Genomic DNA, 72,089 nt, shown 5'->3' on the forward strand with positions numbered 1-72,089 from the left:
AGACCATTGAATTCACCTTGCATGTTACTGGCCCCATCATAACCTTGCCCACGTAGTCTTGATAAACTCAATGAATATTTACAGAATAAAAATTCAATAGCAGCTTTTAGAGACAAGGCAGAGGTATCTGCTACATGTACAATACCAAGAAATCGCTCTGTAACAATTCCCTTTTTTGTCCACATAACGCAAAAAACAATGCCCATTTGTTCTTTTATTGAGATATCACGGGACTCATCAACTAAAATTGAAAAGAACTCACCGCCAAGATCTTCGATGATGGCATTGGTAGTTTTATATGCAATTGCATTCACAATATCTTTTTGAATATCAGATGGGTTAGCTTGCTTCGTTTTTGGAGTTTTCTCGCAATACTTCATTAATAACATCATTATGATCTCGCCAAAAATTGTACAAGCTTCAAGGAAATTTCCTTTATCACTTGAATCATCGTATCATCATGACCACTCGGAAAGCTAACCCCGATGCAAAAGGAATCTTATGCAATCAACTATTGCATTTAATTGAGTCCGATATATAATTTTATCTTGATTTGATCGCTAACAAAAACACTTTGAATGTGTTGATTTTGCTTCATTAGATTTTCACCATCCTTAAGAGCTTGGTTATGGGCACTATTAACACCTCCAACATGTTGGTCTAACTTTTCTTTCTTATTCCAACTATTGAATCCCTTTGTCACAAAACTATCACCTCCAAACATTGCATACCAACATCTTGTCTAAATAGGTAACAATATAAACAATATGCAGCATCCTTTTCAATACTATATTCCAACCAACTTTCATACTCTTTAAACCATTTAGGATTAAATCGACGCATAAGTCCACCAATTTTTGTTTGAGGAAAATCGTGTTTATAAGGTTGACATGGTTTTTTTTGTAAATAATATCTTCTTATTTCATCTCGATCATTAGGATGATAAAATGAAATCTTTTTTCGTAGCCCAGGGTCTGAAGGAAGATCGTTCACATCAATACGACCATGCTTAGAAGATGAATCTTGAGTAGAAGATGAATCTTGAATGGAAGATGAATCTTGAGTAAGACATGAATCTTGAGTAGAAGATAAATCTTGCGGCCTACGGGGTTTCCTTATTATAAATTTATCCATAACACTAGCAAAAAACAAAAAATAAACTATTAGTTTATTTGACATTTTTTTCTAATACAATAAATATATTAATTATTTTTGTTAAGTAATTTTTTTGCATTTTTTTAATTTATAAGTTTAAAATTCTTTAAATATTTTATATTTTTATTGTCTTTAGTGTTAGTGTAATGACCAAGTCATATTGCTAACAACTCACATTCAACAAGATTAAAAGACTAATCAAATAGTTGAAGTGATAAGTCATGACTCAAGTCACTCTTATATCAAATCAATCTAACACTCACAAGCTCACAAAGAAGTCAAGAACTCTGCCCAAAAGCAAAGAAACTCACACTATAAATAATAAACTAATAAAATTGCAACTCTGCAACACGCCACCCAAAAGTAAAGAAACTCCCTATAAACTAATAAAATTATAAAAGTAATGAGTCCTTAGTCCTAAAAGTCTATAACCCATTAACCCCTTTGTCAGACTTATGCCACAGCTCCCACATACACACGGTCCAAGATTCAAAGACTCAATAAAAAAAAAAAATCAAAGGATAAATCTACACAACGGTGATTCATTCAGACACTCGCACAAATTTAGTGAAATAGCATATCAAAACACTATAAACACACTCTTACAATGAAAGAAAGAGAGAAAGAGAGAGTTGAAAAACCAGATCAAGCACAAGTGCGTATACTAAAGTGAGGCGGCAGATTTTGTATGTGATGCAGAGACAGCTTTTTTCCTTTGGGTTTGGAGAGTAAAGAAGGATAATGAGAGATTTTGGAGGTTAGGCAGCTAGAAATTATTAGGTTTTATATTTTACCCTTTTTTTATTTATGATTTTTCAAATTTTGATTTATGGGCTTTTTATTTCTGAGATTAAAGACCTAAATTTTTTTTTGGACTTCTTTTTTTTCTCGGAGTTTAAGTTGGGCTTTAAAAAATAAGGGGGTTAGGATCATGGTGAGAGGGTGCAAACTTGTATGGCAGGGGGTTCAAAATTTTTTTTTTTAATATTTTATATATATATATATATATATATATATATATATATATATAAAAAATTCAGGTCAGGGGGTTCATTTGAACCCCCTGACTATAACGTACCGCCGCCCCTGAGCACTATTCAAAATCACCGCTGTAGGAGACCTATAGTAGCGCTTTTGAAACCGCTAATATAGGTTGACCTATTACGGTAGTTTAAAGCCGACGCTTTTTAAACCGCTACTATAGGTCTCCAATAGTAGTGGTTTTCAAAACCGCTGTTATAGATTGACTTATTACATCGTTTTAAAATAGCCACTATAGGGTTGAATTTTCAATTTTTATTTTTGCAAACAGCCTAATATGGCTTTTAGAAGCATTGCTACAAACTTCTTCATATGTAAAGGCCTATTCGCGGTTTTAAAACCGCAGCTATAAGTTTCAAATTAAAATAATTATTTCTAATTAATTATTATATTTTTTTAATAATTATTGTTACATTAATATTTTTATTAATATATTTTTTGGTATTTTAAATGACCTTTAGGTTTGCTCATATTGAAGACCTATTACAGTGCTTTTAAAAGTGTTGTAATAGGATTTACTCTTTTTCTTCTGTAAATGACCTATTATGGTGGTTTTAAAACTGCCACTATAGGTTTGCTCATATTTAAGACCTATTATAGCACTTTTAAAAGCGTTGTAATAGGGTTTACTCCTTTTCTTTTACAAATGACCTACTACGATGGTTATAAAACCACCGTTATAGGTTTGCTCATATTGAAGACCTTTTAAAAGAAATTTTAAAAGTGCTGTAATATGGTTTGCCCTTTTTCTTATATAAATGACCCATTATGGTTGTTTTAAAACCGCCGCTATAGGTTTGCTCATATTGAAGACCTATTGCAGTGCTTTTAAATGCATTGTATTAGGGTTTACTCTTTTTCTTCTGTAAATGATCTATTACATCATTTTTAAAAGTGCAGTAATAGGGTTTACTCTTTTTCTTTTGTAAATGACCTATTATTGCGCTTTTAAAAATGCTGTAATAGGGTTTACTCTTTTTTTTTTTTTTCCTTTATATACATGACTTATTATGGCGGTTTTAAAACTGTTGCTATAGGTTTGTTCATATTGAAGACCTATTACAACGCTTTTAGGTTTGTTCATATTGAAGACCTATTACAGCGTTTTTAAAAGCGCTGTAATATGGCTTACTCTTTTTCTTCGGTAAATGATCTATTACAGTGTTTCTAAAAGCACTGTAAGATGATTTATTCTTTTTCTTCTGCAAAAGACCTATTACTACGCTTTTAAAAGCGCTGTAACAGGGTTTACTCTTTTTCTTATGTAAAAGACCTATTATGGCGGTTTTAAAATCGTTGCTATAGGGTTTACTATGACCTATTACAGCGGTTTTAAAACCTCCTCTATAGGTTTTAATTTAGAGTTTTTATTTTCAAATTATTTTTATTTTTTGTTTTTAAAATAACCTATTCCAGCTGTTTGTTTGTCCCCTAAACCTAAAAAATGATCAAAATACCTCCCCCAAATCTAGAAAATGACCAAAATACCCTTGATGCCTAAAAAAAGAGAAAAATACTCCTTAAACCTAAAAAATGACTGAAATACCCACGAAACCTAAGGTTATATTTGGAAACAGTTTTTGTTTTCTATTTTCAAAAACTTATTTCGGGAATATAAAGAAAAAAAAGTATTTTAGAAATAAAAAAAATATTTGGTTAGTTGAAATTAAAAAAAATTTTTTTTGAAGAAAAAAAGAAAAAGAAAATACTAAAATATGTTGTTACTAGGATTTGAATTCTAATGCTAACTCATTAAATGAGATAGATTCATAAATATTTTCATTGACTTTTGAAAATTAGAAACTGAAAACAACATTTTGCATGTTTTCAGTTTCCTTCACAAATTGAGTTTTGAGAACAGTTTTTGTTTTCTGTCCATTTTGGGTTGCCAAACAAGTTTTTTAGTTTCAAAAATAGCAAATTGTTTTTGGAAACAAAAAATAAGGGGAAAAAACAGTTACCAAACATACCTATAATATGACCGACATTACCATGAAACATAAAAATTGATCGAAATTCCCTTGAAACCTAAAAATTGACCAAAATTCCTTATAAACCAAAAAAATTACCAAGGGTATTTTGGTCTTGGAGGGTATTTTGGTCATTTTATAGGTTTTGGGGGTATTTTTGGCATTTTTTAGGTTTTAGGAGTGTTTCGGTCATTATTTAGGATATTGAGGTATTTTGATCCTTTTATAGGTTTTGAGAATATTTTGGTCCTTTTAAAGGCTTTTGGGGTATTTCGGATATTTTTATGTTTATGGGGTACTTTTGTTCACTTTTTTAGGCTTAGGGGGTATTTTTCGTCATTTTAAGATTTCGGGGATATTTTGGTCATTTTCAAGTTTTAGGGGTATTTCGGTCCTTTTTTATTTTTTGGGAGGATTTTGGGTATTGTTTAGGTTTAGGGGGGGTATCTTGGACTTTTTGTTTTAGACTTAGGGGGGATTTTGGTCATTTTTTTTACGTTTAGGGGGTATAATTTTGGAATGGTCTGATGTGGAGCAGGTGGAGGATCGGGTCCACCGATCATGTTACCTCCATAGTTGCAGTTGCTACGTTGTTGCTATTATTGTTGTTGTTGAGGACTTGTTGGCTTTTGAGTTTTATGTTGGTGTTGATCTCATTGGAATATTGTCAGGGGCGGCGGTACGTTATAGTCAGGGGGTTCAAATGAACCCCCTGACCTGAATTTTTTATATATATATATATATATATATATATATATATATATATATATATATAAAATATTAAAAAAAAAAATTTTGAACCCCCTGCCATACAAGTTTGCACCCTCTCACCATGATCCTAACCCCCTTATTTTTTAAAGCCCAACTTAAACTCCGAGAAAAAAAAGAAGTCCAAAAAAAAATTTAGGTCTTTAATCTCAGAAATAAAAAGCCCATAAATCAAAATTTGAAAAATCATAAATAAAAAAAGGGTAAAATATAAAACCTAATAATTTCTAGCTGCCTAACCTCCAAAATCTCTCATTATCCTTCTTTACTCTCCAAACCCAAAGGAAAAAAGCTGTCTCTGCATCACATACAAAATCTGCCGCCTCCGCCCTCTCCGCTCGCCTTGTCGCTTGATCTGGTTTTTCAACTCTCTCTTTCTCTCTTTCTTTCATTGTAAGAGTGTGTTTATAGTGTTTTGATATGCTATTTCACTAAATTTGTGCGAGTGTCTGAATGAATCACCGTTGTGTAGATTTATCCTTTGATTTTTTTTTTTTATTGAGTCTTTGAATCTTGGACCGTGTGTATGTGGGAGTCAAAATTGGCATAAGTCTGACAAAGGGGTTAATGGGTTATAGACTTTTAGGACTAAGGACTCATTACTTTTATAATTTTATTAGTTTATAGGGAGTTTCTTTACTTTTGGGTGGCGTGTTGCAGAGTTGCAATTTTATTAGTTTATTATTTATAGTGTGAGTTTCTTTGCTTTTGGGCAGAGTTGCTGACTTGCTGTGAGCTTGTGAGTGTTAGATTGATTTGATATAAGAGTGACTTGAGTCATGACTTATCACTTCAACTATTTGATTAGTCTTTTAATCTTGTTGAATGTGAGTTGTTAGCAATATGACTTGGTCATTACACTAACACTAAAGACAATAAAAATATAAAATATTTAAAGAATTTTAAACTTATAAATTAAAAAAATGCAAAAAAATTACTTAACAAAAATAATTAATATATTTATTGTATTAGAAAAAAATGTCAAATAAACTAATAGTTTATTTTTTGTTTTTTGCTAGTGTTATGGATAAATTTATAATAAGGAAACCCCGTAGGCCGCAAGATTTATCTTCTACTCAAGATTCATGTCTTACTCAAGATTCATCTTCCATTCAAGATTCATCTTCTACTCAAGATTCATCTTCTAAGCATGGTCGTATTGATGTGAACGATCTTCCTTCAGACCCTGGGCTACGAAAAAAGATTTCATTTTATCATCCTAATGATCGAGATGAAATAAGAAGATATTATTTACAAAAAAAACCATGTCAACCTTATAAACACGATTTTCCTCAAACAAAAATTGGTGGACTTATGCGTCGATTTAATCCTAAATGGTTTAAAGAGTATGAAAGTTGGTTGGAATATAGTATTGAAAAGGATGCTGCATATTGTTTATATTGTTACCTATTTAGACAAGATGTTGGTATGCAATCTGGAGGTGATAGTTTTGTGACAAAGGGATTCAATAGTTGGAATAAGAAAGAAAAGTTAGACCAACATGTTGGAGGTGTTAATAGTGCCCATAACCAAGCTCTTAAGGATGGTGAAAATCTAATGAAGCAAAATCAACACATTCAAAGTGTTTTTGTTAAGCAGTCAAATCAAGATAAAATTATATATCGGACTCAATTAAATGCAATAGTTGATTGCATAAGATTCCTTTTGCATCGGGGGTTTGCTTTTCGTGGTCATGATGAATCTGATGATTCAAGTGATAAAGGAAATTTCCTTGAGCTTCTACAATTTTTGGCAGATCATAATGATGTTATTAATGAAGTATTGCAGAAAACTCCAAAAAACAGCAAGCTAACCCATCCTGATATTCAAAAAGACATTGTGAATGCAATTGCATATAAAACTACCAATGCCATCATTGAAGATCTTGGCAGTGAGTTCTTTTCAATTTTAGTTGATGAGTCCTGTGATATCTCAATAAAAAAACAAATGGCTGTTGTTTTGCGTTATGTGGACAAAAAGGGAATTATTATAGAGCGATTTTTTGGTATTGTACATGTAACAGATACCTCTGCCTTGTCTCTAAAAGCTGCTATTGAATTTTTATTCTGTAAATATTCATTGAGTTTATCAAGACTACGTGGGCAAGGTTATGATGGGGCCAGTAACATGCAAGGTGAATTCAATGGTCTTAAAACTTTAATTCTGAAGGAGAATAAATCAGCATTTTATGTCCATTGCTTTGCTCATCAACTTCAATTGACTCTTGTAGCTGTTGCTAATAAGCATACTGATATTGCTGAATTTTTTAGCTTGGTTAGTAAAATAGTAACTATTGTTGGAGCTTCTTGTAAAAGACGAGAATTTTTACGAAATGCACAACTTGCAAAAATCACGAAGCATTAAACTTGGGTGAACTTGAAAGTGGGCAAGGTTTGAACCAAGAGACAAGTCTTAAACGTCTTGGTGATACACGTTGGGGATCACATTATAGGACAATCCTCAACTTGATTTTGATGTTCTCTTCCACAGATTGATGTACTTGAGATGATTGAAAAGGATAGCTCAGCTTCTCTGAGCAAAGAGTTGAAGCTCGATCTATTTTAAGGTTAATTCTATCTTTTGAATTTTCCTTTGCTTTACACTTGATGAAAAATATTTTGGGGATCACAAATGAGTTGTCAATAGCATTGCAAAAGAAAAATCAAGATATTGTAAATGCTATGACGCTTGTTAGAGTGTCTAAGCAACGATTACAAATGATGAGAGATGATGAATGGGAAGCTCTATTGACTGAAGTATCCACATTTTGTAGCAACCATGATATTCCTATCTTGAACATGGAAGAAATATTTGTAGTTGGTGTGAGGCCACGACGCAACGCCCCACAAATTACAAATTTACATCACTATCGTGTTGATTTATTCTTTGAAGTCATAGATCTGCAACTTCAAGAGCTTAATAATCGTTTTTCAGAGGTGACTACTGAGTTGCTACTTTGTATGGCTTGCTTGAATCCAAGTGATTCATTTTCGGCTTTTGATATACAAAAATTGACCCGTCTTGCAAAGTTCTATCCATCTGATTTTTCCGAGACAGATGTATTGGCACTTGATAATCAGCTTCAGACTTACATTGTTGATATGCGCTCCAATAACGAGTTTTTAGAGCTTAAAGGAATTGGGGACCTTGCTAGAAAGATGGTGGAAACAAATAAGGATGTCATATATCCATTGGTATATTTGCTTGTGAAGTTAGTTTTGACCCTTCCTGTTGCGACTGCAACAGTGGAAAGAAGTTTTTCAGCAATGAAATATATCAAAAATGAATTGCGCAATCGAATGGGGGATCAGTGGTTGAATGATTGTTTGACTGTGTACATTGAAAAAGATATAGCTCGTAGGATTGATAATGAATCTATCATGCAACGGTTTCAAAATATGAAACCTCGTAGAAGACAATTGTAGAATTTTATGCTTTTTTTTTTGTTTGTGATATTGATATATTTAAGTCTCTTTTGTTTTAGATTTTATATAATTTATATTTCTTATTGACCCCCCTGAACAAAAATCCTGGAGCCGCCCCTGAATATTGTAGGCAATATATTTTTATGTTGTAAATATAACACCCTAACTTGTATCTGAACCTAACAATCTTGGGAGAAATTATACATTTCTTATGGCCGACCACGTCAGTTTCACTAAAACACTTTCACTTGTTTAAAATTTCTGAGTCAGTAATCAGTTTTTCTATTTAAAAAAATTTTTGGCTTAGCAATTTTAAATAGGTGGGAGTCTTTTAGCGGAATGGTGGACCATGTCACTTATCCACCATGATAGACAAAGAATATATTGACCTCTTGTGATGAATTAATTGATTAATTATCTAAATTTATTAATTAAGCAAATTAACATGCAATGTACATGACAGTACAAACAAACCATCAACTAAAATAAAATGCAATGGAAAATAAAATTGACAAGGTAATTTGTTTTTGAATGGGGAAAACCTTCAAAGTAAAAACCCCATCGGGTGATTTTAAGGTCATCACTCTTGAGAATTTACTATTATCATAACAAGCAATTACAAGTAAAGAAATCCCAGTACCTTATACCAACCTATAGTTGAACCCTTACCTCAATACCTAATTAGACTTGTTCTGTAGTAACAATCTCTCCTTTTAATGCATGGCTCCTAGTACATGACTAACCAATAGATGCGCGGTTCCTAGTATGTGACTTAATCACCAACTTGAGAAGGATGTTGGTTGCAAAGTTCTTCAGTTCATCACACAATGAAGATCACGAAGTTGCTTGGTCACAAAACCCTACGGTGTACAAACACAACAGCTTCTTCAAGAGAAAGAAGAATTAGGGCAAACTCGGTTTTCGGTCACAATTTGCATGAACAACACTTTGCTTCACACTTGTGCAACTGTGCTCTCTGTGATGGCTTTTAAAATAATCCTTATATATGTTTAGGGTTGTGAGAAAAGAAAGCCTAAACACATACTTACGGATTGGAATGAAATTAGAATTGAAAATTTGATTTTCATAATTCTTTATAGATACCCTATCTGTCAAGTAGCTGTCGAGCATTGGGCTAGAACAGCTTTTTAAATCTCGATAGATACTAGTTGTCGAGCTAGCCGTCGAGATTTAAAATCCAACACTTCATCACTTGATTCTTGGACAGACTTGCATGGCTTTAACACTTGAACTTGAAACCTTGTTCTTTGAAGCATTAAACACATCCTAGATCTACCTAATTACAAGTAATGTGCGTTTTGTCAAAGGATTAGCCAATACATGATGACATATGTTCCTAACATAAATCACACATGTCCTAACACACCATGAGGACCTTATAATTTCTTCAATCTTGGACTCAGACCATTAATTTGCTTGAATCCTAAAAAACAAAGTTTAGACAATAACTTTTTTTAATAATAATTTTCAATTTATGTTTGTATTCTAAACCTATATTAGATTTTATCAAAAAAAAAAAAAAAAAAACTTATATTGGATTTCTTATATTATAGATGAAAATACTAATGACATTATTTGTCACCTTTATGCGCAATTCTTGAATATAAATCTTTTTAGTATCAGATATAGTAATAACATTGTGTAGTTTCTTTTTTTTTTCTTTTTTTTTTTTCAAATTACTAGTTGTTAACCCATGTGATGCACATGAAAGTTTTTAGTAACTGTAAGATTTCAGCAAATCAAATGCTTTAAACTTTGAAAATCTTAAAGAAATTACATTAGCACTCATCAATTTGTTTACAAAGCCAATGCTAAATAGATCTACAAATTGCATTCTCATATCCTCTGTCATTTGCAAGGTGACAAGATTCTTTTCATCACGGTTTACTTCCTTCTATTCTTCAAAAGCTTTAAGAAGTGTCATGTGGTCACTGCATAAGAATGTGTATAAGGTTATACAAAATTCAGTCATTATAATCAACATCTTGAAGCTAATATCCAATCCAAAAATGTGTAACCAATGTTACATATTAGAGTGTAGTAGAGGGCAGAGAGTAGAGCAAACATTTTCTTACAACTATAACCATATGGCTTAGAGTTCTAACCATTATTCTAAGGAACCCAACAATATCAATAACCCAAAAATTATGTTGTGATACATTTACTTGAGGACAAATAAATTCGAGCAATCAAAATCAAGCAAATCTATCTTAAAATTACAATTTCAGACACAATCACACAAACCCAATATGAAATTCTACTTAAATGGTCTATCGCTTTCATCGAACTATTTGATTAATAGAAATACAAACATCACTTAGTTTAAGTTAAGCCAATAAAAATCACCAAAAAGGGAAAACCATCTTGTTGGAAACATCACAAAGACCAATAAATTAGATAGAAATATAAAATTAAACAAACTCATTTCCAAACATGTATCTAAGAAAAACTCAAAAATATATAACAATTTTTCTTCTATCTTCATTTAATAAAAAAAAAATGATAAGAAACTATTATTCTAACTTTCATAAATTGCATTTATATCTATCGCTTTCATCGAACTATTTGACTAATAGGCATACAAATAGCACTTAGTGTAAGTAAAGACAATAAAAATCACCAAAAGAGGAAAACCATCATGCATGAAACATCATGGAAACCAATAAATTAGACAGAAATATAAAATTAAACAAAAACATATACAAACACGTATCTATGGAAAACTAAAAAATATATAACAAATTTTCTTCTATCTTCATTCAATAAAGAGAAATGATAACAAACTGTAATTCTAACTTTCATAAATTGCACTTATATCCTTTTTTATAAGCAAGCAAAAAATGTATAGCTGAAGTTGTAATAACAAAATTGGAAAATTCTTAATGGAAGAAGGTAAGTTGTCTATGAATTTAGTCGTAGATATAAGAGGCATATGAAAGCAACAATAACACCAATCAATCAATTATCCAATCTAGCACACACAATCCTCAAGTTGATCCTAGGCACCTATTTCAGATCCCATGTTATACCCTACCATTCAAGAACTTAAGTGCAATTTGCAGCATGAGCTTTGAACTTTCTATTGCATGACAATGATGAAACTACCAATTTTTAGCTCTTTCTCCCAAAATAAAACTTTTGCTCCACTGATATCTTAATTTCCCTCCTCTATTGGTTTGGAATCCGAAGAAACAAAGGCCTATAGCAATATATAACACTAAAAAAAAATAGCTAAAAATAATTGGTAATGTGCCAAAAACAGTTAATCAACCTCATGCAATTCATTTATAAGTAATTTAAGTTAAAACAAATAAGTAACTCTACTAAAGATTACATTTGTGTGTGTATATATATACACACACACACATTGCACATATATTTTCTTTCACGTTTTCACACATATTTTATAAGAGCCTGGTAAGGCACCTTTAACTAATGGTTCATAAGCACTATTTACCACGTTATAAGCTCATGAATGTTAAACACAATTTAATGATTTATACATTATAAATTACATGGAAACTAGATGAAGCTCACCAGCATTTTACTTTTCACAGTGAAAATCACACCTGCATCAGCAATTGCAGTTGGCTTTAAATGCTCCAATAGCCTTGATAGCCACCTGGACATCATTCCAAATTTACTACAAATGGCTAATTACATACAAACGGGCAGAACAATCTAATTAATTCATATAGGTACATTAAAAAAAAAAGAGCATGGCCATTATGATTGATAACTCACTTGAACACGATCAAATTAAATAGAGTGAAACTCCTTGCATACAAATTCAAGCACAACTTCTGTGTTATTTGTTGCTAATAACCTACAGCCTCCTATTCTTCTTTTTTCTCTCTCTAGCTTTAGGTTTATGCTGAATATAGTCCGGCTTGTTTCATTAAAAAATTGTTGTGAACTCTCAATATTCCTAGGCACTTGATAGATACGAAAGGAAAATAAAAAGGGATAGAAAACACACAGCATTTTAAAATATAAAGGCAACCAAATGGCTTGTAGCTTAATTAGCACTTCCACTACCCTATAAGTTGTGGAGACTCATTTTGCACAAACCACTATATAAAAGAATCTCAAAGCACTGTCCTAAAACAACCAATCTAATGCAAGCTTAGCAAATAAAAATTTCGGATATAATCTGATTTTTATCTTGTCTTCAAAATTTATCTATTGACCTTGACTAATTTTGTAACTTCAAGTTCAAATCTCAAATATGCAATTCAATCTGATTTGAAGTGAAGATCCTCTGGGGAAAATCTAATTGTTCTAAATCCAAGATCACAATTCTAAAAATATGGGGTTTCAAGACGAAACCTGAAGCTTTAAGTATAAGGTTAACTGCACAAAAAAACTTTGTATAAAGGTGTAATTTATCATGAATAATGCCATAAGAAACTGTAAATGCATCCATATACCAATAATCACTTTCTTATATGCTTTGACACCAAATGGGTATTAATTAACTAAATTTCACATTGCTAATCCAATGAAGCTCACCAAAGACCACAAAACATTTATATGAAAATAAATAGTTTCACTACTTTAAATAGATCATAATACTATAACTCTGAATTCAGAAATATTTTTTGAGAGCAAAACCTTATAAACCAGAAGTACACAACCTACTAATATTAAATCATGCACAATAAACATGCATAATGCGGTAAACTTATATAATCTCTCGAATTAAACCCTCCAAAATATAGACATCTTGTTATTTTCACTACTTTAAATAGATCATAATACTATAACTCTGAATTCAGAAATATTTTTTGAGAGCAAAACCTTATAAACCAAAAGTACACAACCTACTAATATTAAATCATGCACAATAAACATGCATAATGCGGTAAACTTATATAATCTCTCAAATCAAACCCTCCAAAATATAGACATCTTGTTATTCCACAATTAAATTGCACTCCAAATACCCAACAAACACCTACATCTGTTATGAACATAGTATTTTTCTTATTTTTAATTAGTGTCATCTATTTCTCTCTTTCAAACAAATTACTTTTTTTTTTTCTTTTTTTAGAAACCTTTCTAACAAATTACTTGACCATTAAAAAAACCATAGACTTGAACTTCTTTTTTAGATAATGTCATAGTCTTGAACTCAATTGATTTGGATGATTGATATCGGCTCCTTACATTAATCGTCACTTTTTATATCCTTCTTTTTATTTGTGGGGGGAGGTTTACTTCATTAACAGGCGCATTTAGCCAATAGACAACAAAATTCTCTCAAAATTCTCTGGTGTAGTCTGATTCCTAGGTTTATTGTAGAATACTACTAACTGAGTTAGCTAATATCCATATGTTGATTACCACATTTAATTAAATTTTCTGTTAATCCCGGTAAATATCATATGACTAACTAATTAAAATGAAATTTTCCCCTAAAAAAAAAAAAATTAAAATGAAATTTATTCCAAAATTTAAACATTAATTTAAAACTTATCTTCTTCTCCAAAAAAAAAAAAAAACTTATTAAAGAGTTACCTCTAGCATTCACAACCGAATTATCAAAAATAAAATAAGACTATTTAAATTTTTAAATTTTAAATAAAGCATTTTATAGAAGTTTTTTGAAACATTTTAAAATTTAAATGCAATACATCGAAAATAGGTTTATAAAGTAATTTACCTTTCCTTTTTTTGGCAAACTATTATACCCACAAGTACTAATGATCAAGTTTAGCCTTTTACTCTTACGGGTCAGTATTTGGTCAAATCGGGTTATAGATTTCTGCATGAAAGTGGCTCACCGGAACAGATACAGCTGCATAATTCGGGCTTTTAGAAGGATTTATCGAACTTGGAGGTTCCTAGTAAGGTGAAAACTTTTGTTTGGCGAGCTTGCAGGGAGGCTCTACCTACCAAAGCCAATTTATTCAGAAGGAAGATCACCACAGACACAGAGGCACTTTGTGAGAATTTTAAGGTAAGAAATGAAGATAGCTCGCATGCTATTTTCTTTTGTACTGATGTGCAGGCAGCATGGTTGTCAGACCCCCAATTAATGGAGTTGGCTTTCAACAATGGATGGCAGACCTGTGATGGACATCTTCGAGTATGCTTTCTCGGAGATAAAAGATACTTCCTTTCTAGCGTTCATGGGCTAGGCAATCTAGAATCGTCGAAACCAAATTCGGTTTAAGGAAGCTGCGTATCCTTTAAACCAAATCAGCTACCTGTCCAAGGAAAGAAAGACCGAGTTCCAACAATTCCATCCAATCACTCCGATTAAGCAACATAGAAAGCACACTAGATGGAAGCCACCGGACTTGGGAAGTTTCAAGGTGAACTACGATGGTGCTATTTTTCCAGAGCAAGGGAGAGCTGGACTTGGGGGGGTTGTAATCCGTAACTCAGAGGGTTCTGTTTTAGCCTCTCTGTCACAGCAAATTCCTATGCCAGCGACAGTGGCACAATTTGAAGCATTAGCTGCCAGGAAAGCCGTCAAGTTTGCTTTGGAGATCGGCATCACCTCTGCTACTTTCGAAGGTGACTCGGATACTGTCTTCAAGGAACTCTACAGTTCAGACACTTCTCTAGCATACATGGCCATTTGATTCAAGACCTTAAAACTTTAACTTTTTTCTTTAGTTGTATCAGCTTTGTTCATGTTCGTCGACAAGGAAACAATGTTGCTCGTTCATTAGCTAGATGAGTTATTAATTTGTCTGATTTAACTATCTGGATGGAAGATGTACCATCAAACATTTCTCATGTGATTTAGGCTGATTTAGCTTCTTTGATTAATTAAATGAGTAGTCTTCATTCTCAACAAAAAAAAGTTTGGCAAATTATTATTCATTCTTTACTTCAATTAGGATATTTAAATGAGTTTCATTAAAAAAAAAAAAAAAAAAAAAATTAATGAGCAAGGTGGTTATTGTCAATTATTACTTTTATTTATTTATTTAGAATCTATCGTCAATTACTCCTGAATTAGGTATTGACAACAAAAGTTTCCACTTTGGGAATATTGTTAACAACTTCATAAAATATATGATGGAAATTGATAATTAATTATTATTTATAATTCTGTGTTTATTCTCTTTGATATATTTTAAAGTGCGCGGGACCAACGTTAATAAAGATAATTATGCAAGTAATGCAACCGGTTCTCATAGTAGCACAATGGTTTGGTTACAAATAACTAGTACCATACCTTGGGTTCGAGAACTGGGGCAAATCAAAGATCAATCAGGATATGAGGTATTCTAAAATACCTCTTTTCTTTTTATTTGTTTTGAGGTCTTTTTATTTGGAAACTTAGGGTCCGTTTGGATAGAGCTTATTGCTGAAAACTGAAAACATTGTAGTAAAATAATTTTTAAATGTGTGAATAGTGTTGTGGGACCTATTTTTAATATTTTTTTTGAATAAAGTGCTTGTGGGTCTCATGAACAGTGCGTAAACAGTGCAGCTACAGTGCGTGAACAGTGAAATTGGTCTTCCGCACAGTAAAATAACGTGCATGAACAGTACCGGTTACGGTTCATGCACGTTGAAAAAAAAAAAAAAAAAAAACGCAGAATCTCAAAATGTGGCCACAAAACGGACTATCCAAACTAAGCTTTAGGCCCTGTCTGTTTGGAGTGAAAATAGGAGAGATGGAAAACATAGGGTGGAAAATGGTATTTTTCACTGTTCGTTTGGAGAGAAAAAATTAGAAGGATGGAAAACCCGGAAGGAATGTTTGGAGGTCTTTTTATTTGGAAACTTAGGCCCCGTCTGTTTGGAGTGAAAATAGGAGAGATGGAAAACATAGGGTGGAAAATAGTATTTTTTACTGTTCGTTTGGAGAGAAAAAATTAGAAGGATGGAAAACCCGGAAGGAATGTTTGGAGGTCTTTTTATTTGGAAACTTAGGCCCCGTCTGTTTGGAGTGAAAATAGGAGAGACGGAAAACATAGGGTGAAAAATAGTATTTTTCACTGTTCGTTTGAAGAGAAAAAATTGAAAGGATGGAAAACTTGGAAGGAAAATTTTCCTCCCGGGCCCACATATATTTTCCTCATTGGGAGAAAAACATTGGGGAGAAAATTGGTCCTCTCCCCAACGTTTTTTTTTCTTTTCTTTCCAACGTTCAAGACCTGAACGTTTTTTTTTTTTTTTTTTTGCAACGTTCAGGTCCTGAAAGTTCTTTTTTTTTTTTTTCAACGAACGTTCTCTCTCTCTCTCTCTCTTTTTAACGTGACTTAATCTAATTTTTACATTATAATAATAAAAATAATAATAAAAATTTATATATATGATGTGATAAATTTTATATTATGTAATGAGTACAAATAAATCTATTTTTTACATATTATGTAACAAGGGTATAATAGCCAATTTATATAAATTACATTTTCCATCCTTCCATTTTTCTTTCCAACCGAACAAAAGAGTTTTCCACTCCTCCAACTGAACACACAAGAGGAAAAACTAAAATATTTTCCATCTTCTCACTTTTCCACTCCTCCAACCGAATGGACCCTTAGGGTGTGTTTGTTTGAAGGTGAAATAGGGTGGATGGAAAATTTTGAAGAGAAAATAGGAGTGTTGTATTCTAGGCACTACAATAGTAGCTTTGTTGCTTTCTAGTTTCGTGTTTAATACATCCAATTTGCCCAAAAAAAGAAAAAGAAAAAAAGAAAAGATACTTGAAAAATAATACTAAGAAAATTTTGGGTCACCCCTAAGTCCAACTTTTTTTTTCCTAATTTCTTATTCACTGATCCACTTCAAAACATTTTGATCCCACTCTAATTTCCTATTCTTTGATTTTGTTTCTTTTGATTTACCCCTTGTTTGTATTTTGGAACAAATCAGGCTTGATGCCTTAGGAGCTTTGTATTCTAGGCGCTGCAATAGCAGCGTTGTTGCTTTTCTAGTATCATGTTTAATACATCCATTTTACAAAAAAAAAAAAAACCTGAAAAATAATACTAAGAAATTTTGGGTCACCCCTAAGTCCAATTTTTTTTTTCCACTTCAAAACGTTTTGATCCCACTTTAATTTTGGCACCACCCAAACATTTGGGAAAAAACCATTTTTTTTTTCCACTTGGAAAATCATAAATCACTCTATAAATTAAATTGTGCAGCTCAATTGAATCACAAAGTTGAGTGTATTGTAGTTCAAGTGACATTTCCTAGTGTTTCTAACGGAGAAGTTTAGGTTTGACACCCCTTCCCAATTATTGAATTATATCAATAAATAAATAATGGTTGAAGCCTAAACTAAGTTAACTGTGTGAAAATCACCCTTTCACTTAAAGAATTTATAGTAGGCTCAATAAAACCACAATTAGCCAAAATTATAACTAAACTCCCCTTGAACCCACTTGCATTAAGCACAATAGTTTTTCAAAAACATAATAATAATTGATGATGCCAGAATCATCAGTAGTTGAAGTCGTCTAGACAGCTCCGATGTAACCTGCAAGATAACAAGGTGTTAAGAGCTTTGCAAGTTGCTGATGATGACATGAGGAATTGGAGTGCTTAGACAACATCAGACCAGTCACTTAGCTCAATATTTTCTCAAGACACCAATGGCTCCTCATGCCTATCTAGTGAAGCTCCTAAGTGCTTTTTGAGGGGGACAAGTCTGGTCTCCCTTCTAGATTCAGATTAATGATCATGATGAGGGGCAGCATGTGAAGGCACCTTACTCCACATGATGCCCCAAGGCCATGGCAGTAGTGAGCCATGGTGGGCAGAGATGGTTCGGTGGTGATGGGTAGCAGCAAGTGGTGCTAACCCTAGGTGATGGTTCATGGCATGGTGGCTTGGCAGAGTTGCTTTGTGTGTGGGCTTGGTGGCTTGTGTGCAAGGCAGTGCTGGGCTACTATGATGACATTAGGTTGTGCAAGGCATTGGGTTGGTTGGTGCTAGCAGAATGCATGGACTTGTGTGAGTGGGCTGATAGTAGTTGCTTGGTGGGCTGCATATGGACATGTTACGTGGGCTGTGATGCTGATGAGAAGGGCTTGGGCAAGGGCCAAGCTTTTAAAATGTGATAGGATAATCATGTGTGGGCTGCTGGAGCATGGGCAGAGGCCTCATGATGTGCTGAGTGATGGGCTGGCATGTGCAGAGTGTGCAGCAGCAGTTACTAGCAGTTACTAAGCAGTTCCTAGCTTGCTGGATGTTTAGACCTGCTATGTAGGGGTTAGAAACGTGGAGAGCAGGCCAAGACAATATCAGTTGGAGGTGTCCTAAGTCAAACCACATGTGGTAGCAAGTCCTGGACAAAGACAGTTACTTGGTAGTAACTGCCGTGACAGTTATTTCCGTGCATATAGCCTAGGCTGTTGGGGTTGTCAACAGTAGAGATTGTACTATTGCCTTAGATAATTATGCATAATTACTTACTGCACTTGAATCACTTTGAAAGTCCAGTTGAAACACCCTCCAAATAGTCTCAAAATACTCTTAAATAGGAACATAATCAATCATGAAAATTACTTAATATCCTCCACAAAATATAAATCTTATTGAATTATACAAATTGACTCACTGAAATTATACATTGCTAAACTAAATGATAACACTAATGCAAAGTATCTCTACCCAAGAATATGTTTCCTTGAATTTATCAAAACTCAGAGCCAACAGCTAATACTTTAGGATTTAATATATATCCTAAACAAAAGTAAAACCTTAACCATGAATTAGGCTCTATAACTATAACTTTGTTCTAAAATTCATGCTATGGGTAAACTTAGGATTTAATATATATCCCAATGGCAACAGTGGACCAAAACTAATTTGACTTGTTCATGGACTTAATATCAGTGACCCTAATATATATTTCATATCTAAGCATTTTGAGATGCAATTAGAATTGGATAGAAGAAACAAGTCTGGCATTATCCTTTTAAAGAATTGTAGACGTGTTGATTTCTAATCATTCATTGTGGTAGGGAATAGTCAAAGTCTAGGCAAAGACTACCAAGGCATTAATCATCCGTCAGAGAACTTGGACTTTGACAAAATAAGATTTAATGAATGGGGTCGGTTGCAATTTCTCCAGCAATTCATAATTAACCCTAAGACATAGATCAACGGCCCAAAAGCTCCTATAGACCTTAAAGCCCTTATAGTCCTACAAAACGGTGCAGCCTTATTCATGCTTTAAATAATTTTAGCTGTTCTTTTAGACTCCAAACAGTGGCATTCTAGGATTCAAGAATAATTGAAATAGTGTAAAAATCGTAATCCAAGAAATTACCAATTCACAATTTACACATCACTAAAGTTTTCCATGATAAAATTTTAACAAATTTATACCTGGAATAATTGATTTCCTCTTCAATTGTATTTGTGCTAAAATCTAAGGAAAAAAACCTCTTAGCCTCTTTGATAAAACCCTTCCTATGAAAACCCTGATTATCTCTTCCTCTACCCTGTAGTTCATTATAGAGATGTGAGCTTAGTAGTCAGTGGGCTGCAGTTATTAATAAAAGAAAACCTATGGCCCATCAAATATATTTTAAATAAAACTTAATAATAATCTCAAATAAAATTATGTGGGTTATTACAAGAGTTGCTTAGACAAGACCACTCAGAGTCAGACTATAAGCATTCCTCTTGACACATGTTTTTGGATTAAGCCTCACACGTAAACTTCCTTTTTAATTCATTTTTTTTTTGTTGATAAGGATGTTAGGCCTGTACAGTGTACACTCATGGATAAGAATTCAAAATTATTTTTGATAAGAACAACCCTGTTCAGTGTTCATGGATGAACGTTGCCTTTTCTTCTTCTTATACATATTACGTAATATATATATATATATATATATATATATATATATATATATATATATATATATATATATAACATGCTCAGGTCGGTTCGGTCTTCGTTAGTGTGCACATCTTGGCGCCGATGGTTGCATCGGTCCGACGTTGGCACTGAAGATCTGCCACCGACCACCGTGCCTGAACCTTCGGCGGAGCCCTGAGCAAAGGTAGTGCGGTCAAACTAGTTTTGTCGGTGCCGGTATATCCTTGAACATGCCAAAATGAGAGTAGCTGAGCTGTGTGGGAAACAATTAAAGGGAAAAGACATGTGTGGCTGAGATCAAAAGAGGAAAAAAAAAAATCTTGCACGATACTGACTCAAATAGTGACAGGCATCATTTAAAATTTTTTTTTCTTCAAAAAACGCAAGTGACAACTGTGGCATGTTTGTACCCCACTAACCCATTCAGCCATACATCATTTTTTATATTTTTTTAATATTTCTTTTTTCAAAAAATGCAAGTGGGAGAGACTAGAGTTGCTTAGATAAGACCACTCAGAGTCAGACTATAAGCATTCCTCCTAACTCACGTTTTTGGACTAAGCCTCACACGTAAACTTCCTTTTTAATTAAGAACGTTAGGCCTGTACAGTGTACACTCATAGATAAGAATTCAAAATTCTTTTTGATAAGAGCAACCCTGTTCAGTGTTCATGGATGAACATTGCCTCTTCTTACTTCTTAGAACATTTAGCCTCTTCTTCTTCTTATACATATTACGTAAAATATATATATATATATATATATATATATATATATATATATATATATATATATATATATAACATGTTCGAGTCGGTTCGGTCTTCGTTAGTGTGCACATCTCGGCGCCGATGGCCGCACCGGTCCGAGTCGGCACTGAAGATCTGCCGCCGACCACCGTGCCGAAACCTTCGGCGGATCACTTAGCAATGTGAGGCGGTGCGGTCAAACCGGTTTTGTTGGTGCCGGTATATCCTTGAACAGGCCTAAATGAGAGTAGCTGAGCTGTGTGGGAAACAGCTAAAGGGAAAAGACATGTGTGGCTGAGATCAAAAGAGAGAGAAAAAAAAAAAAAAAAAAAAAAAGAATCTTGAACGATACTGACTCAAACAGTGATAGACATCATTTTTTTTTATAAATTTTTTTCTTCAAAAAACGCGAGTGGCAACTGTGGCATGTTTGTACCCCACTAACCCATTCGGCCATACATCATTTTTTATATTTTTTTAATTTTTTTTTCAAAAAATGCAAGTGGGAGAGACTAGAGTTGCTTAGATAAGACCACTCAGAGTCAGACTATAAGCATTCCTCCTAACTCACGTTTTTGGACTAAGCCTCACACGTAAACTTCCTTTTTAATTCAAATTTTTTTTTTTTGATAAGGATGTTAGGCCTGTACAGTGTACACTCATGGATAAGAATTCAAAATTATTTTTGATAAGAACAACCCTGTTCAGTGTTCATGGATGAACGTTGCCTTTTCTTACTTCTTAGAATGTTAGGCCTCTTCTTCTTCTTATACATATTACGAAATATATATATATAACATGCTCAGGTCGGTTCGGTCTTCGTTAGTGTGCACATCTTGGCGCCGATGGCCGCACTGGTCCGACGTCAGCACTGAAGATCTGCCGCCGACCACCGTGCCGAAACCTTTGGCGGAGCCCTGAGTAAAGGCGGTGCGGTCAAACCAGTTTTGTTGGTGTTGGTATATCCTTGAACATGCCTAAATGAGAGTAGTTGAACTATGTGGGAAACAACTAAAAGGAAAAGACATGTGTGGCTGAGATCAAAAGAGAAAAAAAAAAAAAAATCTTGCACGGTATTGACTCAAACAGTGATAGGCATCATTTTTTTTAAAAATTTTTTTTCTTCAAAAAACGCAAGTGGCAACTGTGGCATGTTTGTACCCCACTACCCCATTCGGCCATACATCATTTTTTATATTTTTTTTAATATTTTGTTTTTCAAAAAATGCAAGTGGGAGAGACTAGACTTGCTTAGACAAAACCACTCAGAGTCAGACTATAAGCATTCCTCCTAACTCACGTTTTTGGACTAAGCCTCACATGTAAACTTCCTTTTTAATTCAATTTTTTTTTGATAAGGACGTTAGGCCTGTACAGTGTTCACTCATGGATAAGAATTCAAAATTCTTTTTGATAAGAACAATCCTGTTCAGTGTTCATGGATGAACGTTGCCTCTTCTTCTTCTTATACATATTACGTACAATATATATATAACATGCTCGGGTCGGTTCATTCTTTGTTAGTGTGCACATCTCGGCGCTAATGGCTGCACCAGTCTGACGTCGGCACTGAAGATCTGCCGCCGACCATCGTGCCGAAACCTTCGGCGGAGCCCTGAGCAAGGTGAGGCGGTGCGGTCAAACCAGTTTTGTTGGTGTCAGTATATCCTTGAACAGGCCTAAATGAGAGTAGTTGAGCTGTGTGGGAAACAACTAAAGGGAAAAGACATGTGTGGCTGAGATCAAAAGAGAAAAAAAAAAAAAAAAATATATATATATATATATATATATATATATCTTGCATGGTACTGACTCAAACAGTGACAAGCATCATTTTTTTTTTTTTTTTTTTTTCTTCAAAAAACGCAAGTGGCAACTGTGGCATGTTTGTACCCCAATAACCCATTTGGCCATACATCATTTTTAATATTTTTTTTTTCAAAAAATGCAAGTGGGAGAGACTAGAGTTGCTTAGACAAGACCATTCAGAGTCTGACTATAAGAATTCCTCCTAACTCACGTTTTTGGACTAAGCCTCACATGTAAACTTCCTTTTTAATTCAATTTTTTTTTGATAAGGACGTTAGGCCTGTACAGTGTTCACTCATGGATAAGAATTCAAAATTCTTTTTGATAAGAACGACCCTATTCAATGTTCATGGATGAACTTTGCCTCTTCTTACTTCTTAGAACGTTAGGCCTCTTCTTATTCTTAGACATATTACATAATATATATAACAAGCTCGGGTTGGTTCGGTCTTCGTCGGTGTGCACATCTCGGCACCAATGGCCACACAAGTCCGACGTCGGCACTGAAGATTTGTAGCCGACCACCGTGCCGGAAACCTTCGGTGGAGCCCTGAGCGAGGCGCGGCAATGCAGTCAGACCGGTTTTGTAGGTGCCGGTATATCCTTGAACAGGCCTACATATGATGGATCAAGATCCTCTAAAGTTTCTTAAGTACTCTATCAAATGGAGTTCTCTTGATCTTGATCTTTCATTACATAATAGATGGTTGAAATTATGACATGTCATTAATTTACTAAGTAAATTTTAAAATAATAGTGCCAAGTCAATTATTTCATATTTTGAATTTTATTAATAGAAAATAAAACTCAGATCTAAAACAAAGGAAGGCCACAAAATCTTCCAAAAATCCAGCCCATCACAAGCCACCTAACCATTTGTTATACTCAACACAACTCGGTGGGACTCTTTTAAATTTAATCATAAACAATAATTTATTTTCACATCATACTTGCAACATTTTGTCTATACAAAACGATAAAGTTTAGCTACAAAATTGATTGTATTAGATTACATTTTCTTCTTATATTCACAATGCCTACAAAATTTCTAGATAATTAAAGATCTTAGCTATGTCAAATTGTTTAAATTGCAAGTGTTTGTAGTTTAAAATTATGCATAATATATAAGCTTATAGATCATGTAGTAAATAATCTCCGATTGACACAAAATTCAACAGCTCAAGCAAGGCAGCAAGCTTCCTCTGCCTGGACCACCTCTCTCAACTGCTTAAGCTCAAGCAAACTTTCTTAGTGTCTCTGCCTCTTTCATAGTCTCATTCTTTCTCTGAATCTGATTCTCTGCTCACTGCTCAGACTGCTCTCCGCCTCTCTCAGGTTCAGCCGTTCAACTTCAGGTATAAATATTTGGGCACAGGGCACTTTGACTTGTAATAAGATTGGGCCCTAGTTTTGTTTATTAGTTTTGGGCCTTCAAGTTTTTTTTTTTTTCATAAAGCCTACTGCTTGGTTTTTTTTTTTTTTTTTTTGGGTTATAGATAGGATTTGTTTGTGTTCTTTTGTGGGTGGGTCTTATTAATAAGCCTTGTGTTATAGTTGTGCTTAAATTTTTGTTATGCTTGTGCTTAATTTTTTTTGAAATTTTAATCGTGTGTTTATATATATATATATATATTAGTTAGTGGTAATATATTGAATAAGTCTTTATTTATACAGGTTGGGATTGCTAAAAACTTGTTATTGTTCGGTGAAACTACAATAATACTTTTTATATAAATAAGGTTCTATTTCTTATTTGCTCTACACTTGAAAGTTATTTTTTATTTTAGTCTTTATAAATATATTGTTTGATTAGAAATGTCCACTAGAAAATATGCATCTGTATATGAAAAACTTAAAAATAGAAAAAAAGAAGAAAAATTAATTGAGTCTAAAAAAGGATCAATGGATAAATTTGTTATTAGTAATAAACCAAATATAACACAAAATTTAGATGAAAATATCACAAATGAGCAAGAAATTCACCAAAAAGAGTTAGAAGATAATGAAATGATACAATTGCAAGATAACAATGATGTTCAATTTTGCAATACAACAAATCTTAATAATGAACTTCAAAATAATTTAGAAGAAAATGAAAAAGAACCTATTTTTAGTTCTTGCCTTAGGCCCCAAAATATCTAGGGCCGGCACTGCGTAGATAACAAAGTAAGTTTTGTTTAGATGGGAGACCTATTTAAAAAATGGTGACTTTTGTTAGAAACAAACTATAAGTCAAAAACCTAATGTTCTCTTTATAGATAATTCTTTCTAATGTTTCTCTGTAACTAGAAGTTGGGTTTCTCTCAAACTTCTCTTTCACAGTAGAAGTCGAGTGTCCCTTCGTCAAAGGTGCTGAGTATCCTGGGAGTAACACTGTTGCTTCTAGGCTTGTTGGGTTCTTTTTTGGGGGTGTGGGAAACAACTTGTGAGAGTGTGAGATGGACGACTTGGCACAATCATGGAGCCGGCTCACATTGTTAGATAGAGAGGGTCCAGGGTGTTGTTTGGTTGATGATGATAGTAATGAGAAGTTTTCCATTGCTGCAAAGTTTTTGACAAAGCGAGCCATTAACATGGAGGTCATAGCGAAGACGTTTAATCCGATATGGAGAGCTAAGAATGGTTTCAAAATCTAGAGCTTTGGAGATCGTAAATTTCTTTTCTCCTTTGATAATAGGGAGGATGTGGATAGAATTTTAGAGGGAGAGCCATGGACTTTCGATAAACACTTGGTAGTGATGAGCTGATATGAGAACGAGTCTCTCTTCAGGATATAAGGTTTGAGAAGACGAAACTATGGGTCCAACTACATGGAATTCCCATGAAATTTATGACATTAGAGGCGGCGAAGAGAATTGGTAGTGTTTTGGGGGAGGTGTTTGCACCGACGGATCTGAAAATTTTTTATGGTGGGCATTTTATTCGTATCCAAGCCTCCATTGATCTATCATTACTGCTGTGTTGTGGTAGATTGATTTCTATAGGTGAGGGAGGTAAGCAAGTGTGGATATCGTTCAAATATGAGAGGTTGTCGAATATGTGCCACTGGTATGGACGACTCACTCACGATGACAAAGATTGTGAGTTGTGGATAGACAGTGAAGGAACTCTCACTCTAGAGCAACGTGAATTTGGTCCATATTTGAGAGCCCCACCGTTTGTTGCTACAAGAAAAAGTGCAATTCAAGTTCCTGGGTTCTATGCCGAGAAGAAGAAGAGGAGTTCAGGCACAACAGAGGATGTTGACTCAGGCTGAAATTCAAACTTAGGTGGGGGAAGAGCGCCGAAGCAACCACAGGGAGTAACAACTGGCACTAATTTCAGCATTGAAGGTGGGGGAATAAATGTACCATTAAGGCGTAATGAAGGGGATGGGATTATTAGGGAAGATTCGGTCAATCGAAACAAATTTAAGGAGAAAATTACTGAGGCATTGAAGACTCCCAAAGAAACTGAAACAACTGGAGAGGTAAGTAAGGAGGAATTAAGTTTGGCTCAAGAGTTTGGGGTGGCTAAATTGTTGGGATCGACAAGGAGTGTGTCAAGAAGCCCTAACGCATGTGACAACTTAAGTGAGCCTCCAACACTAAACAAATCACGTGCTGCAAAGGAAAATAGGGCTCATGGTTCACCGATTTCACGTGCTTCACCTACCTGGAAACGCAGAGAATGGAAGAAGGCAATAGACAATACGGCATCAGGTTTTCAGTCACAAAAGAAAAGGAGATTTACTGGAGCAGAGGCAGATTATTGTGATGTTTCAGCTAAAGAGGTTTCAAGCAACAATCAAGGAAGGAAACAAAACTTTTGAAAAGGCGGGAGCTGATGTTCAGCCCCGCCAAGAACAATGAGGTGCTTAGCATGGAACTGTCGTGGACTTGAGAACCTGCATACATGGAGAGAGCTTGTGGAAATCATACAGGCAAAAGATCCCTCTGTAGTGTTTTTAGCCGAAATGCTTACAGATGATGCAAGGCTAGCGTTTGTTCAAAGGAGTATGAGTTTTGACCATAGATGGATTGTGCCAAGAGTGGGTAGAGGTAGAGGACTAGTTCTTTATTGGAAAGCAACGATTAATCTAAAAGTGGAAGGTGTAGATAGAAACTATATTGATGCGGTGATTGATAAAGATACAGAGAATGAGTGGAGGTTAACGGGTTTTTATGGTGAACCGGAGATAGCGAGACACCATGAAGCATGGACCATACTTAGGGCTTTAAACTCACAATCTATAAAGCCATGGCTTTGTTATGGGCACTTTAATGAGATTTTAAGACAAGATGAGAAACTTGGGGGTGCAAGTAGGCCTTACAATCAGATGCAGCAATTTAGGGAGGTGATGGATGAATGTGGGTTCATGGACTTGGGATTTGAGGGCTCTAAATATACTTGGAGCAAACACTTCAAAAATGGCGGTTCAATTTAGGAGAGGCTTGATAGGTGTTTGGTAAATAATAGTTGGTTCATGAAGTTTGGAGGTTCAAGGGTGTTTCATCTATCATGTAATTCATCAGATCATATCCCAATTCTCATATCACTATCAAGTTTGAACATACCAACCCGGAAAAATTATTTCGGTTTGAACAGATGTGGCTCTCAAATTCTAGTTGTGAGGAGGTGGTAGTTTCGGCTTGGGGTAGTGGGAGTGAAATAGGTGTGGAGGGTGATATCTTAAGAAAAGTGGAGAAGCGTGTGAAGGAACTAGGGCAATGGGAGAAAGATGTATTTGGGAATGTGAAATCAGAATTGAGTCGTTTGAGAAAGGAAATAGCAAAAGAAGAGAGGATTGCTATGGTTAGTGGGAACAATTGTAGGGTGAGATAGATTAAAAAGGAGATTGAGCTGTTGCAAGATAGAGAAGCTACAATGTGGGCTCAAAGATCCCAAATCTTATGAGCAAATCAGGGGGATAAAAATACCAGATATTTTCATAGTTGTGCTACTAAGAGATTCAGGAAAAACTCAATGGAAGGTATTAGGGATGAGGGGGGTGTGTGGAGAACTAGTCAGGAGGATATTGGGGAAGTTATGGTGAACTATTACAAGTCTCTTTATACCTCAACAGACAGGAGGGTCTCCACAGGCATCTTAGATTTTGTGTCTACACTAATTGATGAGGAGATGAATGAAAGTTTATGTAGAGAGTTTGAAGCAAGTGAAGTAGCTTCAGCTCTCCAACAAATGGCTCCCCTCGAGGAACCTAGTCCAGATGGCATGCCTCCGCTCTTCTATCAACATTTTTGGAGCACGGTAAATAATGATGTCACTTCTCCCATCTTGTCATGGTTGAACTCAGGTACTTTACCTAACCCCCTAAACCATACTTTTATTACACTTTTTCCAAAAATAAACTCTCCAAAATATGCACACCAATTTCGCCCAATCAGCCTATGTAATGTCCTTTATAAAATTTACTCCAAAGTTCTTGCAAATCGCCAAAAAAATTACACCCATCCATCATCACTGAACACCAATCAGCCTTTACCAAAGGTAGATTAATTTCTGATAATATTTTGGTGGCCTTTGAGACTCTACATAGTTTACAAAACTATAAGGGGGGTAATTATGGTTATATGACACTAAAACTAGACATGAGTAAGGCATATGACCGGGTGGAGTGGTGTTATTTGGAAGGGGTAATGAGGAAGATGGGTTTTAGGGAGAGGTGGATAAATCTTGTAATGGGTTGTGTTAAAACAGTATCATATTCGGTTTTGGTAAATGGAGAACCATGTGAAATGATTTTTCCTACATGAGGGATTAGGCAGACCCACTCTCCTCTTTCCTTTTCCTTTTGTGTATAGAGGGGTTGAATGGCTTAATTAAAAAGGCAGAACTACAAGGTGAAATCCATGGCTACTCCCTTTGTAGGAGGGGTCCAAAACTAACGCACCTGCTTTTTGCAGATGATAGTTTTATTTTTTGCAAGGCCACAATGGAGGAGTGTGACAATGTTTTGGAGATACTCAAAAAGTATGAAGAAGCCTCGGGTCAAAAAATGAATAGGAGTAAAACATCCTTGTTCTTTAGCAAGGCGATTCCGGAGGAGGTGAAGCATGAAATCAAGGCTGCCTTGGGTGTTCCAGAAATCTTGCACTACGAAAAATATCTTGGGCTGCCCTCCTTACTTGGGAGAGGAAAAAAAGAAAGTTTTGACTACATTAAAGAGAAGGTTTGGCGGAAACTTCAAGGGTGGGAAGCAAAATTACTTTCACAAGTCGGAAGGGAAGTGCTCATAAAGGCGGTCATACAAGCCATCCCCACTTACACTATGAGATGTTTCAAATTGCTGGCGAGTTTGTGCAATGAAATTGAGGCTCTAATCAAAAGATTTTGGTGGGGCCAAAGGGGCGATCGTAGGAAAGTACATTGGGTCAAATGGGAAGAGATGACAAAATCCAAGACTATTGGAGGTATGGGCTTTCAAGATCTTGCTATGTTCAATGATTCCCTTCTAGCAAAGCAAGCATGGAGGCTATTGAATAATAAAACCTCTCTATTCTACAAAGTGTTTAAAGCTCGTTTCTTTCCCAATTCATCACTTTTGGAGGCTGCCGACTCAAGGATGGGGTCTTATGCGTGGAAAAGTATACTTAGAGGAAGAGACATCATTCAAAGGGGGGCAATATGGAGGGTTGGAAGTGGAGAAAAAATAAATATTTGGCAGCAACTTTGGCTGCCAAGGAAACACCCAACGATTCCGCTTATTTGTCCATTGGAAAGTTTTGAAAATCATACTGTTGATTCACTTATTGATCCAAGCACAAGAACATGGAATGAACAGTTGGTGGATGGATTATTTGTGGAGGAGGATGCCATGTTGATCAAGAAAATTCCCTTTAGTCGAAACGTGGCTGAAGACACCTTGTATTGGCCTTACTCTACCTCAGGAAATTATACATGCAAGTTCGGATATAGGTTTTTTAAAGAAGAGGAGGAGCTGCAATTGAATGCCCAAACCCCTCCAATCTGCCATAAACATGTTTGGAAGGAAGTATGGCAAATGCAAGCTCCACCAAAGATAAAAAAAATTTTCTTTGGAGAGCATGCTAGAATGTACTTCCAACAAAACATGCACTGATGCGAAGGAAAATTTTAGAGGACCCTATATGTGAAAGGTGTAAGATGGCAATAGAGGATTTGGTGCATGCTTTATGGACCTGTCCAGAGTTGGATGTTGTATGGGCAAATCAGGATAAATGGAGGTTCAGGGGAGAAATTGATTTCACAAGCGTAAAGGAGCTGCTGTCATGGATGATAGAGGAGGGGAAACCGCTTGAGCTGCTAGCATACACGGCCTGGACTGTTTGGAATCAAAGGAACAAAGTGAGGCTCAACCTTCAAGCTAGTCTGCTGCATCAAGTTGCTGCACCGTCAGCAGAAATGTTGGCGCACTACAGAGCCAATACAGAAGCTTCAGGTGTGTAGGTGAGGAGCAATGGAATTGGAGGAAACAGATGGCAAGCACCGCAAGTTGGTTTTGTCAAAGTGAACTTCGATGGAGCGGTCTTTGGTGAGTTAAATAAGTCAGGAGTTGGAGTGGTGATAAGGGACAACAATGGAGATGTTTTAGCTTCATGTTCAGAGAAGTTGTTTCAGGCATATAAGGTAGAGGAAGCAGAAGCATTGGCTGCACGGAAAGCCTTGATGTTCGCTCATGAGTTGGGGTTCCAAAATGTTATACTAGAAGGTGATGCACTTGGTTTAATTCAAGCTTTGAAGTCACAAGGACAGAATCTATGCCCAGTGGGTCTGCTGGTGGAGGATGTGAAAGTTTACTCCAACAATTTCTAAGAGTGTTGTATTCTCATGTAAGGAGAAACGACAATAGTGTAGCTCATAGTCTGGCGAGACATGCTATAAGCATACCAGATTTACAAGTATGGATGGAAGATGTACCTTCGCATATTGTTTCATTTTTACATTCGGCTGTAACTCATTTACATTAATAAAAGTACTTAACTTCCTTCTCAAATAAGTCAAATTCTGGACTTGTTGAGTGTATTCTCTAATTGGCGCTTGATTGCAAATTATTATTTATCTAATTATCATTAAGTATGTGCATTTGGATAAGATCAAGTAGTATTACCAATAGTGACGGAACAATGAATTCTCTCAAACAACGCAAAAGTAAGAGTTTTGTGCTATGGTTATGACATTTTAATAGAGAGTAGCTTTGACTGTATTGGGATTATGATTGTGTAAGAGTGCCTTTATACCATTCTACATTCTCCAAATTAGTTAGTAAAATTTTTCTTGTTGTTGCTGTGAACATAGGCCAAAAGTTGAGACGCATAAATTCTTAGTGTTTTTTTGTGTGTTCATTTTTTAATGTTTGTGTTTATTTGTCTTTCAAATTTTCTTCTTTCTTTCCTTTTAAACCCCGTAAGATTTGTGCAATCAAATCTTGTTAAGTGTTGTTTCTCAAAAAAAAAAAAATCTTGTTAAGTGTCATCCGAATGTATTTTTTACTACATTATATACCATTATCTATTTATGGTTTGATTAAAGAATATGCTGTTGTGTTTTCGTGGACCAAAATGTTTAATTTTGCTGCACAAGTAGGAGTTTTCTACTCAATGTTTCTCTCTCTCTCTCTATATATATATATTGTTTTAGGCTTTCACGGCCTTGAGAGACAGAGAGATAGGACATAAGAGGCTATGAACAAGATATAAACTTTCCTTTGTCTGTCTCTGTTTTGTTAATGGCGATCTCATCCCAGCACAATCACAACAACAACAATAGCATCATCCTCACAAACACACACAAGTCATGGGCCATCTTCACCACCTCCAAAATTTACGAGTGTGTTCATTGGGTTCTCTAGGAACCACATATTATCAGATATGATAATAACAGACAAACTTTCATGTTCCGCATCTCCTTTACCAAATCTTAGAACCCAAGTCAGTTCTCCTTCAATAATCCCAATATCCCAAATCCTACAACTCCATTCTCCATCCCAAACCGTATTAAAAAAAACACATTTGAATTCCCTCCAAATAAGCACCACCCACTATGAACACAGAAGGGATAAATTTGAAGACACTGTACCAACCATGTCAGAGATATTGGACTCATCAAAAGCCCAAAACCTTGACCTCCAGCTCCAAACTCTAGGACCCTTTTTCAGAATCACGGCCAAGAGCTTGGAAACCCAGACAGAGCTTGGGAAGGCTGAGGGGCTAATAAGGGTCTGGTTGAAAGGGACAATTCTTCACTTGGACTCCATTAGATTGAGGAGAGAGACACTGGGAATGGAGAAATCAATCTTTGGTATTGGTTTGTTCCTTGGAGCTGTTGCTATACGATATGGATATGATTGTGGTTGCAAAACAGCCGAGTTGCTTGCAATCAATGACTCTGATCTTTACCATTCCAAGGTTTTTGTCTACCCTATATCTTCACCTTAATCTAGATTGTCCATTTGATTGAAAAAAAAAAAAAAAAACGCTAGTGGAAAAGCTATACTTACCTTAATCTATTCGCAGCCAGTAGATATTTTTCTTTTTATGTGGTCTCCCTTTGTTTAAAAGAATAATGTGTCGAATGCAAGCAGTACCAGAGTTACTCGGTTGTTTCCTTTGCATTTCTAGTAACAATAAGTCGATAGTGTCTATAGGAACACATTTTTTTTCTTTCATAATTGCTGAGTTGATAAGTTATGAATTATAGAAAATTAAATCATGATCTTATGTGAAAATCAATAATATATTGTAATCTCAAAATATGTTATGAAAAATATTGTATTTGTAGCATTACTGTTCAAGTAAATACGTTTAGTAGCCATTAAATGGCCACAGAAGATACCTATTAATTAGCTTTCCCACTTGTCCTTCGTCCAGTAATGTGTGTTTTTAGTTAAATTCTCCTTGAAAGAATGTCTTAAACAGTTACTCAGATGACTGAATCTTCTATTCATATAATAGATTTTACTTTTTCAATCTCGCAGCTTGTTAGGTTCTACACAAGAATTGGATTTAAGGCTGTGCATGAAGTAACAGGTTCAGGATTTGGAGATTATGCCCACATGTTGGTCTGGGGAGGAGTTGGGACTCGAATGGATGCTAATGTTGAAGAACTTCTTGTAAAATGGTGCACCAGGTTCAAACCTCGGAAGTGATTCACTGGTTGAGTAATTTCTCTTAATCCATTTCTTGAGCAACATCTCTTCTAATTCTATGAAGCACAGACTAGAAACTCTACTGTCACTAAAAACTGCCATCTGAGGTGGAAAATTAGTGTGTTTGGTTGGTGGCATTGGTTGTAAGTGCTACTCCTTATGGTGTGTATGTGACCATGCTGAATTCCCAGCAAGTATGTCCTTAGTGTTCAACTTCAGTTTTGATCTGAGGATATTTTTAACCCGTGGGTTGAACAAGACCACGAGGAAGAAGGAGATCTTGCCTTGTATGATTATATCATATCGGTATGACTTGTGAAGCTCATGTAGTTCTTTCATTTAGTATTTAATATCATAATTTTTTTATAACAAAAATCTAATCTTTTTACTTTGTAATATGCTTTTTAAAAAAAAACAAAATGCTAAAGGTTTAACAAATTTTACTACAAAACACTTACAAACAATGTAACAATGATGTGATTAGTGATACTTTAAGAAGATAATAAACAAATATTTGAATGATGTTAGGAATATGATAAATTTTACAACATAAGGCTTACAAAGATGTATTACCAATCACAAAAAGTAATTAAAAAATGCATTTAATAGGATGTTGATGTACATAAATCATATTAATTATCACATCAATTTATAAAGGCTCCGAACTAAAACTTATAGTATTTCTAGCATTTTTCTATCTGAATTATTTCTTGTGAATTATTTTAGGGAGACAAGTGAATATATATAGAGTTTCATCAAGTTATCCCCTTACATACTATAAAGAGGAAAAAAGATGTGTTTACAAGACTGAAAGATGTATGGAAGATCAGAGATTTTTATTATCAGAGCTGAAATCTGTACATATTGTGACACAGAGCTGAAATAAGTATATTGCACATGTTTCAATAAATGAATAGAAGAATTAGTCACTAATACACTGGATTTCGCTATAGCATAGAAAACTATATATGGACAACAACATATAGATTACAATGCTAACAATTCTGACTACTCTTAACAAAGAATAGACCTATTGGAATATGTCCCTTATCTTTTGGAGAAGCCCTCTGCTTTTTTTGTTTTCTTTGGCTCTCGATGCTATCCTTTGGGGAAAGCCTGATGAGGTTTCAAACTTGTCAGTTGTCAAATCAAATATTTGTTATATGTAGACAGTAGACTGAAGATGAAAAAAGCAATCCTGTAAATTTATCATAGAGATGTAATTAACATGGTGACTCATTAGCTCTAAGAACAAATTATTTGCTAACAATATCAAGTTGCAAAACTGAGAGTTGACTCTCAGAAAAACAAAAAAGATGTTGCATCTTGCATGAAGATCTTATCAACACTGGAAGTCACAAATCCATGTCCCAAGCAGGGGGGGGGGGGGTGACTTTGTTAAAAAATTCAGCTTAATGTCCTACTGTAAATTTTGAGTGAGTAATGACATTTATGAGAAAAAATTAGTTTGTACATTTGCAAATCAAATGCCATGACTCTAGCCATAATCTTCAATCTCACACCTTATTCAACTCCCCCTTTTGCTGATCTCCATAATTTGCACATATGGACATAAGGCGAGTTACAGTATTACACAGATGGAAGAGGTTTTCAATTATCAGGAAGGATACTAGTTTATCATGCCATATAGCATGCATATTTAATAAATTGGGAAATTATCTAGTGGAAACTAATTAGGCAATCATTTTTTTTGGTAAATATTAGTGTCATTAATTTTAGTCATCTAAGTAAGTTGAATATTTTATCACAAAGCATTTAACCTGTCCACATACCACTCAAACCCAACCTGCTTATCAATCACTTTCAAGTAGACTAACAAGCAAGGACCATATAACCGGCATAACAACTAAAATTCAAAATACCTGTGCCTCAGCATTCTTGTGTCACAGCAAGATTCCTCTTTCTGAAGTCTCTCAGCAAGATGAAAATCAAAGTGCTCTTGCCTTTCCTCAACAAAACAAGGTGGTAATTCAATCCCACATAGTGAACACTTGTAATCATTTACCCACAGAAGTAGCTCTCCCTGATTGGATGAAGAGACTGTATCATCATCCGGCAAGTTAGGCCTCTTGTTCTCTTCATCTAGGCTACGAAATGCAGAAGGCACAGAAGAAGAATCTGCTTTCAACTCAGACACTGCATTTTGATAAGATTTTCGTTCTGGGGTATTCACCTAGACAAATAGCAAAATCCAGAAACGGAGAACAAGAAAAAACTCGAGTAAAGTGACAACTCAAGAATAAAATAGAAAGCATTTAAATATAGATCTCAACAGAAACTACACATAAGAGTAACTAAGAAATCATTTGAATTTACATTATCAATCAAAATTCAAATTATAGCCAGGGTTCTAGCAATAATCTTTTCCTTGGAAAGAGATTTGGGCTATTTTAAAAGCTGGGTTCTTCACCATAGACAACCATACATCAGGAGATTTTAACCATATGTAATCTTATTAGTAAAATTAGCTCCTTTTGAACTGTTGGCTATGTTAACAGGTCAGAGAATCAGCAAGCATTTGTTATTGCATTGGTGCTTTTTGTTCTCATCATTTGGTAAGGTTCTTCCAGAATTGGTAACTCAGATTCTTTCCATTCCACCTGGTATGGTAGATTCTATAACAAGGGAATGGCTCCAATATGTTTGTTGTGGTGATTATGGATGGAGCAGACTCAGAATATTTTAAGGGAAAGAGCTTTCTGGAGTTGAGCTAAAGGGGCTGCTTTGCGCAATCTCTCCTTGGACTTTGGTTTTCTTCTATAACACTATAGCTTTTAGAAATAGTTGACACCTTTTATTTTTTTGCTTGGTAATTTAACTCAAGCAATCTGCAATGTTAGGACTTAAAAACTGCTGTCCACCATCCCATTATTTAAGGTTGACACTTTAAATTCTTAGTTGTTGTTGTTGGTTGGAAATGATGGGAACTGAACCTGCACATGGTGGATTCGCCCCTTGGGTTCTTTAAATTCTATGGACGGCGTTGTTACTGAGATTCACCCCTAGGAAATTAAAAAAATTGCATTCTGGTCCGAGTCAAGATTATGAATTAGTCTTTTAAATTCTCACATACCTTGTTTCCATTTTCAACACCCAAAGGCTCATGAAATTTCTCGTTTCTCCATCATTGTTGCCATTAGCACAATTATTATCTTCCAGATCTGGAAAGTGGCTGCTGTCCAATAAATCCCTACCATCATAACTACAGGCCTCATGGCTACCCCTAGAAAAACCAGTTTCTGTATTATTCATGAAGTGGTGATCATTAACAATTGAGCCCATGGAACTACTATCAACCATACTTTCCCTATACGCATCTCCAGATATCAAATAATTGGTGAGAGTTTTTCGTGTAGGATCAGCAGGAGCAACAGCCTTGTCTGCATTGAACTGGGACAATCGCAAGCCTGAAATAAGCATATATAACTGCAATGTCATACACAAAGGTCCACAAGGTTCGAGATTAAATTTTAACATGGTCCCTTCTCCATGGAAAATTTAACAAATATTGAGCTATTTTCATAAAGAAGAAAATTAAGCACAAATTGAGTGGTACCTATCAGTCTCAAAGAGACTGGAAGTTCAGCCTTTAGCAGCTTTGATGCATATTTCAAAATATCCTCACTTGAGCAAATATACTTTTGCAAAGTCACAGCTCTGGTCCTAACCTGTTTGTCACAAGGTCTGTAAAATTTTAAGCACAAAAAATACACATTAGTGATGACTAATGTTCCATTTATTTTGTTGTAAAATATTTTCAGTGTTTTATAGTGTTTGTTTCATTGTAAAATGTAGTCAAACCTCATGGAATTTATGAGATCTTACTTGGGGTTAAATACACCAGATATGGGTTGTACATGAATAAATCTCTTATGAGTTGGTATTGACTCTATCTATACAGAGAACCATAATGGAACAACAAAAAGCACCTCAAAAGTAGTTGTTTTCAATTTTAGAGTCAATGTTCGCCCAGAAAGACCTTCTTTCTGCATGTCCACAGATAGCATCTGTGCAAGATCAGCTGCAAACATAACCGTAACAAGGCTTACTTAATAAAAAAAATATAATTCATTTTCTACATATCCTTTTGACCAAGAATGTCATACATATTAGCCATAAAATCTACAGAATTGATATACGTACACATAAAATTGTAAGAATTTTAGAAGCTTTAAAAACAACTTTTAAATGTCAGTCAGCATTTTATTCACTAGGCTTTGACTAAAGGTTTAAGCAAAACCTAAGTAGTTGGAACAATAAATGAATCTTGGGTGAGCTGAACTCAGCCACAACTTATTATTTGAAGTCTTGAGGATTGGTCTAAATATTTAAGATGTGTTTATCTGGCTCATAAAATTGGCTGGGCAGGGTTCTAGAGTGAGACATTTCACCCCAAACTAAGCCGGGTTAGATACTTACTGCTATTACAAACTACAAAGCAATATAAAACACATTTGTTAAGCAAAAGGGCACCGCACCACTTACCTAATTTCTGATAAAATGATGACTCATCCTCTGTGGATGAAAATGTTCTCTCTCATTACTGATCTGCAATGAATATACGATATAATCATTGTGGTGATATACTAATAAACAATAAAAATCTTTCAAAAAGAAAAAGAAAAAAACCAATGGTGTACGTGTAACAGTGTAAGTCAACATGTAATAAGAGAACTAGATAAGGCAAGAACATGTACAGGATTAAGAAAATAAGGACATCATAAACTGAATAACTACTGCTCTCTCTGACCGACCACCAGGGGTTTTTCCCAATTCCCAAAGGGTAAAAGGAATAGAAGAAGAAAATACAAGAATATAAACACCAGCAAAGCAAAGGGGAGAAAAAAGGACATGCATATCTTGAACTGAAACAACGAGAGCTGCAATCATATAAAATGCAAGAAATGATAAAATGTAAAGAGTATAATTTGATTTCTGAGTTTATATGACAATATAACAGGCGCACATAAAAGCTATGTGTTTCAGTTGACAATAAAACCACGTACGGTAGAAAGAGCTGACCACTGCTCTAAAGTCTAACCTGCTGTAGAAGTAGAACGAGAAAAATAGTACGTGCACCTACAGAGGAGACCACCTTTTTGAAGCTATCCTCATTCCTCATTCTGCAACTGCAAGCTATATTTATTTATTAAAAGACCATGTTAATTAAGTTGACTGCAGCAGATCATAATTAACAAATAATTAAATGGGTAGTGAGGATATAAATGTCATGACAACCATCCGATCATTTGGTTAGACAAATTGTCCATTTGGCTTGTTTATATCTGAGCAAACAGGAATATGAGAAGAGTTTTAAATTTCACAAACATAAAGGACCTTAATCACTTTGGTTTGACTGTATTAATGCCATGGAAAGTTAAAAGTTCAGCTAAAAGATAACACAAATCTAGAAATTTGACTGCACCCTGTTTTACCAGTGATGATTGATTATAACCTCATTATTTTAAATAGATCGGTTTCTTTTCTATCCACTCTTGGCATCCAAAATCCTACAAAGTCAATATAAACTTCTAAGTCTTGATGCTTGATCCAAGTTGAGATTCCTAATTTAATAATATTCCCACTTAGATAATGATTCTATATTTTGCTTTAATAATATTCCCACTTACAAATATTTGTTTGCTTTACGCCAATTTTGAAATTTTCTAGAGCTTTCCGCTGGCTGTGAGAGAACAGAGGAGGTATCTAGGCAGTTTGCAATCTTTTCTATGTTTTAGGTTTGAGTTTTTTTTTTTTTTTTCTAAATTTTAAAATGAAAAGAAGTAAAATGAATTAATAAACTCAAAATATGATTTGTTTTTCATAATAACTAACATGGCACCGTTATTTTTAGAATTTTGTTAGTAAGTTAATGACATGGCATAATTTCAACCATCTATTACGTAATGAAAGGCTAAGATTAAGATAACTTCATTTGGTAGAGTACCTTTTAGAATCTTTAGAGGATCTTGAACTTGTATGATGTATATTTACAATGTATTATTATTGTTAATTTTGTCATTATCCTGTTGATAAATTTTAAGGTGCGTTTCAGAAAAGAGTTAATAGTATTTAGAAAGCAAAACATGACACCGGCTCTCATAGTAGCTCAATGGTTTGTATACTTATTACAAGTACCAAGCCTTGGGTTCGAGGGCTGGTGAGTAGAAGAGAGAGAGCAAAGAGATTGATATGGAATCATGAGGTATTCTAAAATACCTCTCTTTTTATTTGGAAACTGAACACTGGTCCATCACCATGGGCCTAATGGACCTCTCCAAAATAATTCAAAAGTTTGCAATCTAATATTCTAATGAAATGTTTAGAAATCACCAATACGAAAAATGTATACTTGGTCCATCCTCAAGATGCAATCTTAATGGGAGCAAGTTGATGTCACCTATGTAATTTCTAGAAAATTCACACCTTTTATTGTAGTTAAGGTCTGCAATTTATGTTAAACTTCAAATTTTTGAACAGCTCTAGTTCAAAGAGCAAAAAAACTGCCTCTTATAACTAAAATTAAATTCCTTAAAGTAGTGGAGGGTAAGAAATTAGAACAATGAAGGTGTGGAATTGGTTTTACTCATCCAAATACATACCATTTATAAATGACAATTGTAATACTTAATACTTATTAGTACCTCTTGAGGTATTATTATTTGTCTGGCCTAAATTCTACACCCTTTAAGTTTGGGTGAATAATACAACACCTATTTATTGTCATTTATAAAACTGACACAATTTTCATATGCAATACAACATTGTTTTATTTGATTTAACAACAATTTCATAAGTGGTACTAGATGCAAAGACTAATTTTACAAAAATGGTAATATTAAGGACTAAAATAAAAAATACAAAGTAAAAAAAAATAGGGATAATTGCCAGTACACCCACTGTAAGTGAATGTCAAAAATCAATATCAATATATATATATAAAAGCAGAGACCTCATGCAGGAAAGCATGAGGTCCTACCATGTGGCGCCTTCTATAATAGCCATTTAGTTTTTTTTTTTTTTTTTTGTTCAACTTACAACTCATCTATTACTTATTACTTCTCATCACTCCTCTCTCATGTGTCAATTGACTAAAATAACTTTTAAACTTTCAAGAATATTGTATACCATTAATTGTTTAATAAAGAAAAAAATACCATTAATTAAACTCTTCTACATCTAACCCTTCAATTGCCCGCCTGTTGCAATTGCTAAGTTATATAGCTCCTCTATATCTAACCCTTTAGTTGCCCTCCTCTTTCAATTATCTAAGTTATATATTAGTACACTTCCTTCTAGCCATGAGTCTCATTTTACAATTACTTCTCTTCTTTTCTTTTAATGTTTCTCTTTTCTTTTTCTTTTTTTCTTTTTTTGTTTATTCTTTCTAAAATCTTTAGCTACACATTTTTTAGAAATCAAGTTTTTATAACTCAAATTCTTGATGTATTGTAGGATAGATTATGCTTGAAATGAGTAAATCCTATGGCAAAATCGTGGTTTTGCATTTCGGAATCTGTAAAGTTCAAACATGGTGAGTAAGAGTTTGGAATTTTATTCTTTTTCTTCTTTTGAAATTTTATTCTAGAAAAGTAATCGCGTTCTTGGCTAAGTAAGAGGAAACACAAATACTTTGCTTTAACTATTATAAACTAAATTAATTTTTGTTTGTTATTATCAATCTAATATTAGAGTTTGCAATAGAGGGTTAGGTTTTAATTGTGTTGTTATCAATTCAATATTAGAGTTTGAAATTTCGACGTGTTGGGCATTTTGTTGGAATTATTACTGACAAATAAAAAGAAGTGGTTTATGAGATCCCATGACAAGGGCAATGGCAAGGAATCCAATTGCTTTCTCTCCACACCTTTGCAAATACCACAAACATTTCATCATAATTGGAATGTCCCTTTGAGGTCAATTTTATTTTTAAAGTTATTTTCTTTGGGATATTATTTTTAATTTCATTAATCAACTGGGTTTATTTTTATTTTTTGGGGACAATAATCATCATATGCAAATGTTAAAATCTAGAGCATCTTATCGCAACTATTAGTATACATCCTTTTCTTATTTTCCAACTTCCATTCATGTAACTGAAACTATATGGGGCTAAATAATGACTATTCTCGATTAAAATCTCATTTCAATTGCTACTATGCATTTGCCAACTATTGGTGCTACAGTGCTCAAAGGCCCTATAGGGAATTTTTGGTTTAACTATATATTATTGCTAGATACTAACATAGCACAAATTTCATCTTTTGTGCACATTTTAATTTAGTCTTCTTTCTTTTTTGAATTTAACTTGCTCTTTATCAATGTACATTCTTTGTTGTTAATTAATGAAATGCTTTTGATTCCATAAAACATTTGGATATTAATGTCTACATTCTTGATCAATTTTGAGTGTTATTTGGATGTAGTTAAGTATCAATGTAGTAGACCTCATGTTAGTTTATTTGTTGCTTAATGTACTTTGTGCAAGAAGGTGAATTAAAAGGTTTGAGCTTACATGTGCATGAGATGAACTTTATGCATTCTTTTGTAGGAAGGGGACCATTCACACAATGACAAAATAACACATTAAAGAATGTAAATTCCGTTCATGTTTTCCAGCTATAAGAAACTTTTTTTTTTATCTAATAATAATTTATAGTCCTAGGGTATGAAAATGCTTATATTTGACAATTTGCTTTGTAAATTTACGAAGTTTTCTACATATGATGAGGAATTTCATATTTGAAAGCTTTAAAGGGGCAGCCGAATATAAATGTTCTTGGAATTACTTTTTAACCATTGTCATTTGTGACTCAAATGACTACATATTGCAAATTTTCATATTGATATTAGTTTGCGATACTTACAAAAAATAACAAAGAATGTTGCCAAATCTAAATTTGGCAAATTTGGCACTAACTAAACTCAATAGAATTTTTAATTTTAATATTTAGCTTTAATAGGATTTGATTATGGTTAGGAACTAGGGTTTCGTTTGAATTTAGTTTTACTATTAAACTTTGTAAATTAATCATGACTAACAATAATTGTATTAATGAACACAAGGGGTTAAAAGATTTTTTTTTTTTTTTTTTACAAAATATTTCAAAATGCACCGCGCATCGCGCGGGATATCTGCTAGTTACTTATAAGAGCTTTTATTTGAAAACGGAGGCCCTACAAAACAAGTTTTGACTATTATAATTACTTAGAACGCATAATCAATTAAACTACTAATAAAATGAATGTCACACAAAAACAAAGTTAGATTATCTTTAGATATTGAAACTAGTCTAGAGCTTAAAAACTTTGAGCTTAAGCTCCTCTTCCATAAATAGTCTGAAATTTATTTGTAAGTTTAAAACGAAGGAGAAAAGGGCATGAATAGCCTAACAAATTCAATTGTTGACGTTGAAATTTCCTTATTTTTGTATGCTTCTATTTGAATAAAGAATAACATATGTTTGTGGGTTCAAATAAAAGATAAATATTTATAAACATGTTTATGTTTATTTTTATGATATTTTTGTTTGATGGTTATATTCACATAATAATAATAATAAAATAATTCTTAATTAATATATTTGTTTCCCTTTTCGTTCTTTTAAATTATGTATAAAAAATAAACAAATAAGTTGACATTTATTAGTTGTTTGATATCCTTTATTACAAGCAAGGCATAAAAATAAACATACAAAGCAAAATAGATAAATTATAGTTATTTTACTGAAATTATATTAAATTATGAAATGTAATAATTTTTTTAAGATTAAAATATAACATTATACCCAATGACAATAACAACTTACCACTTATAACAAGCGCACTGGATCTATTGTGGATGTTCCTATGGGAAAGGCTATGCTAGGGCGTGTGGTCGACGCATTGGGAGTACCTATTGATGGAAGAGGGGCCCTAAGCGATCACGAGCGAAGGCATGTCGAAGTGAAAGCCCCTGGAGTTATTGAACGTAAATCTGTACACAAGCCTATGCAAACAGGGTTAAAAGCAGGAGATAGCCTGGTTCCTATAGGCCGTGGTCAACGAGAACTTATAATCGGGGACTGACAAATTGGAAAAACAGCTATAGCTATTATTTGTGAAATATTGTGTACATATCTTATTCTCATTCACACATTTCTCTTATTTTCCTTGTAATCTTCATCTTCTTCTTCTGCACTGTCTCTCTCTTTCTCCCTGTAATCCGGTAATTGAGCTCTCTCTCTCTCTCTCTCTCTCTCTCTCTCTCTCTCTCTCTCTCTCTCTCTCTCTCTCTCCGTAAACTCAAAACCAATCCCCAAATCATTGCAATTTGTCTGAGGCAAGGCCAAGATTCTACAATATTTGGTTAGTATTTTGTTTAGCTTTTGCATTTATCTTTCTTCCAGTAGTTATCTTCATATGGTTCAAAAAAATTAACACAAAAATAAAGCAAACTATTTTGTTCTTGGTTGATTTGATAGTTTGTTATGTTTGTAAAATTTAATTGACTAGAGGAGACCCAACCAAGTAGTCAGATAATGGTGGGGGGGTGTTAGGATGGAAAATCTGTTTTTTGTTCTTTACTTTTTTTAGTAGTTTGTTAAATTTTATTGGTTGCAAGCCAATCTAGACTATTCTTAGGAGACCTAACCAAGTAGTCATATAATGGGGGTGGGGGTGTTATACTTAGCTTTCAAGCCTACACAAACCTAGCCACCTATTCCAAACAAAAAAAACACAAAATGTTTCCTTTAATTCTTAGGCGTCAGTTTGCTTTGTCTCACAACTAAGTGGATGAAAAGATGGCCGGTGAATTTTAACAAGGCTGACTTTGCAAGCCTTTTCGTTTTCGGCTGCAATGGTTGTGTCACATAACCTTCCTAGAACGAAGATCCTATGGAGAAGCCGCTTAAAACTCATTTCACCAATTGTCACATAACCTTCCAAGGTACTCTGCACTTATTGCATCTGCATGGCATGAAACTCATTCCATCAATTGTTTGTTCAACCGCGTTCTCTAACATTCCCATGGTTTCGAGAAATTAAACTTTAAAAAAAAAAAAATTGGAAGGTGTACAACAATTGAAAGAACCATAAATAGTTAAGGGCTCCCACCCAAACCCAAAATTAGAAAGCAATGTGTCTTCTGCTATACTTACAAGAAGTTGTACTGGTGCATTAATCATTTGCAATTGTCAATTAATTTTATTTTCTTCACACTCCTCATTTCTACAGATACTTCCACTGTATATTTATACGAATGTTTAAGATGGATGTGGAAAAAATAGATGAATACTAAGGAGATATCAAAGCGAACAACCCTAAACTTACAATCTTTAATAATATTGAAATGAATATTGTTTTTCCTTTTGCATACGATATCATAAAAATACTTATAAATGATCTCATAATTGTGATTCCCAATATTATTCAAAAGTAGGCCACTAATTTACGAGCTACACACGAACACATGATATGAACTTGTAATCCATCCAATAAAAAAAAAAAAGGTTGGATTATCTTTAGATATCAAAACTTGTTTAGAACTAAGAAACTTTTAAGCTTAAGTTTCTCTTGCATAAATAGTGAGAACAATATTTATATGTTAAAAACAAAGAGAAAGGTGTATGAATACCCTAAACAATTCAAATGTTCACATTGAAATTTTCATATTTTTCTATGCTTCTATTTCAATAAAGTACAACATATTAGGGATGGCAATGGGGCGGGGTGGGGTCGAAGGATGAGGTCTTCGTCCCCGCCCCACATAGTTTTGTCTTGCCCCATCTCCGCCCCGCATGACGGGGAAAACTCTCACCCCATTCCTGCCCCTTGGGGCCCCACAAAGCCCTGCCCCATCTCGTAAAACTCTATTTTTTGTTAATTTTCCCTACAACTAGTACTTTTTTTAATGAAATCTATTTCATTAATAAAAATATACTTGAAATTACAACTAAATTTATCCCATCAAATTAAATCAATTTTTAGAAAAAATTGAATAATATATCCAAGTGTTTAACAAGACAATCATAAAAAAATAATTCTCATAGTATAACACAAAACAAATTAAAGACAGAGAACCACATTTGGTAAAATAAAATATACTAATATTAATATGTTTGTTTAAATATTAGGGTTTTAGAGTATGAAAAATTTACAATTATAACCCTTAGTTAAGTGAAGCGGGGTGGGGACGGGGAGGGGCGGGGCGGGGTGGGTCTAAAAAGTTTAAACCCATCCCCGCCTCGCCCCGTGGTGCGGGGCTAAAATCTTGTCTCATCCCCACCCCACCACATTTGCGGGGTGGGGAAAACCCGCGCGGGGTGAAGTGGGGAGGGGCGGGTTTAGCAGGGCGGGGAAAAATTGCCATCCTTACAAAATATGTTTCTAAATAAAATAAAATAAATGTTTATGTTTATTGTTATTGTTATTATGTTTTTGTTTAAGTGTTACATTCATAAATAATAATTATTAATTAATATATTCATGGTCATTTTAGAAATTTTAAATTATGTACAAGAATAAACAAGCAAGTTGACATTTATCAAGCTATATATAAAAATAAAAACAATATTAAGCACCCATAGTGGATGGATAGATATTTTTTAATGCCTAATCCTTGATGTCTTAAAGCTTTGAACTATTTTTTGAGCTTGAAAATTATCTAGATTCATCCTGGTGTGCCTCTTTCTTAAGGGTACTATTATTTTTATCATGATTTAAAGTTACCTAAAAGAGTAAAAGTATGTTTTTTACGATGTCTTAAACACCGTAAATTTAGTTAAGATATAAATTTCATAAAGTTTTAATTTAATGTCATACTAGTTTAAGCATTTATAGATTAAAAAAAAATTTAGTTAGTATAAAATTCATGTTAGTTTGTTAGGGTTTTTTTTTTAAAAAGAATTATAATCTTAAAAGTGCTGAAATTAATTGATTGTTATTTTTGAAACAATTGTGAGTTTTCTTTTAGAGTCTAAATTTGATAATGATGGGGGTGAAACCTATGTTTTACATCATCCATTAAGAGATTATCATGTTAGCTTTTTACTTAAATCTCAATACTTTTGACAACACTTAATAACATCTCAATAAACTCCTAATAGAGTTGGATTTTCAAATGAGTATTATAATTGATTAGGTATGGTTGTACCTATTCTTTAATATATGATATGATGATACAACATGTTGGGATGAAAGGATGTAAACAGTGAACAAGAAACAAGGTTCTTACAAATATTTGGCATATACAACACATCATTCAAAGTAAGTTCCTTGCCTGAATTCATCTTTAATATTACCTTTCATTTTCCTATAATCTTAGAGGCTGAGGAATTACTCATGAATATTTCTTCTCCATTGTCCACAGGATGATATGAAGAAAAAAAAATGATCTAAACATACATGGCAAGTAGACCCAGTGTTCATTCATCATTTCTTGGTATCTCCTCCTACCAAGTTCACTTCAAAAATCACTGCAGAAATATCTATATCACTAACATCTTTAAAAAGATTTTTCACTTCAGTAATGTTGGCTTGAGAGCCTTTCTTAGTCCCTTGATCTTTACACTTATGGAAGTTCTTAGCACAATGCCCCATTTGCCACACACATAGCATTTTTCATTGAACTTTGTAAAGTTACCCCCACTGGTACCTTGATTCGAGCTTTCACTGGAGTACTTCCTCTTATTCTTATTCTTTATTTGAAGAATGATTGTCCTCCTCAATTCTCAATCTTACGATCAAGTCTTCAAGCCACATCTCCTTGCGCTTATGCTTCAAGTAATTTTTGAAATTTTTCCAAGATGAAGGCAATTTTTCAATGATAGTAGCCATTTGAAATGGTTCACTTACAGACATACCTTTAGCATGAATTTCATGTAGGATCAACTGTATCTCTTGCACTTGACTAAGCACAGTTTTGGAATTCACCATTTTGTAATCTAGAAGTTTGCCCACAATGAACTTTTTAGTTCTAGCATCTTCTGTCTTGTACTTGTTGTCCAAGAAATCCCACAACTCTTTTTCTATCTTGATTTTACTATACACATTGTACAATGTGTTGTCCAATCCATTCAAAATATAGTTTTTGCATAAGAAGTCAACATGTTTCTATGCTTCCACAACAACAACCACTTGCCTATCCGTCTCATTTTCCTTAAGATTTGGAGCTTTCTCATATAGGAATTTTGCCAAATTCAATGTTGTGAGATAGAATAGCATTTTTTGTTGCCATCTCTTAAACTCAATACCATTGAATTTTCTGGCTTTTCTCCATGATTAACAGGAACAATAAAAGGGGCAGCAACATGCACCGCAACAGGATTCACAACAGTTTTATTCGACATTTTTGTCAAAACAAAACTCCAATAAATTGAATTCTCAAAAATCAATCGAAGTATACACACACACACACACACACACACACACACACACACACACACACACATATATATATATATATATTACACCACAATCTAGAAAATATAACACGACACTGACAAATTCAAGTATAACTTTAAGGCTAAAAACATATATTATATAATTAGCCAACTAAACAAAACTTCTAAACATGTCTATGTAAAATAAGATGACACGCAATTGATAGTTTATAATATATATACCACAGAATCAACAAAACAACATCAAAAGTCAACATCAAATATAATAATCAAGCTGGAGTTTGCCAATTGCTTTTATAGAATGTTAGGATTAATGCCCTTAAATCCTATTGTATGATGCTATGTACGACATTATGTATGACTTAATGTTGTGATTAATAAAGTTGTTTTATTATTATCTAAATAATGGTAACATGAATATTTGGACATTATCATAGAGTCCATGAGATGCATAGTATGTGATTTAGTTACAGAAGATGTAGATTACAAGTTCTTTGTAAACTCAGAATTTTAGTTCGTAGTCGGTGATGAAATTGGGCATTTCATCTACGAAGATTATAACATATCAATTAAAATGATTTGTCTTGATCATGGAAGTGGAGACTTTTAGTTGATGTGTTTTAAGAGTTAAAACATTGAACTAAACCGTTGTGAGATTTATTATTCTCCTAACGACTATCAGATGAATAATAAATCTCACGACTTCTATTTACATGAACTCTTAATCCTAAGAAAATAATGGATCTAATAATGAGATGTAGGTTACTTTGATCTATCAAGAGTAAGATCTAAAGTCACGATCAAAACCTCAGTATGTTGGGCAGCCACATTTAGTGTTGATGGAACATATATTCTCAAGATGAAATTTATAATCTCTTAACGAAGATATAAAATATTCTCTTGAGATAAATTTAATGGGTTTAGTTATTCAAAGTGTTAGGCCTAACCACTTTAGTAAGGAGTTACTAAAGTATATATTTATGAAATTGGATTTCATAAATATATGATGAATAACGTAAATGATTAAACCAGGTACTCAAGGATTAAGATGTAGTAATCTTCAAAGTGACAGTCTACATTTATGACTTTGTATTACTACGAATATTTTATGAATGGGTTGTATATACAATAAAGTCTTAGGATATAATTTATTAACAAGGCCTAGAGTGCAATTATATTTATATAGTGGTATTAAATATAATTAATGGTAACTTTGGACTTGTCAAGAGTTGACAAAAAAGCCCAAAGCCCATTGGAGCTAGTGTCTTATTTGTTCCCTTTTGGTCCAACTCCAAACCACATACTAGAGCCTAATTGGAATGGCCCAAAAGGTCAGCTAATTAGATAATCAGTTAGATACAAAGAGAGAAACATACAGAATTTTAGTAAGAGACACAATTGTGAAATCGTGTGTATGTGGGTGTAAGCCACTCTTTTATTCTACACTAAACTGATTGAGAGACCACACTTTTTGGGCATCTTGGGTATTAGTGAAATTGGAGTGAAGATTAAAAGTGTTCTCAAGTACTTCTAATCATTAGTTTTGAATTTCACCACATCAAGGTATGTTCTCTTGTTCTTAAATTCTGAAACTTACATAGTACATATTATTGATTGCGAATGAAGTAGATCCGTTAATTTTTTCACTGCGTATATTTTGTATGAGATACAAACCGTGTTTTTCCAACAATTGGTATCAAAGAGGTCTTCAATTTCGAATTTATATAACAGGTTTTGTGAGTTTTGGAATCAAAGATAGTAATTTCATGATATTAGAAGATTATGTAATTAATATTCTGCATGGTCATTGAAATTATTGTTTGATGAAAATTGATGTTGATATTATGATGTTGTTTAAGTTTGATGTTAAGTATGTTAATTTGAACTTTAAGGCTATAGCATCAATGGAATTCAGCTTTGATATCAAATTATGTCTATTATGTTCATATGATGGTTGTTTGTTCATGAAAAACCGTTGAAAATTGCTTTAGAAAAATTCTGGAAAATTCGAGTTTCACGAGTTTCGATCGATCGAAAATTGCTTTTCGATCAATTGAGTGAAATAGTAACCATCCTGTTTGATTCGATTGATTTTTTATTGTTAGTCGATCGATTGAATGTTCTTTTTTGATCGATCGAGCAGCGATCGAGTACCAATCGAGCCAGGCAGATTGTTAAGTACGAATTTTTAATTTTTTCGATCGATTGAGGGATACATTTGATAGATCGAAAGTTGTGATTTTAAATTTTTCTAAGGGTTTTCAAACTTTTAAAAGTGCAAGGCTATGTGTGATGAGATTACACATGTTTCGAATTAAAAACCTTTATTTTCAAACATCTAGTGGGAGAGAGATACAAGAGTTAGATCTCACAACCTCCATTATCGGTTCATAGTAGTGTGAGGTAAGCACCTCGTCTTGGCGTATATGCCTTGCGATCCCAAAGGAGGGTGTTTATTTCATGATATTACAAGATTGAACATACCCATTTAAAGTAGTGTGAACAAGCACCTTGTCTTGACATATATGCCTCGCGATCCCAAAGGAAAGTGTTTTGTTCCATGGTACTACAAGTTTAAACATTATAAGGGAGATGATATGTGGCTACACATGATTCTAGATAATGGTATACACTAAACTAAGTATAATGTTAACCTCCCAAAGGAGCTATGTTATTATTTACTTAGAGGCCAAAGTTTATACGGCATACTATTAGTGTTTGATAAGAGTTGTCATGATAGCATTAATAATAAGAATGGTTCTCAACCATGTTAGGATTTGTGCCCTTAAATCCTATTGTATGATGCTATGTATGATATTATGTATGACATTATGTATGACATGATGTATGACTTAATATTGTGATTGATAAAGTTATTTTATTATTATCTAAAATAATGGTAACATGAATATGGGACATTATTATATAGTCCATGAGATGCATTGTATGTGATTTATGTGAAAAGTCACAGAAGATGTAAATCACAAGTTTTTTGTAAACTCAGAATTTATAGTTCGTAGTCGGTGATGAAATTGGGCATTTCATCTGCGAAGACTATAACGTGTCAACTAAGATGATTTGTCTTGATCATGGAAGTGGAGACTTCTAGTTGATATGTTGATATATTTTAAGAGTTAAGACATATTGAACAGGACCGCTGTGAGATTTATTATTCTCCTAATGACTGTCACATGAATAATAAATCTCACGACTTCTATTTGCATGAACTCTTAATCCTGAGAGAATAATGGACCTGATCATGAAGTGTAAGTTACTTTGATATATCAGGAATGAGATCTAAAGTGACGGTCAAAACCTCAGTATGTTGGGCAGCCACATTTAGTGTTGATGAAACATATATTCTCAAGATGGAATTCATAGTCTCTTAATGGAGATATAAAATATTCCCTTGAAATAAGTTTAATGGTTTCAGTTATTCAGAGAGTTAGGCCTAACCACTTTAGTAAGAAATTACTAAAGTATATATTTATGAAATTGGATTTCATAAATATATAATGAATAACTTTAAAGAATTAAACCGGGTACTCAAGGATAAGAGGTAGTAATTTACAAAGTGGCAGTCTACATTTATGACTTTGTGTTACTACGAATATTTTATGAAGGGGTTACGTGTATAATAAAGTCTTGGGATATAATTTATTAATAAGGCCTAGAGTGCAATTATATTTATATAGTGGTATTAAATATAATTAATGGTAACTTTGGACTTGTCAAGAGTTGACGGAAAAGCCCAAGGCCCATTGGAGCTAGTGTCTTATTGGTCCCTTTTGGTCCCACTCCAAGCCACACACTAAAAACCCAATTGGAAAGGCCCAATAGGCCAGCCCAATTAGATAATCAGTTAGTTATAAAGGGAGAACCATACAGAATTTTTATTAGAAGAGATAAGAAAAGAAAAAGAAACGGTGTGTGAGAGAGTGTGAGACACACTTTCATTCTCCCTTGGAAAAACTGATTGAGAGACCACACATCTTGGGCGTAAAGTGGAATTGGAGTGAAGATTAAAAGTGTTCCCAAGTGCTTCTAATCTTTGTTTTGAATTTCTCCACACCAAGGTACGCTATCTTGTTCTTAAATTCTGAAATTTATGTAGTGCACGTTATCAATCATGAATGAAATAGATCCTAGTTCGTTGTTTCCGCTGTGGGTTTTGTATGAGATGCAAAACCAGAATTTTTCCTTCAATTGGTATCAGAGCCAAGTTTTCATATCATGATTGTATAGCGTGTGATTGAATTTTAGAATTTAAGAAAACCGATATCTTTGTGTTTTTAAATTTCTACATAAAGATATTGTTCCATAAATTTTGTGTGCATTGATAAATATATGTGATGTATTTTTTTGCATGTGCACGGATTGATCATTGATTCTATAACCATTAATGGAAGAATATGGTTGAATGTTAATGCTTTATAGCCATTGAAATATGTATGGGCACATTCAAAATGATAACCATTTTTTACATTCTATACATGTTCCATACGGATAGGTAGGTGGTTATTGAAATGGATGGTAGTTTTTTTTTTATAAAATAACTACCATTTCATTCACGGATGGAAGTTATGCCAATCAAATAATTTTTTTTTTGTCTTGCACCGTTTGGCTTGGACGTATATTCATGAAATTGGTGCATGGCTTGCATGGAATAAAAGTTTTTGCATGGTTTAACTTTCAACTTTTGGCTTATATGACACATGCAATTGAATTGTGTTATACGGTTGGGTTCTTAGATTTTGGCTTGCATGGGTTGACTATCAAAGCTTTTCTTTTGTCTTGCATGTTTTATGGCTATGAAAAGATCAATCCATATATATATATATATATATTGCAAGTGGGACGCATAGATATTATTGTAAACATGGATTCTTAGACTTCATGAATCATGAATTCCATCTTGAATTTGCACTCCATGCATTCAACCGTGGGAACATTGAGACAAATTTATAATACCAAGATGGCTAAAGGTACTTCAGTAAGGGAACATTGTCTTAGAATGATCTCTAATCTGAATACACTGGAAATTTTAGGTGCCGATATTGATGGAGAATCCCAAGTGGATATGATACTCTAGTCACTACCAGAATCATTCAAGGAATTTAGACTTAATTATAATATGAATAAAAATGTTTATTCATTATTTGAATTAATGAATGGGTTGGTGGCGGCGGAAGACATTCTTGGTACATCCAGTATTAATGCCAATATGGTTGAAGTTTCTACTTCTCAATCTAAGTCGAAAGGCAAGGGTAAGATGAAGAAGGACTTCACCAAGCAAAATGGTAAACAAATTGCCTTAGAAGTTGCCAACAAGGGAAAGAAAAAGGACTATGCCAAAGGAAAATGTTTCCATTGTGGCAAGAAAGGTCACTGAAAGAGGAATTGTCCAATATTTAGAGCTGCCAAGAATAAGGATATGAAAAGTACATTTCTTCTTGAAACATATTTAGTACAGAATCCCACAGATTCTTGGTGTGTGGATTCAGGTTGTACTAATCATGTCTGCAATTCTTTGCAGGGGTTCTAGGATACCAGAAAGCTAAATGAAGGGGAAATGTTTCTTACCTTGGCTGATGGGAGCCGAATTCTAGTTGTAGTTGTTGGAGTGTTTAATTTATGCTTTGAGTCTAGAGTTTTAATATTTGATAACTGTCTGTATGTACCTAATGTCTGTAGGAATTTAATTTCTGCAATTTATTTAGGTAAATATGGTTGTATTAGCCTAAAAGACAATGTTGTGATAAAGAAGGGTAAAGTGTTTATCTGTTTTGGCAATATTGTTGATGGTATTTATATTTTAACTCTTGATAAGCATAAATTATACAATTCTGAATCAGATAATAACTCTCATGTAAAATCATCAAAGAGAAATTTTTCTTCTCCTAATAAAGCATATCTTTGGTACTTGCATTTGAGTCATATTAATTCAAACAAAATTCAAAGACAAATCAAAGATGGACTCGTAGAGCCATTGGACTTTGATGGATTTTCAATTTGTGAATCTTGTTTGGAGGGTAAAATGACTAAACTACCTTTTAATGCAAAAGATAGAAGAGCTCAAGAGTTGCTTGAATTAGTTCATACGGATGTATTTGGTCCTATGTCAACCCAGGCAAAAGGAGGTTATGAGTATTTCATCACTTTTACAGATTATTACTCAAGATATGGGTATGTGTACCTAATGAGATGGAAGTCCAAAGCCTTTGAAAAGTTCAAAGAGTTTAGGACTGAAATTGAAAATCAGTTAGGTAAACGCATAAAGGTCATTCGATCTGATCAAGGTGGCGAATACCTTTTTGGGGATTTCAGAGACTACTTAATTCAAAATGGGATTGAATCCCAATTAACTGCACTTGAAACTCTTTAACAAAATGGTGTAGCAGAGGAAAGGAATAAGACTCTTTTAGAAATGATTAGGCCATGATGAGTTACTCGAATTTACCAATTTCCTTTTGGGGATATGCACTAAAAACTACAATGAATATTTTGAATTTAGTTCCATCAAAATCTGTTTCCAACACATCTAAGGAATTGTGGAGTGGGCGTAAGCCCAGTATGAGATACCTCTACATTTGAGGATGTCCAGCACATGTGTTGAAAGGGAAGTTTGATAAGTTGGAAAAAAAAATAGAAGTATGTATGTTTTTAGGGTATTCAAAGGAAACTAAGAGTTTGTGAGAGACCAAGAAATTGCCTCTCAAAAAAGAGAGATTTTTGGAGTGCTTTTTAGGGCAACTCTCTTTTTGAGTAAGTGATATTGAGTTGCCACTTATTTTTTATACAAAAAAATAAGAAATAAATAAATACCAAATACATGACTGAATTTCTCTTCTCATTGATTGAATAATAAAATACATAATTGAAAAAAAAAATGAAAATTACATGGCTTTGGGCCCTAGTTACAAACTATCCAAAATAAATAAAGATAAAACTAGATCTACTTAACCAAAAGAAACTAAGTTCGGAGGTTAGGTTATGGAATAGGAAGGTTTAGGCACCCATTCCGCCCAGACAGAGTCTGGTCTTCTAGACTTTTGTGACCAATGTACCATTTTATGCATGTCGTGAATAATATGTTGAACATGTGAAATAAACTAAACAACAAAAAACCAATTATGAATGTATCCTCTTTTTGTTTAAAAATTCAGATCTGTTTTAATGATTAGGAAAAAATTGATTTTGGTTTATATAGAAAATCAGATCTATTTTGTATATGTAAAAAGAATGGTTTTTTGAAGAGAAAATTCAGATATGTTTTTATGTGTGTAAAAAGAATGATTTTTGAAGAGAAAATTCAAATCTATTTTTTTTTAAGAGATAAAACAAAGTGGTTTTGAGTTTTGTAAAAGATCAGATTTGTTTTGATGATGATAAAAAATGGTTTTTTTATATAACAGAAAAATTAGATCTATTTTCTATTCTTGAAAAATCAGATCTATTTTTTTATGGAGAGGATCTCATTCATAAAATAATTTCATGTTGCATGACTCAAACAAAACAAACAACAATTCAAGATCTATTTCTTTATTTCAAAAATCTGCATGCTTTAAAAAACAATCAAATATGTATCTAAAAAATACAAAATCCGTTTTTATTTTAAGAAAAATTCAGATCTACATCTAAGGAAGATGTAAATTCATTTTATTTTGAAGAAAAATTAGTTTAGTACGTGCAGATCTCTAAAACTAAGAAACAGATTATACTAACAATGAAAGAATTAAGAGCATATTTTGATAATCTAAATTAACAAATCAGAATATAAATATTTTAAACAGGAAAGCATGCATCATCATGATAAGAGAAGCATAAGAAGAAGGGTTAGAAGGAGAGAAGCATAAGAAGAACGGTTAGAAGGAAACCACTTGCATGAGCACTCTTTTACAAAAGAGGATGTTTTAAAGTTCAAAGAAACTTATTCAGTTTTCTTTGAAACCTAAAAACCCTAATTCTTGTAGCAAATCTCAGAGAGGATCAAAGAATATCAACACTCTTTTAGTCTCAAAACGTATATCTCTTAGGTGTAAAAAAAAAAAGGTGCTAAATAATGAGGTTCAGTCTCTATTTATAGAGGCCTAAGGATCCTAAAAAATAGGCACAGATGATTAGGGTTTGAATCTGGACGTATCCTTTTGCGAAAAGGTCGAAAAAGGTGTGTCTTATTGTCACCCGAAGGCCGTTGGTCCAAAGCCCACATGATGACAATTCAGCACTTTTAAAGTTCCGTTCGACACTCCAAAAGTGCCAAATTGGCTCTTGGATGCCGAACGCACTTCCTTGTACGGGTGCCATTTGGACTCTTTTTTTAGGGTTTTTTGACCGGTCCTTGTATCTAGATATGTTTTCATCTTCCGTCTATGATTTTTTTATCTCTTTTCTGGATAATTCAAGCATTTTAAGAATAATTATCTTGAACAATTATCTTGTGGATAAATCCCTTAAAATAAATCTTGATAAAGTTCAGATTATCTACAATTTTATTATTATCCAATCATCCCTTTTATTCCTATGCATGCAATTCTACTTTAGACACTAATTATTAACCAATTACAAAATTATTTAATTAATTTTAATTGTTCAACCAATCAGAATTAATTTAAATTAATCATGTATGGTTAACCCTTCCTAGACACAATACATATGGACCGAGTAAACTTGATCATGCAATATCTTTCGATCTGATGGTTCGATTTAGAAACTGGACACACCGTTGCGAGCGTTAGAATCTCAAGATCATCATTATAATATGTAATGAATGACATGCTGTATGTAATACAAAGACAAAATGATGTATGTAATGCAAGAACAAATTGATGCATGTGATGAAATTATGATTTTTGGGGTACATGGATGGTCATTCTGTTAGGATTAGTGCCCTTAAATCCTATTGTATGATGCTATGTATGATATTATGTATGACATTATGTATGACATGATATATGACTTAATATTGTGATTGATAAAGTTATTTTATTATTATCTAAAATAATGGTAACATGAATATGAGACATTATCATATAGTCCATGAGATGCATTGTATGTGATTTATGTAAAAAGTCACAGAAGATATAAATCACAAGTTCTTTGTAAACTCAGAATTTATAGTTCGTAGTCGGTGATGAAATTGAGCATTTCATCTACGAAGACTATAACGTATCAACTAAGATGAATTGTCTTGATCATGGAAGTGAAGATTTCTAGTTGATATGTTTTAAGAGTTAAGACATATTGAACAGGACCACTGTGAAATTTATTATTCTCTTAACGACTGTCAAATGAATAATAAATCTCACGACTTTTATTTTCATGAACTCTTAATCCTGAGAGAATAATGGACCTGATCATGAGGTGTGGGTTGCTTTGATATATCAAGAGTGAGATCTAAAGTGATGGTCAAAACCTCAGTATGTTGGACAGTCACATTTAGTGTTGATGGAATATATATTCTCAAGATGGAATTCATAGTCTCTTGATGGAGATATAAAATATTCCCTTGAGATAAGTTTAATGAATTCAGTTATTCAGAGAGTTAGGCCTAACCGCATTAGTAAGAAATTACTAAAGTATATATTTATGAAGTTGGATTTCATAAATATATAATGAATAACTTTAAAAGATTAAACCGGGTATTCAAGGATAAGATGTAGTAATTTACAAAGTGGCAATCTACATTTATGACTTTGTGTTACTACGAATATTTTATGAAGGGGTTGCATGTATAATAAAGTCTTGAGATATAATTTATTAATAAGGCCTAGAGTGCAATTATATTTATATAATGATATTAAATATAATTAATGGTAACTTTGGACTTGTCAAGAGTTGACGGAAAAGCCCAATGCCCATTGGAGCTAGTGTCTTATTGGTCCCTTTTGATTCCACTCCAAGTCACACACTAAAGCCCAATTGGAAAGGCCCAATTGGAAAGGCCCAATAAGTCAGCCCAATTAGATAGTCAGTTAGTTATAAAGGGAGAAACATACATAATTTTTATTAAAAATAAAAAGGTGTGTGAGTGAGTGTGAGACACACTTTCATTCTCCCTTTGAAAACTGATTGAGAGACCACACATCTTGTTTGTTGCTTCCACTATGTGTTTTGTATGAGATATAAAATCAGAATTTGTCCTTCACATTCAAGTCATTCTCCATGATTAAATCATGGGTGCAAAATTGAGTTTCTATAAAGTTATTTATTCTATAATCATAAAGATAACAAAGTGTTTGTTAGCACCAATGCAAAATTTTTGGAGGATGATTATATGAATAATTTTAATCCCAGGAGTAAAGTTGTCTTGGCTGAAATAGATGAACCTATAATTGAACAATCAATGCATAAAACTAGGGATGATGTGGTTGTATTAGATACACCACAAGATACTACTCATAAGATGACTAGTACATAGGTGCCTCGTTGTAGTGGGAGAATTGTTCAGCCATCTATAAGATTTATATAGGTTTGGGAGAAACTTATGAAGCTATCCCAAAGAGGCTTAAATCGATCTTTACACTTATGAAGAAGCAATGAATGATATAGATGCACATCATTGGGTCCAAGCTATGAAATCTGAATTGGATTTTATGTGTTCCAATCAAGTATGAGATTTTGTAAAGGCGCCTAACGGCAATAAACCTGTTGGTTGCAAATGAGTTTATAGGAGGAAGAAATGGATAGATGGAAAGGTTAAAATCCTTAAAGTAAGACTAGTGGCGAAAGGGTATACACAAAAAGAAGGTATTGATTATGAGGAAACTTTTTCGCCAGTAGTCATGCTTAAATCTATCAGAATTTTCTTATCCATTGTTACTCATTATGATTATGAGATTTGGCAAATGGATGTCAAGACTACATTTCTTAATGGCAGTCTTGAAAAAGAAATCTATATGATGCAATCAGAAGGTTTCATAGCAAAGAACCAAGAGCATATAGTATGCAAGTTGAAAGGGTCCATTTATGGACTTAAGCAAGCATCTAGATCATGGAACATCAGATTTTATAAAGCAATCAAGTCATTTGGTTTTGAAAAAAATCTTGATGACCCATGTGTATACAAAAGACATCAAGATAAAGTAGTAATGTTCCTAGTGCTTTATGTTGATGATATTCTACTCATTGGAAATGATGTAGGGGCAATTTCATTGGTAAAAGTTGTTTGTCAAGCCAATTTGATATGAAGATCAAGCTTTGGCGAGATCACAAGAATACGATGTTAGGTTTGTCACAAGCTGGATATATAGATAAGGTTTTAGAACGGTTTAGCATGCAAAACTCCAAGAAATGATTACGTCTTTTCGGACATGGAGTTCCTCTGTCTGATGACCAAAGGCCTAAGACTTTTAAGGAAGAAAATATGATGAGACAATTATGCTTCTGCAGTGGGAAGTCTCATGTATACTATGCTATGTACTAAACTGGATATCTGTTATTCAGTTGGCATGGTCAGCTGATATCAATCAAATCCATGATTTAAATATTGGCAAGTTGTAAAGCATATTCTCAAGTATCTAAGGAGAACGAGAAATTATATGTTTGTTTACCATAGTAAGGATTTGATACCTATTGGTTATGCAGATTCAGATTTTCAGTCAGATCTTGATTTCAGAAAGTTCACTTTAGGTTGTGTGTTCACCTTGGGAAGTGGAGCCATAAGTTGGAGGAGTGTTAAGCAATCTTGCATTGCCGACTCCACCATGGAAGCTGAATATGTTACTGCTTGTGAAGCGGCAAAGGAAGCTGTTTGGCTTAAGGAATTCCTTTATTGTCTTGGTGTTGTGAGAATAGAGCAAGTTCCTATCACATTGTTTTGTGACAATAGTGGAGCAGTTGCTCAATCCAAGGATCCAAGGAATCACAAGAAAGGAAAGCACATTGAAAGAAAGTACCACATCATTCCAGATATTGTTGCTCAAGGAGATGTAATAGTAGAAAAGATTGATCGTGCAAATAATCTAGCAGATCCCTTTACCAAAGCCTTGCCCTAAGGGACTTTTGAGTCACATTTGAAGGGAATGAGAGTTAGATTAGTGCATAATAGTCTTTAGGGCAAGTGGAAGATTTTTAGGATTAGTGCCCTTAAATCCTATTGTATGATGCTATGTATGACATTATGTATGACTTAATGTTGTGATTAATAAAGTTGTTTTATTATTATTTAAAATAATGGTAACATGAATATTTGGACATTATCATATAGTCCATAAGATGCATAGTATTTGATTTATGTGTTTAGTCACAGAAGATATAGATCACAAGTTCTTTGTAAACTTGGAATTTTAGTTCGTAGTCGGTGATGAAATTAAGCATTTCATCTATGAAAACTATAACATATCAGCTAAAATGATTTGTCTTGATCATGGAAGTGGAGACTTCTAGTTGATGCATTGATATATTTTAAGAGTTAAGACATATTGAATTGGACTGCTGTGAGATTTATTATTCTCATAACGAATGTCAAATGAATAATAAATCTCACAACTTCTATTTATATGAACTCTTAATCCTAAGAAAATAATGGACCTAATAATGAAATGTAGGTTGCAAGAAAATAATGGATCTAATCATGAGATGTAGGTTGCTTTGATATATCAAGAGTGAGATCTAAAGTCACGATCAAAACCTTAGTATGTTGGGCAGCCACATTTAGTGTTGATGGAACATATATTCTCAAGATGAAATTCATAATCTCTTAATGGAGATATAAAATATTCCCTTGAGATAAATTTAATGGGTTTGATTATTCAAAGTGATATGCCTAACCACTTTAGTAAGAAGTTACTAAAGTATATATTTATGAAATTGGATTTCATAAATACATGATGAATAACATAAAGGATTAAATCGGGTACTCAAGGATTAAGATGTAGTAATCTTCAAAGTGGCAGTCTACATTCATAACTTTGTATTACTACAAATATTTTATGAAGAGGTTGTATATGTAATAAAGTCTTGGGATATAATTTATTAATAAGGCCTAGAGTGCAATTATATTTATATAGTGACATTAAATATAATTAATGGTAACTTTTGACTTGTCAAAAGTTGACAGAAAATTCCAAGGTCCATTGAAGTTAGTGTCTTATTTGTTCCCTTTTGGTCCCACTTCAAGCCACATATTAGAGCCCAATTGGAATGACCCAAAAAGCCAGCCCAATTAGATAATCAGTTAGATACAAAGGGAGAAACATACAGAATTTTAGTAAGAGACACAATTGTGAAATGGTGTGTATGTGAGTGTAAGTCACTCTTTTATTCTCCTTTAAATTGATTGAAAGACCATACTTCTTGGGCGTTAGTAGAATTGGAGTGAAGATTAAAAGTATTCCCAAGTACTTCTAATCATTGGTTTTGAATTTCACCACACCAAGGTACGCTTTCTTGTTTTTAAATTTTGAAACTTATATAGTACATGTTATTGATTGCAAATGAAGTAGATCCATTAATTTTTCCGCTGCGTATGTTTTGTATGAGATACAAACCATGTTTTTCTAACATAGAATAAATAGGAAAATGCGTGAAACGATGCCAACACGGAAAAAGAGATTGCAAATTCACGTGAATAAACTAGAAGAAATGCTAGAAATAGAGTAGACACAATTCATACAATCTAGGCAAATGAATCTACACCATGGTTTTAAAAACTGGTACCGTGAAAGAACCGAAAAAGGGACTGATTATCGATTTTCTAGAACCAATAAATATTGTGTATATATATATATATTGGAACCCTTTGCTCGCTTAAACTATCGTCCTCATCCTATCGGCAACCCAGCTGCAACGACATGGTCAATTTCAGGCAGCAATTTGGAACGATTTGGGTCATCAACAATCGAATTATTAACTATATCATCCATATTAACTACATCATCACGGAACATTTCGGAAAAAGTCCCTTTCATCCATATCCATTGGTCAATTGTCTGTTAAATGCCAGCTCATTTCAAACAATGTATTTTGATGTATTTAAAATTACATCATTTTGTCCATTTCAATTAAAAAAAAAAACTCCATCCATATCTATTGGAATGTTCTCGTCTTGCTTGGAATAAAAAACACAATTTAGATTTTTTTTTTTTTAAGATCCAATTTCTCATTTTGATATGATCATTTTTTGAACAAAATTTGGGAGGGAAAAAAATGGTGAGCTTGTGGGAAAAACTTTATCTTTTTTTTTTTGTTGGCTTTCTCTCTCTTTCCACTCTAACTAAATTTGAAAAAATCATTTTACTCTCCCTTTACCTTCCTCCATTTTCCATCCTCTCTCTTTTAGTCCCAACCTAACATCACAAAAAATTTTGTGGGTTTTGTGGTGCTATTGTTGGTTAAGTTAGGCTCTTGGAAAGACATTTTTGTGAATTGATTTGAAGATACTGTGAATTGGTTCTTCATTTCTATTTGGATGTTGATAAAATGAAGAGAATGAATTGTTTATATTATTTTGTAGAGAAATTTATTAATTTTTATGTCTTTTAGGTTTAATCGATGTGCCACAATAAATTGAAATGGCATGACATGATTGGAGCAATTATTACATGGAGCAAGCTAGGTGACATTTAATAGACAACTCATTAACGAATATATATGGAAGGACTTTTTTCAAATGATAAGTAACATTAGGGATATGAATCTAACTTTTGAAACTTTTTGAGCAAAATCAAAATTACCTCGAAATTTTAAGGGTCTAAACTATAATTTAGTTTTATGAGATTTATTAAATAAGGATCTACTTTATAATTATTATTTTTTGATAAGTCGATAGTTACAATGGGCCAGGGATATTTGAATCTTGGCTATCCCTGTAAGATACACCAAAATGTATCAAATGAGCCATGTGGCTCTTAGCGATGTACCATTAATTTTATTTTCTCAATTTCGACAATCTGCCAAGTTCAGGTAACACAAACTTATAAACTATGTTCTTCTAAAAAAAAAAACTTATAACCTACGTATGTAAGGGCATTGAAGTGGTAGAACCTTGAATTCTAAAAGGAGAAAAAAAGACATCTAATGTTGTGATGGTGCTATTTGAATTCCATAAAATAAACTCAATAATTTCATCCATGTTTCACCTTTTAAAAGTGCTAAAACGTAGGATTGGAGCATCCTATGACTACGTAATAATTTTATTTCCATGTTGGACTAACCAAAGGCCTTGTAACTGAATTGACACTTTCCCATGTATAAAGTACTTGGGTGTCTAGGGGGAAAGAGTTCGAGCTGCGGGGTTAGCAGCATGTTATAATTATTTCTCAAAAAAAAAAAAAAAAAATTTAGAACGCCAAAGGTCTTATAGCTGAATTGACACCTCCCTATGTACGAAGTGCTTGGGGGTGAAATTATTTCTCAAAAAAAGAATTTAGAATGTCAAAGGCCTTGTAGCTGAATGACACCTCCCCATGTACGAAGTGTTTGGGGATCTAGGAAAAAAAGAGTTCGAGCTACGAGGTTATTAGCATGTTGTAATTATTTCTCAAAAAAGAAAACTTAAGAATTTAGAACTAATAATGCTACATAATTCACAGTTAGCCTAATTATCTAGTTTATCAAGTGCATCTAAATACATATGATATAGTTAATAATTCGGTTGTTGATGACCCAAATCGTTCCGAATTGCTGCCCGAAACTGACCATGTCGCTGCAGCTGGGTTGCCGATAAGATGAGGACAATAGTTTAAGCGAGCGAAGGATTCCAACATAGGCTGGCCAAAAGTTGCCTAATCCCACTAACCAATAGCTATCAGAATTGAATGTAAGATATTGGGATTTACTATGAAGTTAGATTGGAATGCAATTGGAAATCTTCTAGCAAGACAAAACTGCTAAGAGCTTTCTTTTGTAATGTCTCTGAGTTCTGAGATCTGTGTGTTTTAATTGTCCTTTAGCTGACCTGGTTTTGTAGCCTTTGGTGTTGTTGTTGTTGTCTTGGTGTTGTATATTAGTAGTGCTGCGTATTTGGGTTGAGCCTTGTACTGATTGGATTAACCTTTTTTTTTTTTTTTTATATATATATTTGGTGAATGAAATTTTGCTCAAAAAAAAAAAAAAAAACTGCTAATAAAAGTGCGTTTTATTTTTTATTTTTTTGTTTATAAGAAATCCTGAGCATAATAATTATGGCTCAACCCCATACTAAGTTGAGTGTGTGAAAATCTGCTCTAAAAAAAAAGTTGAGTGTGTGAAAATTCCCCCTCACTTAATGTATCCCGACCAAAATAAGCGTTGCAAGCTTGCAGCTAATTGTTAATTCCATTGGCAAGTGGCAAAGCATTAGTCTATTCTGACAAGTTATTATACAATAATTGCATATTCATGCAATACATGAGAATATATAATTATTTTGTGATATGGTTTAATGTATAATTTAATTTTTAAACTGTATTGAAGACAATTTGTTCTCCTTAAAAATTGAACTATTTTTAAAAGTATTTTTCATCTCTCTATCTCTACAAATATATTTTCATATTATTTTGGGTGTTTTTATTAGAAACTTGGGAATGTTTAATTGATATTAATCTTTTTTTAAGGGGTCCATATTCTTCTAACTTTTATTATCGTATGTTATTTTTTGGGTACAACTAAACTTTCTAAGTCTAAAATTAATTATTCAAATTTCTCATTCTCTTAAGGATATTATTATAATAATCAAACATCATTATAAATTTACAATTGAAATTACTCAAATAATTGATAAACACATTCAAATACATATAGAGAGAGAGAGAGAGAGAGAGAGAGAGAGAGAGAGAGAGAGAGAGAGAGTATTCACCTTTTTGTGTGGGCAAAATATGGATTGACTGGAATATAGAATATCAAATATATAGTAAATAAAATGAGAGAGAGGAAGAGTCAAAATAAAAATAAGATGAAGTGATGAAGAAATTGTAACGTTAAGGTATTGAGTAGCTGAGAGATAAAAAAAAAAAGTTAAAGAGATGAGGAAATGTTGGAAGAAGTATAATTGTAAAGTAAGAAATTAATAAAGAAAAAAATTAGTTAAAAAAGAGAAAAAAAAATGTTAGAAATAGGTGGATGATGTTGCACAATGAAAAAGTAGCAAAATTAATTGTTACACTTCAACATTTAAATATTATATAGATTCTTTATATTAATTGGAGGATTAATTAAGTCACAACTCACATTGCTTGAGCTTGCGAATTAGTTGCATCCAATGTTATAATCACATCATAATTTGTAATTAAAATCCTATAAAATTTTATACATATTGATATTTTGGGCATTGACGTGGTTATTGCAAGGAAGTCAATACCGTACTGAAAGCTGTACCGGTTTGACAAGCGGTATGATATATTTCGGATACCGGTCAATACTGGTGTACCGTTTCGGGTTTACCGCTATTTTCATAAATAGATATATAAATATAATATTTTCTGGGTATAATATTTTATTTAAGCAAAATTTTCTTTGGACTAAGAGGGCGTTTGGATTCAAGGCTGCGTTTTGCGTTTTGCGTTTCAAGCTTTTTTTTTTTTTTTTTTTTTTTTTTTTAAGCCGCAGATGTTGACCAGTCGTCCGTAAACAGTGCATCCGTGCACTGTTCACGGACCCACAAATTTCACTTTTCAGCCACTTTTTCATTAAAAATGAGTCCCGCGGTACTATTCACACATTTTAAAAATTATTTTGCTACAGTGTTTTCAGTTTTCAGTTTTCAGTTTTCAGCAATAAGTTCTATCCAAACGGACCCTAAAGAAGAATCAACTAATTTACTATTCTTTATTTGTCAAAAAATGATAATATAAATATTAAAGACGATGTAATGGCCTTATGGGTACATTAGTAAAGAATGAATATATTAATGTATTAGCATAAAAAAAAAAAGAAAAAAAAGAATATATTAATGTATAAAAAAAATGAAAAGCAAATAAATTCAGACTTATTCATTACAAATAACAATTTATAAAGTTGAAAACTTGGAATTAGTGGTTTTTCTTTAATGAGAGTAATTCTATAATTATGACAGTGGGCTAGTTGATGCCAGCTATTGTTTTTTTTTTAAAAAGTGTTTGGTCTTATCTCTTTTCTTTGGTAAAAGAACCACAACTGAACTGACTACACAAAAGCTTCGATAAAAGAACCACAACTCAAGAGGCCGTTCTAGAAAATTCCAAGTATAAATCGAAGGTAGCAATGGACTCAATCTTCAACTGTAATGGAGATGAGCGTTTTTTCAGCCCGTGGACAAGTGAGCAAAGCTAGAAAAAAAAAAATACAGGATTAGAAGAATTTTTTTCACCATTATTCTCAAATTGAAGCAAAGAACAACAAAGAGTAGAAAAGGAAAGCAACTGGTAGCAACGAAGAAGAAGAAGTGCAAATCTGGTAAATTGGTGTTTTTTTTTTTTTTTAAATCTTATACCGGTCCAAAACCAATATATCGGCCGAAATCCACCGAAATGGCCCAAAACAACCCGGTACACTCCAGTATCTAGAGCGGTACAGATTAGGTCTGTTTCTGTATTGGTCTAGGTGTTGGCATGAAAAATTCCGACTGTACCGGCCGGTATAGTACGGAATTGTCTACCTTGGGTTATTGCCAATTATTCTTGAATTAAGATATTGACAGAAAAAAAAAATAAAAATGATATATAGTTTTGTAATGATGCTAATAACTTTATAATATATGAATGACATCTAAAATTGGAAAGAGTTTGACTCCAACCACCAATAGGAAAATAACATGTGTACTCATCATGTATGATATACTCGCTAATCTCAACTAATCAAGTAAATTATGTGCATCACACATAACAGGGCATGTATCATCTTTCTATTGATGGTTACAAACATGTTTGAAACCAAACATTTTCCTTTCTAATTAATTTTTACTAGCCTCATCACACGTGCTTTGCGCGTGCGATGAGGTTTTTTTTTTTTGTGGTCCTATTTTGTAGCAAAAAAAAACATATGTTTTTATTTTATATATATAATTTTTATTTTGAAAATTTAATTTATAAATGAGGTTTTTTTAGTAGTCGTATTTTGTAGCAAAAAATGTGTGTTTTTGTTTTATATATATGCTAGTTATAGGCCCGTGCGTTGCACGGTTTTATGAAAAAGATTATAAAATAAATGTATAAATAATTATATATTTTAATAGATTCAATAAAGATAAAAGAAAAAATTATCAAGTTTAAATAATTATCTCACTAAAATAAGGGGTAAGATTTCTTCCTAAAACTAAATTAAATTGATAATTCCAAATTGAATTTTAAATTGATAGTTATTTTTAAAAAAGTACTAAACAATTGATAAATCTAAAATTAATATAATCTTGATAATATTATAAATTAAAATTAAAGTTGATAATTCAAGAATACATGTATAGAACATCTTGATAATATGATGTAACATAAAAATCAAATAAGAAAATTGTTAAAATTAATCTATTAATTCTAACCATATTTAATCATTAATTCTAAGAGCCTAACCCTAAGCATATAAATTAGATCAAAGCTAAGAAAATTAGTTTAAACAAAAGGCAACCAATACACAAAACCTAATCAATATAATAAAAGCAAAATACAAAAACAAAGAAGGAGCCTTTAGAAACTTGACAATGTTTTTGAATGTTTTGAATTCATTAATTAAAATCACATGAAGACAAAAAATCGATAACAACACTAAAGAAAATAATAATAATATAAGAAGAAAGAATGCATACCTGCATTGTCATGGGATTTAGGCATTTACATATTGAAATAAGCTTCACTCCAAAAAGATACATAGGGTTATATATATTGGTAGAGTTCCATTTGAAATATAATTCATTTAAATCTTATTGAAATTAAAGATATCTAATCAATTTGTTTGTTTTTATCCCATAAAAATTGGAATTAAAAAAAGGTCATATGAATAGAATGAAAAAAAAGAGTTGATTCAACATAACGTAACATATAAAAAATTAAAACTTAAAAAGAAAAAAAAAGAGAGAGAGAAAGAGAACATGGTTGATAGTTATAAGGAATTTTGATATATATATATATTAAATGTCATCAATGTAGAAATTATCAAATTAATAGAGATATATACTGTTTTTTGGAATAGATAGAGATTATCAAATTATTGGAGATATATATTGTTTCTTGGGATAGATTTATATTAATCACCTCTTGAAGAATTTAGATTGTGCTTATTCCTTAATAATCAAGTTTTGTAGCTTGATATTTTGATAAAATAATATTAATTTAATAATATTAAAATTTTGAAAATTTAGATGATAAATATTATCTAAATTAAATTTTTGTATGTTAAATATTATCCCCTAATTTAAGAAATATATCCTAACAAATAAAAAAATAATGTTAATTAGATGATAAATATTATCTAAATTAAATTTTTGTATGTTAAATATTATCCCCTAATTTAAGAAATATATCCTAACAAATAAAAAAATAATGTTAATCTAATTTTATTTAATAATAAGAATGAATTAGAGTCCTGGTAATATACTATTCCTTTTTAGTTCTTTAAAAATCTAAAAATTTGATAAAATTTCTGCAATTTGGTAAAGTTACGTGGTACAACCACGGCGTCTAAGCCTAACTTTTATTATATATAATATGATATGATGTATAATTTTTATTTTGAAAATTTAATTTATAAGAGGATAAAGTAATTTGAAAATCAACAGGAGAGAGTGACGCTATTTTTTAGGCAATGTTTTAGTAGGAGTTAGAATTGTATTTTACTGGATTGTTCTTTAGTTTTATCTCTACTTAAACATAGGGATGTAAGGGCATTTTAGAACCATAAAAATGAGGAACCTAAACAGGGAAAACCTCTCAAATAGTACTAGCATCATCATATGCGCTTCTGCGTGTGATGAGGCTTTTTTTTTTAGCCAAAAAAAAAAAAAACTTTGTGTTTTTATTTTATTTTATATATATGATTTTTATTTTGAGAATCTAATTTATAAGTACATAAAGTAATTTGAAAATTAACAAGAAAGTGGTCCTATTTTTTAGGCCATGTTTTGGTGAGAGTTAGAATTCTAGTTTTACAAGATTATCCTTTAGTTTTATCTTTACTTAAACATATGAGTGCAAGGGTATTTTTGAACTAAATGATGAGAAATCCAAATAGGGGACGATAGACTAGTATAGATTATTAATTTTGTCATTATTCTCTGTAAAAAATTTGAAGGTGGAATTTTAAGATGCGTTAGTCAAAGTTGATAATATTTAGAATGCAAAGCTTTGTACCGGCTCTTGTAATATCTCAATGGCTTGAATACTTATAACGAGTACCAAGACTTGGGTTCGAGAGCTGGTGAGAGAGAGACCAATGAGAGAGATATGAAACCATGAGGTATTCTAAAATACCTCCCTTTTTATTGGGAACTTATACATTAGTTCTACGTTTATGTATTTTCTTAAGTATCTACCTTTCAGTTACATGCTATGGTTGCTAAATCGATCTACAATGGCAACAAGTTAATGGCAACTATGTAATTTATGTCGTTCCTGGAATTTATGACGCCCTCAAGATAGAATCATAACGGCAACAAGTTAAATGTCAACTATGTAATTTGCAGAAAATTCAATCGAGCTCTTTTATTGTAGCAGTGGTCTACTGTTTATGTTAAAAATTTTGAACAGCTCTAGTTTAAAGAGCAAAAACTGCCTGATACATAAAAGTAGTCGAGGGTTAGGAGTTAGAACAATGAAGGTGTGGAATTGTAAATGGAATTATGGAAGTTCAAATTGATAAGCTTAGTAAGGTGTTCGTGAAAATTCTTGTTTACTTGCTATTTCTGTTGGCTTATGTTGTCATTTGTAGTACTAGTAGGAATTAGAGTTTAATTTGAGGAAATGAGCTTTTGTATTATTGAGTCTAATTTTGTAATACATGAGAAGAATGCGGATTTAATGTGTCTATATCTTATAATTCAATCATTTTTTTGGTTGTGATTGTTGTGTATGGACGGAGATGCTTTATATTTTGTAGTTGTATGTGTGTGTATATATATATATATATATTTTTTTTTTTTTTGGGTTAAAAATATTGAGTTATTTTAGTTTTCAGGTATTGCAATAATTTAGTGGAAGCTTTAAGGGGAAAGCCAAGATGTTTTTGTAAGGTTTGAGGTTTTCCATATATGACCTTTGGAATGGCACCTCTTCTAGCTTTCTTGTTTTCTCATTTAGCCTATTTTGGTATTGATAAGTTCTTCCATATTTCCATAATGCTGGCAACTTTTAGACAAGTGCGGAAAGGCCTACACATCCACTAGCTTGGTTGAAATACTAATATTGGTCATCTTTGATGATTGCTTTGGTTATGATCGGAAGACCTGCAGAATTTCTAGTGACAATATTTTGCTACAGTTGAGTATTTGGAAAAAAAGTAAAAAAAGTTCTTAATTATAATTTGAACTTCCATTTGCAATTTTACACAGATTTAGTGAAGTATCAACATCAAATATAAGAAATACTCAATTACAATATGTGCCATTACTTTATTATAATCTGCTTGGACTTATGTGATAGGCCAAAAATGTATTGACCCCTTTGGCAAATTAAGTAATTAATTATCCAAGTTAATTAATTAAGTCAATTTAACATGCAATAGTGTGGTAGCACAAACAAAACACCAATTAAATTAAATGCAGCGGAAAATAAATTTGACACGGTGATTTGTTTACGAATGGAGAAAATCTCCAAGACAAAACCCCACCGGGTGAATTTAAGGTTATTACTCCCAAGAATCCACTATTATCAAAATAAGCGGTTACAAGTAAAAGAAATCCCAGTACCTAATACCAACTTACAGTTGAACCCTGTTATGGTACTTTTTTTTTACACCTAATTTTATTTAAGTATCACCTATTTATTTTCAAATACCACTAATAAGTTATTGGGTTTTCCCAAATATTTTTTTGCTCTATTATTATGTTAATCACAAATATTTCATATCTCATTATCTAAATTGGGTCATGATATAAACTATCACAAAAGCCCAAAAAACTCATAATTTTTCCAATTGTATTATTATTATTTAGCTAAACCCAAAACCAACCCTATGAGTCCAATACACACATCCTATTCTATTTAAAGCCCAATAATACTTATGGTCAGCAATATTTGAAAAACTCATGATTCAAGTCCATGGCAAAACAATTTTATTAATGGAATTCAAATTCATAATCAAAGCTTGTGATTTAAACTCATAGTAATTTATTTATCCAAAACTCAATTCACATTGGCAATATCAAAACTCAATTCTCATTTGCAACATCAAAGCCCAGTTCTCGCTAGCATTATTTAAAGCCCAATTCTCATTGGCAATATCAAAACCCAATTCTTGCTAGCAATATTTAAAACACAATTTTCTTTGGCAACATCAAAGCTCAATTCTCATTAGCCACATTAAAGCCCAGTTCTTGCTAGCAATATTTAAAGCACAGTTCTCATTGGCAATATCAAAGCCTAATTCTCATTGGCAATATCAAAAATTCAACTTACGTTAGCACTATTAAAAGCCCAAGCTAACTACTTGGCACTATTTTATCAAAAGCCCAAAGTTATTAATACTTGACAAAATACTATATATCATAATTATTTCACTTAAAAATCCAATAATAAACAATACTTTAGGTTCTTAAACCTATTACCATAATATTACAAACTCATGGAATTTATGAATTATCTATTCTCAAAACCCATGACAATCATCTTTTAAAAGCCCATGGAAAGTTATGATTATTTATTTTAGACCCATGACATTTATTTATTTCATGTCATATTCAAAACTCTTGTTCACTATCTATCTTGCGTCACAACATTTATAATATTTATTTCCAAAACTCATAACAATTATTCACCTTACAAGCATATTATGATTATAAAAAAAAAACCATGAGAATATCACATTATTCCACTATAGTGGTTGTTACCATATTTTATTTGAAACTCATGGATATTGACTCTATTTAAAGCTCATGGTAAATATTATTCTCAAGAAATATTGGAGGTCATTATTGAAAAGCCTCAAAGAAAATATCATTCACAAAAATAATCTATGGCAAGAATTATGAGAAATTATACAAGTTGTTATTTAAAGCCTATTGAAATTAATACCCAAAACCTATCATAAATATTTATTAAAGCTTATGGATTCATTTTATTTCTACTAACAACTAAAGCCCATGTGGAATAAAAATCCATAGCAATATATGGTAACTTTGTCCATTTTGTAGGACTCACAATGAAAAGGATAGGCTCAAGTGGAGAGAACCACCAAGTCAGAGGCCCACCAAAATACGCAACCCTCATGGCCAAGCCCAACATGAAATCTCAGCAAAAACAGCTCGTGTGCAAACTGACCCCGCTAGAGAACTCCATTTAATTCTGCCTTCCACTAAAGGTCACCTCAAGAAGCAACCAAGCTTCCAAACCAAATTAGGAGCTGGCCACCTGTCCCACTGCCAACTCTGATGTGAACAGTACCAAAGGCTGACATCTAAAAGCTAATGGGCAATAAATATCCTTCTTCCCCAAGTTTTGATCACAACTCAAGGAAACCAAAACCAAGACCTCCAAGCTCATGAAATCTTCAACCAAATAGTTTATTTTATTACTAAAAATGTATGTAATTGGTTCATGAACCAAGCTCATAAATCCTAAAGGGGAAAATTTGGGAACATGTGGTTTGGAGGGCATAAAGGGATCTCCAATGGAACCCTTTGAAGTGGACTTAAACTTTGACACCTGGCTTAGGGTGTTGAATCCTACTTCTTAGGGTTCAAATCTTAGTTGAAGTATTAGGATTCCTCCTTAAT

At 33.1% G+C, this 72,089-nt stretch overlaps 4 protein-coding genes and 2 pseudogenes across 4 annotated transcripts in view; 4 read left to right on the forward strand and 2 right to left on the reverse strand.

The window, feature by feature from the left end:
* Positions 1-380, reverse strand: part of LOC142609104 (uncharacterized) — a 1,493-nt gene extending 1,113 nt beyond the window's left edge. Inside the window, exon 1 of the mRNA XM_075780734.1 lies at positions 1-380. This exon is cut by the window's left edge and continues 242 nt beyond it. Within this exon, the coding sequence (XP_075636849.1) occupies positions 1-380 (380 nt within the window).
* Positions 381-5,957: 5,577 nt separating this feature from the next.
* LOC142609105 (uncharacterized) lies at positions 5,958-8,359 on the forward strand (annotated as a pseudogene).
* An 18,235-nt stretch (positions 8,360-26,594) lies between these two features.
* LOC142609106 (uncharacterized) lies at positions 26,595-27,173 on the forward strand. The gene has a single exon (XM_075780735.1). It carries the CDS (start codon positions 26,595-26,597, stop codon positions 27,171-27,173), a length of 579 nt encoding a protein of 192 aa, XP_075636850.1.
* Positions 27,174-27,334: 161 nt separating this feature from the next.
* Positions 27,335-29,828, forward strand: LOC142609107 (uncharacterized). Its single transcript, XM_075780736.1, has 3 exons — positions 27,335-27,541; positions 27,653-28,043; positions 28,552-29,828. The coding sequence occupies exons 1-3, from the start codon at positions 27,335-27,337 to the stop codon at positions 29,826-29,828; spliced, it is 1,875 nt and encodes a 624-aa protein (XP_075636851.1).
* A 1,528-nt stretch (positions 29,829-31,356) lies between these two features.
* LOC142609783 (uncharacterized) lies at positions 31,357-33,248 on the forward strand. The gene is made up of 2 exons (XM_075781503.1): positions 31,357-32,133; positions 32,703-33,248. Exons 1-2 carry the CDS (start codon positions 31,597-31,599, stop codon positions 32,871-32,873), a joined length of 708 nt encoding a protein of 235 aa, XP_075637618.1. The 5' UTR covers positions 31,357-31,596; the 3' UTR covers positions 32,874-33,248.
* On the reverse strand, positions 33,178-36,925 carry LOC142609109 (DNA polymerase kappa-like; annotated as a pseudogene).
* Positions 36,926-72,089: the final 35,164 nt, after the last annotated feature.

The sequence above is a fragment of the Castanea sativa genome, chromosome 9 (genome assembly GCF_040712315.1).
Source record: "Castanea sativa cultivar Marrone di Chiusa Pesio chromosome 9, ASM4071231v1".
Classification (NCBI taxonomy): Eukaryota; Viridiplantae; Streptophyta; class Magnoliopsida; order Fagales; family Fagaceae; genus Castanea; species Castanea sativa.

Bases quoted from the DNA above. Each gene is read 5' to 3' on its own strand.
- LOC142609107 (XM_075780736.1), top strand. From the start codon at position 27,335: ATGTGGCTCTCAAATTCTAGTTGTGAGGAGGTGGTAGTTTCGGCTTGG. The intron at 27,542-27,652 runs GTTAGTGGGAAC...TGAGCAAATCAG, and splicing joins AAGAAGAGAGGATTGCTATG to GGGGATAAAAATACCAGATA. The intron at 28,044-28,551 runs GTACTTTACCTA...TTTTGTGTATAG, and splicing joins CTTGTCATGGTTGAACTCAG to AGGGGTTGAATGGCTTAATT.
- LOC142609783 (XM_075781503.1), top strand. From the start codon at position 31,597: ATGATAATAACAGACAAACTTTCATGTTCCGCATCTCCTTTACCAAAT. The intron at 32,134-32,702 runs GTTTTTGTCTAC...TCAATCTCGCAG, and splicing joins CTGATCTTTACCATTCCAAG to CTTGTTAGGTTCTACACAAG.
- LOC142609106 (XM_075780735.1), top strand. From the start codon at position 26,595: ATGAGGTGCTTAGCATGGAACTGTCGTGGACTTGAGAACCTGCATACA.